Source organism: Humulus lupulus, chromosome X (genome assembly GCF_963169125.1).
Source record: "Humulus lupulus chromosome X, drHumLupu1.1, whole genome shotgun sequence".
NCBI lineage: Eukaryota > Viridiplantae > Streptophyta > Magnoliopsida > Rosales > Cannabaceae > Humulus > Humulus lupulus.
In genome coordinates, this window is record NC_084802.1 from 213,624,828 (window position 1) to 213,694,702 (window position 69,875).

Consider the following 69,875-nt stretch of genomic DNA (forward strand, 5'->3'; position numbering starts at 1 on the left):
CTAAGAGACAGAAGCAAAGGAATGGTGGTTCCACATCTCAGACCAACTAAGAAGCTGCTCTTTAATCTTAAACCCTTTTGATGTAGAAAACTTGTGTTTCTTTTTGGTGTAGTCGCCATACAATATAGGCATTACCATACTTTTGACATGTACATATTCAGTCTGACTTTATCAATATTTTGGGACATCTTGGCCATTAGGAATACTTTTCACATGTAGACATTTATGCTACTTAACAATATGTCATATGTTTGCTCTGTAAAGTTGAAAATATTAATCAATGACAAAATATCTGGTTTGGTGCATCATCCTATTATGCTTGAAAGCAACACTAAATAAATATATTTCTCTTACATTATTTCAATGAAGCCATGATTTTTTTTCAGGGAAGGGTCGAACACTAAATAAAATACATCATTTTTATTATGCTTGAAAGCAACACTAAATACAATAAACAGGGAAGTCAAACATTACATAATTTTTTTCAGCCAATACACAATTACAAAAAAAAAAAAAAAACAACATCATCTTCCTCACATTTCCCTTTACTAACCAGAAACTTGCATGAACTCTTCCATCCAAACTTCCATTCATATAGCCACAATTTTGACATTGAAAAGGCTCCACACTAGGTTCAAAGCAAGACTCATGTCTATCTTCATATTCATAATATCTGCCCAGATCACCATCAAACTCACGTACTCTTCTTAGCAAACCAGGTATCACCATCTTTGACCTTTCACACATAGGGGGGTCAATCCATTGGAAATAGTTACAACCCCCATTCCACTGTTCACAAATAGTTTTCTTGAATTAATTTATTTCCAAGCTAATAATATATAAAGGAAAAAGAAGACAAAAAATATAAACTGACTCACTTTCATCCTATAACAAGATTTGAACCGTCTCCCTGGATTATCATCAGTCCATGATGTCCTCTCCACTGTTTCTGCCCCACAATCACAATGCTTACGACAAGCTTGAAATACACCTTGTGCCCTAGATCTCGACGACCTCATTTTGGCTCCACCTCGGTTTATTGATTCGCCCCAAGACACACTTGGGTCTTCCCCTTTCATCTCTTCTCTCTTCTTCTTCTTCTTCTTCTTCTACAATGGAGATCTCTCGTGCATATGGTATTTAAGGATTTAAAGCTTTTTTTTTTTTCAATCAATAATTAAAAACTTACCTGGGCTAAATGATGTGTCTGGTTTTGTACACACAATTAGCCACGTAATCGTTTTTAACGCTGTTAGGGGTTAAGTAGTGACGGAGACACAGTTCATGTGGGTTTGGGTATATTCACCGCGAAAAATAAAGATTGGGTGTATAAGTGGAACAACATGAAAACATTGGGTATTTTCGCCGGTAAAAACTCTCTTTTTTTTACTGTGTATTTGATATATTTTAACACGTGTTATTAATAGCAGATAAAAAAAACATATTATATTAAATTATAAAAATGACAAATAATTAAAAAAATTTGTTATTTAAAAAATGGTATGATGCATATTTGATATAGTATAAACATAATTTTCTGATTATTTTTTTGTTTGCTTTTTTTTTTTGGTATATAGTGATTGGATATATGTTTTGTTTTTCTTTATTAATAGTACGTTGGTGTACTCTTGCTTGAGATGGATCCTGGGTCTATACTTGAAATATTTTCATAATGCCATATTTTATACGGTTTTTTTTTTTCAGTCAAGTTTTAAAATTTCTCCCATTCTCATATTTCGTCTCCATAGAGATATCAATTTAACCCACATGGTAGGGTTCCCGTGGGGACCCGCCTCTAATGGGGTGAGGGTGGGGAACATAATTTCTATCCCGAATCTGTCTCGTTTACATTGGAATTTATATTTTTAATATAAATATTATTAAAAATATATAATATAATAATTTATATAAAAAATATATATTTATTAATGGTATAAATCATTGTTTTTTAATTATTTTATATTAAAAAGTATTAATTTTTTTTATTAATTTTAGAAAAAAAAATTAAATATTTTTATTAAATGGGTATCCGATAAGGCCTCGACCCCGAGACGGGGCGGGGACGGGGGAGCCATCCCTACCCCGCCCTGACCCATTTACATCCCTACGTCTCCAACTACAGTCTTCAATTCCTCTATTTATTTCTTCCGTCCATCGTTAAATAAATAAAATGCATAATTTAACTTTGGATTCACAAGATTCATCCATAATTTCGATCAATTTTATGTTACCCAACATCACATTTAGTCAATCTATAAGTTATCAAGACTAACAATCGACTCCTAGTAATGCAAATTTTTTTATTTTAGTTGTAGACTAGTACTCTATTACTAAGCCTCAACCCAAGGTTCAACCCAAAACTCTATTATAAGCTTCTTCTTTTCTTTTTCTTTTTTTCTGGAATTACAATGGACTAATTTGATTGTTGTATTGTTTAAATATGGAGATTTTTAAAAAATATGGCTTTTTAGCCATCAATGTGCAAAAATATGGGAGTTAAACTTTATTTTATTTATATGGGAAAATTTAATTAAGAAAAACTTAGTTTATGGGAAAACTAATCCCATATTGGAAATCAAAATTAATCAAAACAAATGAGCAAAAGGAGGGATACTATGGTAATTAACATAGCCAAAACTCCTTCAGCCAAGTCCATCTTCTCTTTCATTTTGCCCTAGCCGCCTCACCATCTCCACCATAGCCAAAACTCCTCCACTCGGCTGCCTCACCATCTCCACCATCATCTCCCGCCACCCACCCTCACTACCTACCAAGAACACCCCAGTCACACCTCCGTGAAACCCAGGCACTCCTCCACTCGGCTGCCTCACCATCTACACCATCATCTCCGCCCACCCCCTTACCACCTGCCAAGAACACCCCAGCCGCACCTCCGTGAAACCCAACCACCTTCACCACCTTAGGCGCGCACCTCCATGAAACTCAGCCAAGAACACCCCAGCCGCACCATCGACGAACACAAACTCAATCCGCGCATCTCTGCGCAATTCCATTCGCGAGCCCCAAATCCAAAACGACGGGGATAGGCTGAGGTGAGGGATGTTCTAGTGGTGGTCGGAGGCGAGGAAGAAGGTGGTGTTTGGGCTGTGTGCGATTTGTGGTGCTCGGAGCTATGCAAAACAATGGGGATGGCTGGGTTTGCGACACCCCTCCTGATACATGTTATTTAACATCTAAGATTATTTTTTACATAAATGTGAAAAAACACAAACAAGTAACTGGTTACCCCTCTAGATAAATGTTATTTAAGCTAGCTGTAGGATTTTTTTTACATAACTTTGAAAAATTAATTAAGTAATTGGTTACGTTACCCAGGTTTTAAAAAAAAACGTACAACCTAAAAAAAAAGGAAAAAAAATGTTTACAATAAATAAAAATAATAATAAACACAATTCATATTACAAAAAAAAAATTTTTGCAAAACAACCATGGAAAAATTTAATATAAAAATAGTTATATAAAATTAATATAAAAAATAATAATCAAATAAGCTAAAAAAATAATCAAATAACAAACACACCCTTCCAAATCCATAAAATTTGATTAAGAGTGAAAATATGATATAAACAAATTTTTATACACAAATATGAGAAACTAAACCCATAAAAGTGAAATTAAAACAAAAAAAGCCATAGATTAACTCTTCTTGAAAAAATGTCATATTTTTGCACAATCTATTAAAATTCCCATATAATATGTAATTTTCACTTTAAATAATAGCTAAAAGTTGATAAAAATAAAAATCAGAACTCATTAACAGGACAATGTTTGGGCTTGTTAAAATCAGGCCCAGCCCAATTGATCGTGATCCATTCTATGAACGAGCTAGCGACGGTTAAATAATGGGAGGTGAGCGAGAGACCGTTATATAGTCATCCAAGAAACGTTTCGTCACAGAAACGCGCGTATTTCACCACTGTGAATGTGAGATTTCTCTCTCGTTAGGACAATACCGCTAAAATTTGGACTTAGAGTCCGGAGATCGTGAAAGCGAATCAGGTAGTGGAAGCAATGCAAGGAGGAGCATCAGGCATCGGATATGGTCTGAAATACCAGGTTCATAAACCCTCGAAACCCTAACATTTCTTCTCCATTTTCATTTCTCAATTCTTAGGGAGTTGTCAAGATCTGTCGAAACAATTCTCATTTCGTTTTGGTGCCCCAGGCTAGGTGCATATCCGATGTGAAAGCTGATACAGATCATACGAGCTTTCTCACCGGCACTCTCAGTCTCAAAGAAGAAAATGAGGTTCTTGTTCTTTAAAATCAATTCTCGTTCTAATTTTGATTGTAATTGTTGGATCTGATTGTAATGGAGTCCGGTGTACAGGTGCATTTGATCCGGATGTCGTCTGGAGGAACTGAACTAGTATGCGAGGGCTTGTTTTCGCACCCGAACGAGATCTGGGATCTTGCTTCTTGTCCCTTCGATCAGCGTATCTTCTCCACTGTCTACTCTACTGGTAATTAATAGGGTTTTAAGATTTTGATTTGTCTTTAGTTAATATTATTCTCATATTTGTGTTATGCTTCTGATCAACTGATCAATACATATCTACCAAAAGTAATTAAATAAGATCGCTCATTTGATATGCTTTTCATTGTTGTATAAAAGGTGAATCGTATGGGGCTGCAATATGGCAGATACCTGAGTTGTATGGCGAGTTGAATTCTCCTCAGTTGGAAAAAATTACCCAAATTGGCGACAATGTTGGTAAGACTAAGTGGTGAGTTTGCTTATCCCTGTTTTTTCTTAATATTATTTTAGATTTGACAATTATCCCAGGAAATGGATAAGGTCTTAAAGACATAATAATCTATATCATTCATTTATGTAGTTCCAGACGGATTCAAGTTGTTGTCTTGTTGAAATGAACGAACATTTATCGTGGTTGATCATTTTAGAGCTTAGACCCTTATGTGCTATTTGTGGCTATGAACAGCATTCTTTGGTGGCCATCTGCAAGGCATGATAAGCTGATTAGCATTGATGAGGAAAATCTTTTCTTGTGGAGCTTAGATATGCCAAGAAAAGCCATCCAGGTACAGTCTTATGGAACTTAAAAGCTACTCAAAAACAGTTTTCCATTTCTATCTCAACGCACTGTTTCAAAATATGTGGAATTGACACAGCAAATACATAATTAACTAGATAATATACTCCTCGTCCATGCTGCTTCAAAATTTGTTCTGATGTATAATTTATATAAAGGAGACGTATTATTTATTTATTTACTTTTAGACTACCAGTTGACGTGTAAAAATTTAAAATAGTTGACGCGAATAACTTTTAGAACTGAATTTATTTTTAGCTCAAAGTTATAATTCACTCTACATGTTCGCATAATTTTGTATTTAGTAGGTACAATCACAAGAATCAGCTGGTATGATGCACTACTTATCTGGAGGAGCATGGGATCCACATGATGTGAACGCAGTTGCGGCGACTAGTGAATCTTCACTTCAGTTTTGGGATCTACGAACAATGAAGTATGTTTTATTTCCAAACTAGTTTCTGTTCCGTTTTTCTTTGGGGAGTAATTGAAAAAACTGAAGCGGGGATGAGTTTGAGTCTGTATTCCTCGACCCTTAATAAGCATAATAATGGTAACCTATGAGTTTGTTTTATTTTTTTGATTCCCCCATAAAAGGTAGCTGAGGCTTCATACTACAATTATTAATTATAAAATCACCTGCCTATTTGGAATTATATTAAAATTTCCTCACATTAGAGCCTATTAAGATGGGTTGGATATGGTGCTCTCTCATTTACTGCCAAACAAGATTTTCTCAAATTTCAACTACGTAGTACATTGAACACTTGTCAATGAACATGGATGAAAACTTTTGGGTACAATTAGCTGTTTTGTAATCACCTTTTTATAATATTGGTCATTTAATGCAGGAAAACAAATTCAATTGAGCGCTCTCATGTGCGCAATGTCGATTACAACCCCAAGAAGCAGCACATACTTGTAAGACTACATTTTTCTATTCATCTTATGGGTGTGAGTGAAAAAAATTAGCTAGCACCATTTTCCATATGAAAAGAAATTCAGACTATTGAGTAAACTCAACATCAATTATATATTCTTTTGGTAACGATTTTTTTTAAGAAAATTCTTATTGGATTACTTGAGCCAGGGAAATAGTGTACTAATTTTTTTTATTGAAATTTATGTGCTTCCAAATGCTTTAAAACAACTAGGGAAAACTTTGCTAAGTCAAGTTGGTAACCAAATGTGGCTGTCAAACAATCCTCACATCTATATAAATGGAGAATGATGGTCTTTGAAAAATATTGATGGGGTGTAATCTCTACGTTGCAAATGGATGTGATGAAGAAGTTGTAAATAATTCGTCATGTTTTGAAATTTTTACATTGGCCTATGGATTGAAATAAAAATTATTAATATTTAAGAAATCCATTTGAGAAATTATTTCAAACCTAGGTGATCTTTTTATGTATTTTGTTTCCTTTTATTATTGTATGATTATCACGACTCATTTCTTTTCTTCATGTTATCATAGTTACAAGTTTGTGATATTAATGCAGGTCACGGCAGAAGACGAATCTGGAATGTGCATATGGGATCTCAGGAAGCCAAAGACTCCCATTCAGGAGCTTCCTGGGCACACACACTGGTATATACATTTTTCTATCATTGGGTCCATGATTCATCTATTCTACCTAGTTGTGACCTGATGAGAATTTTTATAGTGATTTTTGATTGCCTTTTCCAAAGAAGATAATCTGATTTTTTATTTTTTGTCAATCTTTGCCAGGACGTGGGCTGTCAAGTGTAATCCTGAGTTTGAAGGGCTTATTCTGGTTGTTCCTCTTTCCTTTTCTAACTCGTGTAAACGTGCTTGCATATTCTATTAATGATAACGAATGTTGTTTTCCACACCCCTCAAGGGAAAATTCATTAGGATACTTTATTTGAGTGGTGATAGGGTGTAGTGATAGTATAAAGTAAAATTGTTGTTATTATTATTGTACATGTTGTGCCGTATCTGTATAAAGTAAAATTGTTATTATTAGTTTAACTCATACAAGGTGTTACAGAGTTCTGGGACAGACTCAACGGTCAATTTGTGGCTGGCTTCTTCATCCAGTGAGGATGAGTTTACATCTGAAAGGTATCTTTTCTTACCCAGAGAACGCTTCCAAGTCTGATCCATGTTTGACTTTATCTTATATCCTGGTATATTTTTGTTTATTTTCTTCACATGTTTGGCAGACAAGTTGATTCACCAACTAGAGCAAATCAGCTAGAGCCGTTACTACATCCCTACAGTGATTATGAAGACAGTGTTTATGGTAATCGCTGCTAACTCTAATTTTTCGAAAACATGATTAAAATGCTCAGAACTAATGTTGTTTTCAACGTAACTTACAGGCCTTGCTTGGAGTTCCCGCGAGCCTTGGATCTTTGCGTCATTATCGTACGATGGAAGGGTAAGAATTTTTTAATTAATTTCTTTCATTTGTTGGATGAATAACCAATTAAATTAGTTCTAGTTTTCCATTATGGAAGTGACTCAGCCAGGATCATGTCAATATCATATGATTACAGCCCTCCTTTATTTTCATTTCCTCAAAGAATTTTATGCTGCTCTATTACTCCTTGCTCTTAGTGGTTATTGATACCAATTTTATAGTTTTATGATTTGTTTTCCTATGGAAAAACAGGTAGTCGTGGAGTCGGTAAAGCCCTTTCTATCCAGAAAATGAGAGTTCAATACAAATTGCACCAACGCAGTTGGTGGGATTTACAGCCACCTCTTTTACATCTTTGCGCATTTTTCTGTCGTCTTTGGAGGGCGACAAGAATACTCTTGAAGAATCGGATTCTAGTTCCAGATTTTGTTTAATCGCCAAGTGATTTTGTGCCTTTTACAGGCTACATTTTCCATTCCCTTTTCCTTGTATAGTGTGGTCGAACTCTGAGTGAGGGGGTAGTGTATGAGTCGAACTGTACAATAAATGACAGGAAGATATTTGAGGACAATTTAGAAGTACTTCAAACCATTTCTTACTTTTCTTGTTAGGCTGCTCCTTATTTTGTTGGTCTATGGGGTTTTCATGCTTAAAGGTTGCATTTCAAACCATCCATGTGCCCCGATGGCCCCATCTTTAATAAGATTCCAACTAGAATCGTACAGCTCCATACATTTCTCTTAAATTGGATTTAAAATAGAGCTACTCTTTAATATTAGTTGGCTTATCGTTAGCTTTGAGAAAATGGATAATCTTCAAGAGTAAGAGTAAAAAGTGTGATTAATCATCTCTTTGAAACTTTTAAATAGTGTTAGCATCGTCCTAAGTGAGTCTCACATATTGTAATTTAAAAAATAAAAAAAAACAACTTTTAGAGACAATTTTCAAGAAATTGGCAATGCGTCGCTGCTTGTATGGTCTCGGGTGACGTACTGCCTACCATTTGGTGACGCACATTGCCATGTGTGCTTAATGCTGAAGATGCTAGGTAATACGTCTCTAAAAGCAAGCGATGTATCGCCACTAAACTTGATTTTTAACCCCTAAAATTATTTCCAACTCGATACGTTTAAATACCTAGTTGTATTAATTTAAACTTAACTAGGTCATATTTTGATGTTTATCACAAAATTTAAAATTCATACCTACTTGTATTAACTCTACTTATACATAGTAATAAATAACTTTAGTTACAATAAAACTAAAACATGATATTCAATAAAATTTTACAAGATTGATAAAAAATTTGTAGTTATATATATCGGCCTATTTAGTTTGAAACATGTTAAATAAAATTTAACACAATAAATTGGTACACATCGACCTAAAAGTCCAAATAAAAGACAAAAGTAAATAAATACATAATCTTAACTTTGGGACGAAAATGCTATTTTTTGGAAATAGGATTAGTATTCCAACAATAAAAAATATTATTAGCCATGAGAACAATTGTATGTAGAACAAGGTCGTGGTTGTTAAGGTTCTACGATTGATCAAATTGTAGGATGTCAATATATGAAAACGAAGTCTTGCTCTTACGAAAAGAATCATGGTGAGAAGATGTCCAAGTGGCAAAATTGCCTTTGTTTTAGATTCTGAGTATTAAAAGATTGTGTAATATAATATAATATAATAAAATATAATTACCATCACAAACTTTTTGAATTTGCTAGTACCCAAGTATTCCACATGAAGTGACCTTAAGCTTATCCAAACACATAAGGGCATGAGTCGGATGAAATTATTATATATGGTTTCCTAGTCCACAGCAGAGACAATTGTCTTACATTTGTTCTCGTGCCGACACGTGGCACCATCTTTCACCATAAATGTACTGCCACGTGCTACTTTACACGTAAGCTACAACACTTCCAGCCTGATCCACAACCTCCACCAATATAAGCCACAGTCAAATAGTAACCCCATGACATGTCAAACTCCACCACCACTTGACACGTGGTAGAACTTGGTAGGGTACAAAAAGAGCCTCGTTATAGGTATCTATAATGTCTAACACTACCTCACATTAATTATGGGAAAAAAAATCAGCTGTCGCAAAATACTTATTTTTTCACTGTCACACTAATAAAATGCATATATCTGTCTATTTTTTTTATTACACGTTAGTTAGTGTAAAATATCCGTTAGCTTCAGTTTATGGTTATTGTCTTAAAAATATAAATTGTCATTATATTGGAATAAAAATATTTTATATTATTTTAAGAAAAAGTTGAGTCATACTTATTTTAAAAAAATTATTCACTTTTTTTTTTATATATTTATATAAATAGTGTCCTATTGTATTGTATGAGTACAAAAATCATTCATTTTATTTATATATGTTGCAACGTATAATACTTTTTTATTTTTTTTTAGAAAATATAATGTTTTTTTTCAATTTTATAATTCTATATATATATATGTATCCTTTGATGGTTTTTTATATGATAATTTGCTTTCTTTTTTTTGTCAGGATTATAATTTGCTTTCTTAGTAAAACGTTTTAAAAACAATTTTATGTTGTATAGTTTATTATTTTAGATTTTTTTCTTTCATTTTTTATACCAATAATAAAAAGAAAGAATGAGTTTAAATTTTCTTAAATTTTAATAAAAAAATTACTTAAAAAAATATAATTAAAAAACTCCGTTAATTTAGTCTTGGAATACTTTTTTTCTGAAGATAAATATCTTTGTATACTTGTCATAACTATTTAAGCATATTAAATTATATTACTTTACTTTCTTTATTTGTACAATAAAAAATATTCATATGTTTATATATCTTTTTCAATTTTTATATAAAATATTTAATTTTTTTTAGATAATCTGTTTATTATTGTAATGTTTTTAACAAAATAATTCCCTTTTTAAGGAAAATTATTATTTTATATTTGATTAAGAAAAATTTATGTGTATGTAAACATACTACTCCCCTATAAAAAAATAAACATATTATTTTACTAAAATTATATTACTATATCTTTTGTTTGTTTCTTTATTTGCAAAGAGTAAAAAATAATATTAACTTTGTTTCATAATTTTATAAAAGTTTTTATTTAATTTTATATTTCTTCCAATAATTTGTATGCTCTATTGTAGTATTTTAGTTTTAAAGTATTTTTTTTATTAAAACTAAAGAAAATTTAAACTCGTGCTTTCATTTAATTATTGATAGAAAAAATGGAAGAAAAAAAATCTTGGATAACAAATTATATAGCATAAAATTAACATCTTTAAAAAAAAATGCAGATCATTCAAAAGATATATATAATTATAAAAATTGTAAAAGCATTATAAGTTGCAACATATATAAACAAAATGATAGGACATTATGTAAATACGTAAATAAAAAGTAAATAAGAGTTTTCATAAAATGATTTTTTAAAAATAAATATGACTCAACTTTTTCTCAAAATAATATAAAATATTTTTATTCCAGTATAATGACAATTTATATTTCCAAGACACTAACTATAGAGTGAAACTAACGGACATTTTACACTAATGTGCAATACAAAAAATAGACAGATGTATGCATTATATTAGTGCGACAGTGAAGAGACAGGTATTTTGCGACAACAGATTTTTTTTTTTCTAATTATAGGGTGTTTGTTTTGAGTAATTAAGTCAATTTGAAAAGTGTAGAAAAATTTATGATGAATGTGATATTAAATTATTGTGATAAAAGTATTTATTTACCTTTAAAATACATGTATTTGGTTTGAGGTAAAGTAAATGTGAGAGTGAGAGTATAAATTCCTTTCTGGTTCAAATTTTAAGAGGGTAAAGTTAATAATTTGTGTAAGTCCCACATGTATTTTAAGGGTAAAGTGAACCATTTTGTACACAATAATTTACTATTGCATTCATTTTAAGTCAATTTACAATTTTCAAAGCAAGTCAACTATTCAAAACAAATACATTCATAATGTAATTTACCATCAAGTTTACATAGTATGGTGAATCAATTTTTTTTATAACAATATTCATTCAAGTTACAACAAATGTTTTATAAAATTTCAGGAAAATCTAAATAATTTAGAATGTCAAAATATAGTTCTAAATTTTTAGTATCGCCACACGCATAATGATGTTGTTTTAAACTTAATTTTTGGTAACTTAAATTATTAGGTGTGTAACAAAATTAAGATCTCTCTGTATAAAAATGTTAGATTGACAATGATATTGGACAAAAATGTGCAATAATCCTCATTTAGTAATACTCATACAAAAAAAAAAAAAAGTGTGAAGAACGAAAATATTTTTTTTATGTCTTTTAATTAAAAAAAAAAGAAAGTTTGAGTTTGCGGGGGTTATTTGGCAATGGTTTTGGATAAGGTGTCGGAGAGAGCTTTTGCTTTCCAACAGGGATAAAAGTGGCCTTTGGGAATCCGTCGTTTGGGTAGTCATGTAGGACTAGGCCACGCTGTCCATTTCCCAAAACTACTGATTTTCAAGATCTGTCTGATTTCATTTTCTCTTTTTAAACTAAAATCTATCTTTATCTATTATTATCTACTTTAATTAATCTAATATAAAATAAAAAAGTGAGGTCACACGTGTCACAAATGTGTCAATTTTTTTTTCTTTAAATAGATTTAATACGATGAATTTGGTCTGTCTATAACTGGATTGGATTAATTAAATTAGTATTATTATTTTGACAGAAAGATTAATTAATAATTTATAATATTTTTAAAACATAAAAAGATATAGTTATGCTCACATATAAAATATTAAAACATATTTAAGTATAAAAGATAATAGTGGTAATGATGTTAGGCATGATGGAATTAATTCTTATTATTTGTCCACTAATTATATTTATATGTGCACACAAAAATTATATTAAAATATTACACATTTTTGTGGCAAGTATTCTTCTAGATAATGATGTCATATTTCTCACTTCTTTTTTTTTTTAAGAATATTTCTCACTTTTGACATATAAAGTGTTATTTATTATCACCAACTAGTAAAAAAAATGAAGATACATATAAAATTAGAATAAAGGTTAGGATATGAATTATTGTATTTGGGTTCCTACGAACCAATCATTTCAAATTATTATGTGAATAGAAGGATTTGACATGTCCCCTAAAATATGTCAAAATATTATAAATAAATATTTATTTATTTTTTAAATTTTTTTTATAATTTCTGATCATTATTCTCCTGGATTCAAGTTTTTCACTATTCCTCTTTTTTAAAGGAATATTTTTTTTACTATTCATAGAGCCTCAATCTTCCCCACTGCGTTGTACCTTGTTTCTAGTGAAAATTTGTATTATTATTATTTTTTTAATTTATTTTTTCTGTTCATCCCAATGCCGTTTACTTTAATAATTTAATTTTGTGAAAAATTTGACTCCACTTTGCACGTTATCTTGTGAAGAATAATGCAGACATTTTTTTAAAATTTATTATTTAGAATGGAATGAATACCTTTTGGCTACATTAGACAAAAACAAGGATAATATCCTACTGTTATGCTTTCCTAGATAATAATATTTTAGTGTCGGTGCATATTAATAATGCTGCTCATAATTTATAATATTATAAATAATAAATGGACAATATATGATTGATTGATGAGTTTTGTTGATACAGAAATTAAATTAGAACGATATTATCATATGAGTTCTTTGGGTTGAGTCGCGAATTTAAGACGCTTCGCGATTTTACTGGGTATATACAAGATAGTTTATTAACCACAGCATCCCCAGCATAAAACAATCAAATTCTCTGTATTGATATCTCTTTACAACGAAGAAGACAATTCACATACTTTTATTGCTCAAAAAATTCGAGAGGAAGGAAGAAATTTTTTGTTTGATAAAAGCATGTTTCTTCTGTTACGGGAAGAAGAAAATGTTTCTGAACGTGGGGGAGGTGGTTTCTGCTGAAAATTAAGGAGAAATAATATATTATTCAGTTTACTAATTTGACTGCTCTAAACACGTTTTTAAATATAATTTAATGAATAAAATAAAATTTATATTTAATTAAATAATTGTCTAAAAATAAAGTGTGACATGAATCGATTGGACGACGGCGGGTAGCGCATGAGTCCTCACTAATTTGCACAAAACTGAATACTCATTGGGGCACAAAACTAGACAATATATGTAGAGTTAGAAAAAAAAGGAGGGAGTATTAGTTAATTGATTGAGGAGTTTGTTGATACAGTATTTAAATTAGAACGATATTATCGTATGAATTTTTTGGGTTGAGTCGCGAATTTAAGACGTTTCACGGTTTTGCCTGATATGTATAAGACAGTTTATCAATCACGGCGTCTTCAGGAGAAAATAGTCAAGTTCTCTGTATTGTTATCCCTTTGCAAAGAAGAAGACCGTTCACATACACACTTTTATTGCTCAAGAATTTCGAGATGAAGGAAAATATAAATATTTTTTTTTTATAAAAGCATGTTTCTTCTGTTACGGGAAGAAGAAAATGTTTCTGAACGTGAGGGAGAGGTGGTCTCTGCTGAAAATTAAGAAGAAATAATATATTATTCAGTCTACTAATTTGACTGCTCTGAACATGTTTTAAATATAATTTAATGAATAAAATAAAATTTATATTTAATTAAATAATTTTCAAAAATAAAGTGTGACACGAATCGGTTGGACAGTGGTAGGGAGCGCGTGAGCCCTTACTCATTTGCACAAAACTGGATACACCTTGAGGCACACCCTAATAGGTAGCACATGCATTGTATATACACTCCTCCAAGAGTGTTCTAAATCCATGTGAGACTCTTTCTCCTATCACACACCAAAATACACTTTTTCTATCTTTTTAATAACTCACTTTTACTTCATGCAAAAGTTCCAACAAGTTTTAATTCTCGTAAAATGGAATGATTTTTTATTTTTTTAATCATTTCTTGGGTTGTTACGATGGTAAATTATACTCACGAGGAAAATATCAACAAAACAAAATACTCATCATAAAAACAATACGTAAAGTTTAAACAATTATGATACACCATGATGCAATTTCTTATATTGGAACTAATGATTGTTACTCAATACTCCTTACCAATTTTCCTCAATGAGTAATAATAGGCACATCCTTAATTTACATATAAAAATTATACCATATGATATATTATTGTTTGTAATCACAAAATTTAAATTGTGAGAAAGACCACTTAAAATTATCAAATGGTTAATATTTATCACACATTATAGTGTATAAATTTTATGTGTGAATGGGGAGTATGCTTTAGCATTACTCTTTGATATAATATAAATATATATTTTGAGATTTTGATGTAATATAAATATATATATATTATAGTATGCTACTAGTAGATTCTCATTAAATAAGAAAGCAACGACAAAGAATAGAACACACGGCATACAAAAAAATTATAATTGAAGGAAAATTACTATAAAATATTTTAACACACTCAACATTATATAAAGAAACATTTTATATAGTGTTGCATTTTGGAAATAATTGTGTAATTATTAGACCATGTATTTTAAAATAAAAAATGTGTTTGGATGTTAAGTGGTAATTATTTATGAACTATTTATCAATACAGTATGTAGTTACAAAAAAAATTGTAATAAATATTATTTAAAAATTGATAGTAATTAGTAATTACACATTGTAATTACACTCAATTTTCATGAGACTATTAGAATTAAAGAGTGTAATTAGGACCCCATGTCAAAATTAGTAATTACTCAAAATTACACTTAATTCTAATTAGAGGATCACATTCCAAACACACCTTAAAACTATTAAATCCAATTCATACAATGCTATCTTATAATTTTGGGTGCCTAAGCAATACTTTAATCCAAAACAACATAGACAAAGACAGATTTATACAACATACTATATATATATATTTTCAAAAATTTTGCGAGCATGGTAAAAAAATGATATCATTCACAGTCACGATCACTTATAGAATAATGTATAACCATTAAATAAGAAAACGACGAGGACCAAAATTAAGACACTTGACACACAAGAAATACATAATAGATATAATATTTGCTATAAAACTTTTTAAATACTCAATTTTAGATGAGTTGATATTTTTTCAAGTAATAATAACTTCAATGGTAAATAATATAATGTCGTACCACTTAAAAAAATCTAAGGGCTTGATTGGTAAACAATTGAGATACAATTTTATAAATTTGAAAACTCAAAATAAATAGGTCCCACCAAAATAGTTGATTGGTTCATTATTTTGAAAAAGTGTTTTCAAATCTAAACTCCAAAACTAAGGCAAAAGTTGAAAACACAAATATATCGTTTTCTCAAATTTTCAATTATCAAATCCAAAATCTACAGCACAATATTATTTTTCTTTCTACCGTCTATTCTGTTCATTTCAGTTTGATGGTGTCTTCTATTTTTCGTATTCTTCTCTCGTCTTTGTATTATTTTTTTAGTCATCTATATAAATTTAGTAAAATAATTAATTATAAAATCATATAACAGAATATAATTTGATTCTAATTTACAATATATTTGCTAAAAAAATTCATTGATCAAATAAAAATTACAACAAATAAATAAAAAAAAAATTTCACTTCAATTACTATTATACCAAAAATAAAAAAATATATATTTACATATTCAATTTTTAGATTTTCTACCAAAAAATTATTCAATTTTATAAAACTAAAAAATAATTAACGGACAATACATTCAATCACATTTTTATAAACATATTTTCAGACACTAAATCTAGATTATTTTTTCAGAATCATACTTTTTCAAAATACAATTTTTAAATCATTAACCAATCATGCCCTAAAAAAATATAACTTTAATTTATAAAAAAAATCAAAGTTAATGACAATGTAATATTGTTATGAATTTAATTAATGCACTATTATTAAATTTTAATTTATCAATATAATTAAATTTTACTTTCAGCTGAACCAATCACGTATTCAGTTTCTGTTATATTTTCAAATTTAATACCAATCACAGATTTAGTTTTTTAAAACTCAAAAACAGTTTATTGACATTGAACCAATCACATTTTCAGAAACATGTTTTTAGTCACTAAATTCAGATTTTCATTTCAGAATCCCACTTTTCAAAAATACAGTTTTCTAATCGCGAACCAATCAAACCCTAAATTTCTCAAAAGAAGAAAAATATATTTTCTAACTAAACAAGTTGTCTTTACATTTGTACAAAAACTTGTTATAATCCCAATGTAATTATAAAATGTAACTCTCTTTGTAAAAGTAGACACAACTACTAAATAATACGTGTTCACAACATCTTCCGAAAGATCTGACTAAAAAATCAGATCCAACGTTACCATCTACTCCACACATTCTATTAAATTTAATATTTTATTTACTATTAAATTTAACAATTGTGATCATAAACATAACATTAGCATAAAGAGTCTTGGAGGAATGAATGTAGTAAGATTGAAGAAGATAAATAAGTTATCTCGAAAATAGTCTTCTTATAACGATGACTAAAGAATATCCATTGTCAAAATTAAGATAAAGTCTGCTGGAGGTCGTAGAGGGTCAAAAAAAAATCACGAACAATAATTTAATAAAATAAAGGTAAAATAAAAATGTAAAATGCATGATCTGGAAGATTATTTTTCTGCTTATTTTCTTTTTCTATAATTTTGACCAACTCTAATATAAAAAAAAAATTCATAAAATGCAGATTGATTGCGTTGATACGACAATGAAATGGGAAGGGCAATCTCTTCCCAGCCACTGCTACTAGGAGATACTCCATCTAACCATCAAAACAAGAAAGCAACGGCCAAGATTAGAACACGTGGCAATCCAGAAAGGCCTAACAGAAGAGGTGGGGCCTTAGGTGCTCACGTGTATAATTCAAATCCCGGGATTTACAGCCACGGCCGATGGATCTCATCTCGCTCGCTAGCTCTCACCACACCACCGCCTTTCTCTCTCTTCCCTCTTCCTCTCACTCTCACGGAGAGTCCTCCTCACTTCAATCCCTGAAATGCCCCACTCAAACAAAGATTCCCCCCATTTTCACTCCTCCATTCCTATTGGTCAATATATTTATTTATCAAATTATTAAAATAAAAATAAAAAATAATTAAATCGAAAGTTTCTCTATAAATTCCCAAAACGCAGCCAGACGGTTTCTCTTTCCCGTTGGCCTCCCATTTCTCCTGTTCTTCTCTCTCTCTCTCTGTCTCGTGCTCTGCTAGGGTTTTTCTCTTTGTATGGCATTTTCCTCCTGACCTACACAGATAAAGTGTTAATGGCGGCGAGTTCTAGAGGTTTCGCGACTCAGTTCGATTTCAAGCTCAGGAGATTCGCCTTTCTTCACCATTCACCGCATCGTAGTAGTAACAATGGTTTGGAGTTGAGGAAGCGGAGGAGAGTTAGTTTTGAAGTCGACCGAGCCGGAGTCACTAGTCGAGTCGGATGTTGCTGTTCCGACTCGGTGGTTCCGATTCGGAGAGCGACCAGGCCAGGGAAGAGCGTTGAGAAGAACGAAGAATGGCGGTTTGATCTCAAGAAAACCCCTCGCAGAGTTCGAATCCAGGCCACCTCTCCTGCATTGCCTTTCGCTTCTCCTCAGTACGTCGCGATCTTTCTTTCTTTTTTTCGTTTTGATGATTATGATTGTGATTCTTGTTTACATTTCGAATTTAGTTGATCGGAAAGTGGCTTTGTTAGGTATTTTCTTACAAAGAACGCGATGTACTTGGGATTGTTTGAAGGAAATCTGTGATAAGGGACCTATTTAGTGTTTGGATCATACAGTGTTAAATGTTAATGCTACTTCTGTCTAAGAATTTACTATAAATAGAATCGCAGTTTTGTATCAATTTCGTTTTAGAACCACAGGAAGAACATTGAAGATTTGGAAAAAAGAAATCATAAGCGATGATGTAAACCTTGTGTTACGAACGAGAGTATTTAGATGGTCCTTCTTTTATGTTATGCCTTATCCGAGTTTGAAAAATCAAGATGCAATTTATGACGAATCTTTATTAAATTTTCCATGTTTTCATCTATCATGATTACTGCAGATATCGTTTTGATTCTAAACAAGAAAAATACTATCCTCGATGTAGCCCGAGAAATTCTGGTCCACAGTCCCGTGATAGTCCACCAAAAAGAGGTAATTTGTAATATATTTCAAAATAATTAGAAATAGACTTTTATCACAATGTATGCTATTCGACTTAAACTATGAAACTCATGAGTAATTCTTTCCTGTTTAGCATGCATAAATGTGTTGACTGGCATTTAAAAACTTATCTGATGGTCATATGATGTTTGCTGATGCCTTCCCTGCAGACACTGGTATTGCTAATGAGAAGGATTGGGGCATTAGCTTGTTAAATGAAAATGTCAATGAGACTGGTACAAATGAAGATGGCAGTACTTGGTATCGAGAAAGTGGAGAAGACTTGGGAGATAATGGTTTCAGATGTAGATGGACAAAGATGGGCGGTCGTTCTAACGATGGTTCTTCAGAATGGAAGGAAACGGTATGAGTTGATTTGTCTTATTATTGTTATTATTATATTGCTGTGGTTCTTGAAGTGAACCAACATCCATTAACCCAATTTTCAAGTTCAAAATAAGATGTCAAGCGGATGAATAAAATTAAAGGCTTTCTGCACGGGCTTCATTTTTGTTGGTCCAGTTGTTGACTAACATCTTAAAGTATAGAAATGCAGCTGATAGTTACTTTCTTTGTCAGCAAAATAAAACCAGCTTAAAAAATACTACTATCAATGGCAATCAGCTCCTAGGGCGCCTAGAAGAAAAGTATAATGTTGCCTAATCTGATTTTGGATTTTCAGTTGCACATAGTTTTCAATTTAAACTTTTGTATAAAGTTTTATGCACAGGTAAAAATATCACTAAATGAGGCTTATATAAGGGGGTTATATTTCTATCTTTACTCCTTTTTTGAAGTTTAACAGTTGATTTGTCACATGAAATTGGAGAAGGAAGTTCCCTGTATTGTCACTCAAGACTGTTTTTAATTGACATTCCCCTCTATGTATCTTATTAAGACTTTGCCTGCTGCTTGTAATCCAAGCTTCATACGTTTGGTTGTTATTCTGAGGCTACAGTTGAGTTTCTTAACTTTTATGCTTGGTGTTGTTATATGAGAGATTAGATCACTTTCCTCTATTGGTTTTTATTTGTGATAAATAGAGCTGCTTCGAAATTTTGTTGATTTACCAGTTTTATTTTAAAATCGTGCAAATAAGGTTCTGCTGTACTGATGTGTGTACTTTTAGGAATATGACATCATACAACTAGTCAATTGTCATTATATTTCTATGCTCACTACATTAACTTAATTGAATCTGTTATGTATCACCAAGTGGTTGCACTAAATGTGGATTTGGTAGACAACTACTGCTGATAATGTACTTGTAGTAATAAGGCATCATACCTAGTCAATTGCCATCGCATTTCTAATGCTCATTACATTAACATTGATTATATGACCCTATTAAGTATCACCAGGTGGATGCATTTAATGTGGATTTATTGATCTCATTGACAGTGGTGGGAGAAAAGTGATTGGACTGGATTCAAAGAGCTAGGTATTTACCTTCTCATTCTATATGTTCTGGTTAATATTCCAATTTAGTTGGTAGTATTGACCCTTCAAACACAAACTTGTAAGGGTTATTTTTGTCATTTGATTTATTTTGCCCCTTTTCTCCCTTCTATTTTGTACAAGCATATGTGTATCAATAATTCTGTCACAGTAGTTTATATGATAAGGGTTATCTTTGTCATTTGTTATTTTGCCTTTTTCTCCCTTCCCTTTTGTGCAAGCATTTGTGTATCAATACTTCTATCACATTAATTTATATGATAAAATCTTATTGTTCTGTTATCTCAATTATACATTTCATTTCCATATTTTATATTTGAAAAATACTTTAATGCCCAGATGTAGGAATCTGTTATTTATGTGTACCACCACGCTTGTGCTAAGTCAGTTTTACTTGTCTTTTTCATAGGTGTGGAGAAATCAGGTAGAAATGCTGAAGGCGATTCATGGTGGGAAACGTGGCAAGAAGTACTTCATCAAGATGAATGGAGGTTGTTTTCGGTTACCGTACTGTATTTAATAACCTTTTACTTATTAACATTTTGAGATATTAATTTAGTTTTTGCTTCTTTTTTTTCCAGTATCTATTTAGATTACTTTACCGTTCTATGATAGGCATGCTCGCCAAGTTTGGTTTTGCTTTTCTTCTTTTTTGGTTTTTCCTTTTCCCCCCGTGTAACTATTTAGTTTTTGATCTTGTAAGTACTGCATTATAATTTTGCAGTAATCTAGCAAGGATTGAGAGGAGTGCACAGAAGCAGGCAAAATCAGGTTCGGAAAATGCTGGATGGTATGAGAAATGGTAAGCATGTGTTCTAGAGAATGACATATATACACAGTGCAGTTGAGCAATGATGACACATTTAAGTATAGTATAATAATGGAATTGCAAATTTGGATACAGGTGGGAGAAGTATGATGCTAAAGGCTGGACTGAGAAAGGAGCACATAAGTATGGTAGACTTAATGAACAGTCATGGTGGGAGAAGTGGGGAGAGCATTATGATGGAAGGGGATCTGTTCTCAAATGGTCCTCTTTTGTTATTTATTTTTTACTATTTTAATTTAATTATCACATACCATTGCTTAATCCTACACACTGAAATTATTCACTAGGAAGTTAGTATATTGTTACCTAGAATTGTTAGAAATGGAGGTTCTTTTTTAAAATGGCTGTTTATTCATCCTTTAGAAGCAATATGGACAGATCATAAATTTGAAAGAAGTCTAGTGCTAATTAGGCATAAAATCGAACTTTTTCTTTTTCTCTTGGTTCAATTAAAACTCCCAGTTGAATTTCGGTAGAATCAGTATTAATGTTTCTGATTTTTGTTTTCTCAACAACCTTTTCAGGACGGATAAATGGGCTGAGACTGAACTTGGGACTAAATGGGGTGACAAGTGGGAAGAAAAGTTCTTTGCTGGCATAGGTTCTCGACAAGGAGAGACATGGCATGTATCTCCCAGTGGTGAACGTATGTCAATTCTTGTACTTTTTGAGTGATAATGTTTAATTAGACTATTTTTATTTGATTGTAAATCCGGATTCATAATACATGTTGCATGTTCTTTGAAACCTTCTCTATGTACAATTTTTTTTTCTATGGTCATTTTTAGAGTGATTACATTACATTACATTACTCACCATTAGTATCAAACAAAACACACACCCAATAATATGCACCCTGTACTTTATTTATTGAGTATTTACATAGGGCAGTTTCTATTATTGATACTTCTGCATTCTTCTTGCCTCCATTTATATTTTAACCATATATCCTAGGATTTGTTGTAACTGAAGACTTGTTTTTAAATTCTAATGTCTAGGTTGGTCAAGGACCTGGGGAGAAGAGCACTTCGGAAATGGGTATGGAAACCAAACTATTGATACTATGAACTTATTATTGTAAAATGTCACTGCTCTTATGTGGTGATCTTTTCTCCTTTTCCTTTTTTTTTTATCAGGAAAGTGCACAAGTATGGGAAGAGCACAACAGGTGAAAGCTGGGATATTGTTGTAGACGAAGAAACTTATTACGAGTACGTATTTGCCTTTTCTTAGTAAAGTGAAGTTAGTTATTACTCGTCAGTGTTAATGATTGTGATTTTGTGACAACTTTTGCTTTTTAATGAAAGGGCTGAACCTCATTATGGATGGGCTGACGTTGTGGGTGACTCGAGCCAATTGCTATCAATCGAACCTCGGGAAAGGCCACCTGGTGTCTACCCAAATATTGAGTTTGGGTCGTCAACACCTCCTGAGGAATTTCCCCCGCAATTATGAAATCTATTTTGATTTAAATTGTTCAGAAATCTCTCTTGCATCCCTGTCTCATCGTTGAAATTAGTGCAATTGCAATATTTTGATCTCAATTTTTTCATTCTTTTAATTGGTCATTGCGTAGGATATGATGGTATTTTTCTGAACATTATCCCTTGACTAGGTCCGCTGCGTTATTTGTTTTCATTTTTATTTCTGGATTTACACAATGCCGTACTTTTTGTTTGAAGGTATTTTGAAATGGTTTTTTAAGTTTTACGGCAATGGTTGTGAGCGGAGTGGATTTATTTCTTTATAATTTAGTGTTTTATTTGGTCGACTATGTGGGAACTTAGAGAGCGTAATGCCTCTCGCCTAGTTTTTATGTCGTGGGTAGGAAGTTAAAAAATTATAGGGCTGCGTATTAAGGCAAGGTCCACCAGTCTGATTCAGACTGTTATATAATTGTGGCTATAAAATTGGGCCAACTGATTCAGTCTGATCATTTTACATAAGCATAAAATTAGACAAGGGATAAATTGAAAATTAATCAGTTTTTAATTAAAATTATCTCCTAAATATTTTTAGTTTAGTTCTACTTATTTTTATCACAGACAATTTCAAAAATACTCTTGACTACATGATTTTTTTCTAAAAATAGTATTGACAGATTATAGGGGTATAATAGGTATATTGATTGAAATAGTGAGTATTATACTAAAACTTAAAATTTATAGATAAAAAAGAAATGACTTGCCTAAAAGTGATTCCTGATCTAATATCTACGTTAAAGAAAGGACTTAGCTAAAAGTGACTCCTGATCTGATATCTACTTTAGACATAGATGTAAAAGTTTTGAACCTAAAATTGGGCTGACAAAACGAATCTTTAGAAATAGGTCGGGTCAAGTTACGCAGGGCTAAATATTTAGTTTTCTGACAAAATTTGGTTTAAGTAAATAATAATGGAGCAAAACATTGTGCCGGACAAAAAAATATGTGGGTATTATAAAGTTAATTGGGAATCAAGTATGGATCAATATTTGAGCTGGATAAAGAACAATGAGGAATTTACATGAAATATGGGAAAATTAACTAAAATTTGATATATATGGCTTTTTATTTTGTGTGCATTTTTTATGGTTTTTTTTGTTGTTTTCCTTTTTTATGGGTTTTGTTTTCCCATATTTATCAAAATATTGCTTTTATATCCCATATTTTTTTGTATACGTTTTTTTTTTCTATAGGGGTATTTTTATGAGTAAATTTTTGTCTTTTTATTTTTATTATTATTTTTATTATTTTGGTAAACATTTTTGTAAGAAAATTTAAATTCAGTAGTGGTTTATTATGCATTTATGTGTATTTTTGTGAGGGCTTTTTAGTCATTTTATGTGTTTTTTTTATTATTTTATTTTATTTTATTTTTGAATTTTTTTTTGTAAGGAAATCAATTCCCAGTATGCATGCAGGTACTTGAGTACCCAGCCTCTATCACGTTTTTATCTTCTTCACGTTTTCTGAATTTTATTAGTATATTTTATTAAGTATCACGTTTTCTTCAGTGGTGATTTGTGTTCTTAGTTTTCGTTCTTGTGTTAGGGTTTATTTGAGTTCTTTGTTGTCGATTTTCTGCCCTCTATGCGTGTGTTTCGTTTCGGTGAGTACCTGGTTTCAGGTATGTCTTTTTCCGTTTGCTTCAGTATCACGTTTTTTATATATCGTTTGGTTCAAATTTTTTCTTTCTTTCAGCATTTGGTTTTTTGTGTTGATTTCTTCTTTTTTTTCTTTTTCTTAGGATTTTTATAAGTTTCTCGTTGTGGATTTGTGCCTCTTTGTGGTGTTTTCGTATCGGTGAGTACCCGGTTTCAGGGTTTATTTTATTTTATTTTTTTTTAATGTAAATTGATTGTTAATTTTGCTTTGTATTATATATTTTTCTGTCGTGGGTGGTTGTTTTTTAATCTGTGTTAATGACGGTTTTTATATTTGGTGCACGATTTTATCGTTAGTTTTTTAGTGGGGTTTTTGTCAGTTTTTGATCAGTTTATTATTTGGGAAGTTTATGGGTAGTTATTTGTAATTTGTGCTCTATATATGTGTATATCTGTTTTTCTTTTTTCATTTGTGTTGTTTTTTTTTTTTTTATGCAGTGCATTGATATTTCTCTTGCTCGAATTTGTGTGATGGATCACTGTGGTGAATGCGGTGGTGTTTCTGGTTCGGAGAAGAAAATTTTTGGTATAGTAGAGGATGAATCGAAGAATGTAGGGGATGATATTTGCGAGATTCTTCCTCGAAGGAGTAACATTACACATTTGAAGTCTGTTGCAAGGAAGAAGAGTAAATCCCCTTCCTCTGTTGCAAGGAAGACAAGTAAATCGCCTTCCACTGTTAAACAGGCGAAGGATTCGTGTGCATCTGGTAGTAAGGATGCTGGAGATGATTCTCATGAGACTAAACATGTTGTGGTATGTGTTTATTTTTTTAATTATTATAATATAAAATTGTTCATCTGTTTATGTTTCTGTTGTTGTGTTTCACATTGGGTGGATTCTGTTTGTTTTATTTTTTTATGGTTGTGTATTTGGTTTCTTGTAGTTTTGTAGTTAATTTGTATAATGTTCAATTCTGTTTTGTGTTTGTTTTATAGTTATTGTTGTGTTTTCTTTTGTTGTTAAACTGTTTTTTTTTTGTACCTGGTTACATGTGTTCCTGGTTACATGTGGATTCTATTTTTTTAATTTTTTTTATGGTTGTGTATCTGGGTTCTTGTAGATTTGTAGTTAATTTGCATAATCTTAAATTCTGTTTTGTGTTTGTTTTATTGTTATTGCTGTGTTTTTTTTTGTTGTTAAGTTGTTTTATTATTTTTTGGTACCTGGTTTCATGTGTACCTGGTTACATATGTACCTGGTTACTTTACAGATAACAGTGAACGATGTTGCTTAATGAGTTTTGAACTTGTTTACCTTAGTGAATGAATTGTTTTTTTTTTATATGTATATTTAAACCATACAAAGTTAAATACATATAAGTCGTTTTATAAATGTAAAGTACTTATAAATTTTTCATGTTTATATTTTTTGAAACTGGTTGCATGTTTAATTGTTTTGTTTTTTTCTGCAGGCTCATTTAAAAATATACCCCTCCAAGAGGTTTGGTAGTAAGGTTCAACATTTTAATGACAAGAGTGTCATTACTGACTTGAAATCTAAGTTGACTAAAAGTCAGAAATCATTGTTTAAGAAGACCCCATTTGGGCACTTTTTAGAAGTATGTGATATTCATTTTCAAACTCAACTTGCCCAGCTTGTGTTATTGAGAGAGGTATCTCATGAGAGGGAGGAAGAGGAAATGTGGTTTAAGCTTGGTCGTAGAGTGTGTAGGTTTTCTATTGAAGAGTTTGCTCTAGTTACGGGTCTTAGATGTGATGGTGATTTTGATTTAAGTCGTTTTCAAAAAAAGAAGGTTTTGTTTAAGAAAAAAATATTTGGCCGTTTTGTTGGTAAGGTGTCGAAGTCTGAATTACGCAATGCTTTTATTAGTAAGGATCTAGTTGATGATGAGGATGTTGTCAAATTGGGTATAGTTCATATCCTAGTTAACTATTTGTACGGCTATACTAGTGATAAGTTGGTTGATGATTTCTTTTTTGAGATGGTTGATCGAGATTTTTCTGAATTAGCAAATATTAGTTTTGGCAAGTTTGTATGGGATAGGAGTTTTCAATATTTGAAAACTGCTTTGAAGGGTGGGAATAAAATATTTGATGGACTGTTCGTTGATGGGAAGGTTGGCCTTCACCCTTACAAACTTCTTGGGTTTCCCATTGCTTTTCTTGTATGAATTTATGAAAGTATAGCTGAGTTGAGTCCTGAGTTTTGTCAACGGGTTGGGAAAAAATTTCCCCGTTTGTTGAATTGGAAGAGTACAGATAATGCGTTCTATGCAAACTTGGTGGGAAAGGTTTTCAACAATCAGAAGGTATAATCTTTTTGTTTTGTAACTGGTTTCTTGCTAAATTTGTTTGATTCATTTTTGCATTTTTGTTTGTGTACCTGGTTTCAGTTGATGGTAACCAGTTTTCTTGATTTTGTATTTATATATTTTTAATTATTCAGTTGACTATCCTGAATGTCTATCCGTCTTCTGAGGAGAGAAAGAAACTGGCAGTAAAGAAGTTTAAGTTTGAGCCTCTATACTTGCCGAAGGTGTGTGCTGAAGATGGAGACAGTAGTCCGGGTACCCAGGTACTGGTTAGTTTTGTTGTTTGTTTTAGTTAAAAAATATATATTATTTTGTTTTGAAATTTATAGGTTTCTTTTTAGGTTTTTTTGTCTTTTTTTTTTTTTTTTGCTGTTTTGTAAAATATTTTATTTTGTTTTGTAGGTTGATAGTGAAAAGTTGAGATTGATTTGTGAATCAATCTCATCAATAAAAGCATGCCAAGAAACTATTATTAGTGACATTGCAGTTATGAGATCTGAGTTCATGGGGAAACTCAGTGATTTATCTGCAATGATTGCTAAATTTGTTGCAAAAAATTCTGAAAAAGTTGCAAATTCAAGTGATGAAAGTGCTGGTTTTAATGAAGGGGAAAAGCCAGATGATTTTGATAATGTTTCCAGTCCTATTTCTGATGATTCTAAGGTAACTTGTTTGTTTTTATGCTTTATTGTTTTTTTTAACCATTTTTAGTTGTAACCAGATTGTTTTTTTTTTTTTTTTGGCTAGGATTGTGGAAATGATTCAGCTGAAGAGTCTGATGGTAGTAAGGTAACTAGTTTATTTTTCTTTCTGTAGTTGTTTAGTGTAACCAGTTACTGTTGTAACCAGTTTCATTATTTCTTTTAGGGTGTTGAGAAGGATTTAAATGAAAATTTTGATGCTGTTTATTCTGGGTTGGAGTTGTCAAATGTTGTGGGTGGAGATAAGGTTTTGTAATTTATTTTTGTTTTGTTTCTTGTATTATTTTATTTAAAATTGAATTTGTTGTAATTGATTTTATTTTTATTCATTATAGGATTTTACAAACAAGCCTGAGTTCAGTTCAGTTGGTTTAAGTTTTGAAGAAGTATATGTTGATCCAGAGATTTTGAGTGTTATTGATAGAACTGTTCAGTATGCAGAAGGAGAAAAGAAATTTACCGGGAGTAAGGATGATTAGAAGGTTGTGATGGTTGGTGATGATGATGAGGTTCCTGTTGCTATTGAAAAGAGGGAGCCTAAACCTAGTACTCATGTCAAGTCTCCTTTTGTTACTGAGTTTGGTTCTTCTGATGTTAAAGAAACTGTGAAGAGGAAGGGAGTGGAAGTGGTGATTGTTAGAGGATTGGTTCCATTTGAAAATGAAATAGGGCAGAATGTTTCAAAGAATGATTGCCTGGATTATATTTCTTGGATTGAGGATAAAATGAATTTTAAGAATAAGTATGTTTTTTTATATTTTCTTTAATATTATTATTCTTGATATTTAATTGTTTGTTAATATATATATATATTTTTTTTGTTTTGAAGGAAGAAGAAATTTTCTGATGTCAATAACATTATCAATCCCCCAATGGATTATTCATTTGTTAAAATTTCTGAGAAAATGTGGTTTTACAAGCTTCAAACTTGTGGGGAGGAGCTTATGGACACTGTAAGTAACCAGATTCTTGTTATAATGTTTATTTAGTAGTATTTGTTTGTTTAGATGTTTTTTTTTTTTTTGTTGATCATGTTTAAGTCAAGTAACCAGGTTCCTGTTAATAAGTGTGTAAAATATTTTTAAATTTTGGGTAGTAACCAGGTTCTTTGAAGCATTGTGTGTAACTTGTTTTTTTTTTATTATATATTGGCTAGTAACCAGGTTCTTGGTATAATGATTCTTAATTAGTCTTTGTTTTGTTTAGATGTTTTGTTTTTGTTGTTGATCATGGTTAAGACAAGTAACCAGGTTCCTTTTAGTACTGTCTGTAAATTGTTTTTTTTATTTATGGGTAGTAACCAGGTTCCTAACTTTTGTATGTTTATTTATTTTTTGTAGCATATAAATGTATATTTTTATTACCTGAGGAAGAAGATTAAGCTGGTTGATGGTTTGAACAAGAGGGTTACAACTACAGACTCTTGGTTTGATGCAACTATCAAGGGTTTGTATGATAACTTTGTGGCAGCCAAATGTGATTCAAGCATCATTCGTTTTGATAATCTAATTTCAGATTACATTATTGGTGAATATTTGTTTTGTAACACTCCTTGGGTGGATGTGGATCATGTTCTTTTTCCTGTGCATGTGAAGGTTCAGTTGCATTGGGTTTTTATTCACCTTTCCATTAAGAGTAGGATGTTAACTGTCTACAATTCTTTGACGGGGAAGAAGAATGAGAGTATTGCTTTGCCATATGTGAAGGCTTACTCTGTTGTTTTACCATATTTTCTAGATTTTCTTGATTTTTATTGTTCTAGGAAAGATTTGGACTTGAATGTTGGTCCATATTCTGTTGGGAAGAAAGATCCAATTGATTTTAACTTTGCCAAAGACTTGCCATTTCAAGAGGATAAGTAAGTAACTGGTTTTTTGTATATTGTTGTTTATTTTTCTATTTTGTTTGTTTTTAAGTAATTTCATATTCTGTTTTTTGTGTTTTTTGTTTTTTTTTTTTTGCAGTGATTGTGGAGTATTTGTTATCAAGTATGCTGATTTGTTTATTCATGGGAAGATTGATGACATCCCGAAGAACATGGCTGCCAAAATTGCTACCTATCGTGATTATCTTGCCATTAACTTGTATAGTCATGCAAAAAAGAAGCAGATTGGTGGGTACAAGACAGAAGATGATGCTCCATCAAAGAAATCAAAGAGGAGGAGGAATTATAAGTAGAGATGTTGGAGTTTTTTTTTTTTTAGCTGTATTAACGACCATGTCTTTTTTTTCTTTCGTTGTTTAACAGTGAAGTTGTGGTTTGTAACTGGGTACTGTTTTAGTACTGGACTTATGTATGGTTTTTCTTTTTTTTTTTTTGGTCAATGTAAAGAATTGGTTTCAACTTTTGGCTTAATATAAAGTTTTTTTTAATGTATATTATTTTAATGTGTATGTTTTTTTATTCAATAGTGTTGGAGTTTTTTTTTTTTTTAAAGTGTGAAGATATTGTGATGTACATGTTTTTTTTTTTCATATAGGTTTCAATTATTATTGTATGAAGATGGTGTAACCGGTTACTTCTGTGTTAGATTGTAAAAGCTATATGTTTCAGGTAACTGGTTACTGTTTCTTTAGTTTTTATTTCTATTTTTAAATTTTTTTTTTATTTTTTTATGTTTGTTGTTTTTTTTTTGTGTGTGAACGATTTCTGATTATATAACTAGGTTTTTAAAGTAGTTGGTTTTATTAATATATAGTTGTTTGTTAAAATTTCTTATAGTGATTGCTTTTTGTTTTTTATATTTTTATGTGTTGTAACCAGGTACTTGAATTTTCAGTTTTTGAATATCTTGTGTTGGAACCTAGAAGTTGAGTATCAAGTTTATAATATTTTATGTTTTTTTGTTTTTTGTGAAAGATTTGTGGTTTTATAATTAGGTTTTTAAATCGTTGGTTACATGTATATGTAGTTGTTTGTTAAATTTACTTATAGTATCTGTTTTTTTTTCTTTCTATAATATGTGTTGTAACCAGGTACTTGAGTATCCAGATTTGGAATATCTTTGTGTTTGGAACCATGAAGTTGAGTATCAAGTTTATAAAATGTAAAATGTTTAAAAAGTTTGTACTTTTATTGAAGTAGAAAACATTAGGATACAATTTTATTACATGAAATGAAAATATTGAAATTGTAGTATATCTATTCTTTAGAAAATTATTTGTCTATTTTCTTTGACTTTGTTGTGTTTCGCAGCTTTGGGATTGGTTCATTCCTGCATGTTTTTCTGTTATGCCCTTGCTGTGCGCATCTTCCACATTTTATTTGCACCTTTGGTTCTCCTCTAGATCTGATTCTTTTCCTTCTAGGGCGGCCTGGTGGTTTTCTTGATTTTGGTGGTAGGACAATTATGTTTAAAGTCTCTGGGAGTGTCCATTCGCCTTCATTTGGCAATGGATGAACAATTGAGTCATATGTTGCTTTCATAGTTGTAGTTTTGTAGTAATCAGCAACATAATCATATGTTTTCAGCCGTGTTTTGGCGAATACTGCTATTGCATGTGCACACGGTATTTCGTCTTGTTGGAATCTTTTGCATTCACATGTTTTCTCCATTAGGTTGACCAAAAAATTTCCTTTCTGTTCAACCACAACTTGGTACAGTATAGTGTTTACTGGGAAGACCTGTTTATTTTAGTAGAGAAACACATGTTAGAAACTGGATACTGTGATATTTTTGAGTAACTGGTTACTAAGAGTTTTGATAAATAATATTCAGTGCTCAATATATGTCAGGTACCTGAAATTTAATGGCACGAATAAAGTTTTCTCTAAGCACAGTTTCAGTATCTGTTGTTACTTGTGTGAATGTTCCGTTTGCTTCGTTACCATTTTTCCATACCCATTTTTGAACTAAACTTCGAAGGCCCTCCATCATTGTAGTGATTGGCAGCGTTCTTGCAGCTTTCAATGCAGCATTTATTGATTCAGCTATAATTAATGTCATCATTGTATATCTTCTTGTTGGAGCATGGCATCTAGACCAAGTTGAATATCCAATTTTTTGTAAATACGGTCTTATGCGTGTGTCAATCTTGTCTATTTCATGCATGTAATGCTCAAATGATTGTACCCTGTATGCCTTTGCTGCTTTGACAAAGTTTAGGTTTAGGTCCTCCCCATGGACACCAAAATTGACTTTGATGTTGTTTAACAGGTGGAATATGCATGCTCCATGGAAAGCTTTTGGGTATACATGGTCTATAGCATTTTCTATGCTTTTATGCCTGTCTGAAATGATTGCCATACCTGTTTTGCAAAATCACAATGGAGTAACTGGTTATTAAGTATTAACTGAGTAACTGGTTTCATTAATTTATATGACTGTTATTTTTTTTTTTTACACTGTTTTCTCTATTTTATTGCTGGATTATTATTAAACTGATAATTTTATGAGTTTAGTTTGTTTCAATAAGAATATAAAGAAGAAAACCGTACCTTCTCTTTCTCCATATGTCTCCTTTAGCTTTGTGAAAAACCATAACCATGATGAATCATTTTCAGAGTCTCCAATTCCAAAGGCTAATGGGAATATGTTGTTGTTAGCATCCATTGTTGAAGCAGTGAATAAAGTTCCCCCAAATGATGTCTTCAAGTAAGTTCCATCTATCACAATGACTGGCCTACAGTGTTTCCATCCTTTGATGGAATTTGCAAATGCTAGGTACATATATTTGAAGTGATCTGTATTGTCTGTAACCAGGTGTGTAATTGTACCTGGGTTCGATACTTTTAGCATGTGAAGGTAGATGGGAAGTTTTTGGTATGAATCATCTTGGTTTCCCCTTGCCAATTCTAAAGCTTTTTCTCTTGCTCTCCAGGCTTTTTGGTACCCCATTGAAACACCAAAATCATCTAGCATGTCGTTGATCATGTCATGTGGTGTGTGTACTCTCTTTATTGACATGTATTTTGATTTTATTAGTTCCCCAATGACATTGCAATTAGCCTGCCTGTGGTCTTCCATAATGATATCCAAGGAGCAGGTGTGAGTTTTTACATACTTTCTGACTTTAAATGTTTCTGTTTTCCTGAACTTTGAAGCTCTAAGTAACCAGTTACAATTGTCATCCACACAGGTTACCAGGTACTCTCTTGGTTCAGATCTTTTTGTCTTGAATTGGAAGTTGTGGATCATAGCATAATAACATAGAGCAGATTTTAAGAGCTTTTTGTCCTTATAAATCTGGCCTTCTTCAACTTTGATAATTTTATGATCAGTTATAATTTATGTTTCTTCTTTTCTTTTTCTTTTGTTTTCTTCTGTTCTCTCTATGATAAATTCTGCTACATCATCAGCTATGTCTGTAGTATTTGGGAAGGTTTGTACCTGGTTATTTCTGGTGTAGGTTGCTTCGTGATATTGTAATTCTGTAGCTGATTGCTCGTTGTTTAGTTGAAGAACTAGCTTTTCTAAATCTGTGTTCTGTTTTTGTGTTTCTTCTTCATATGTAGTGTGTTGAACAGTTTCAGCTATTGTTTGATCAACAGTGGTGATGCATAGTGGTAGCTCAGTTACTTCATTTTGCTTCTTTTTCAGCTCAATGTAGAATAGGACTGAATTGTCAGTGAGTAATTTCATTGGTGGCATACCTGGTGATAACTGGTAACTCAGCTCAATATTTTGAATATTGCATTTTATTTCAGTTTTCACTAAATGAACCAAATTGTTTAGAGAACAATTTGTTGGCATTATCAGTCCAGTCATGGTGTACTCATCATACTGATATCTATCTGTCCATTTTCCTCCAAATCGAATCAATGTCATTATGGTCTCCATATCTGCAATATAGCACAACATAATTTTTAGTGATGTTTAAAATGTATCTGGTTGTGTTAGTGAATGAACATTATTAATGTTGAAATTATTTTAGTAACTGGTTTCTTTTTCTGAATCGAGAACTATTTTCCAGTTTCCATATTTATTTATGTTGCATTAAATTCTGTTTTTGTGTGTGTAACTGGTTTCACGTTTGTAATTAAAAAAGTTTTGAAACAAGTAGTTTGAGTCAATAATTTTATCAGGAAGTAATTTGCAGATTATTTGTGTAAATATTTTGCATGTCGTATATTTGAAGAAAGATTTGCTTACCTGTTTGAGAAATCAGAGAAGTTGATGAATTTATGCGTTTGCTGATGTGAACGAACGTAAAAGCAGGGGATGTAGTCGGAGAAGAAGAAGAAGAAGATTTGCCGGAGAAGAAGAAGAAGAAGATCTCAAATTCAATTGAATTTTTAATTTGATTACTGGAGAAAGAATACGATGATGAGAGTAGCAGCCAGATCGGAGACGATGATGAGAGTAGCAGCTATCACTTATTGATCGGATTTTGATCGGAAAGAATGGAGAATATGAAGCTGTGATCGGAAAAAATAGTCGATGAATTGCTGTACCATACAAAAATTTTCTTGATTGGCAGTGGGTGAGAAAATTATGGGAATCTGTTAGTTTAGTTTATGGGAATTCCATATTTATTATTTTGTATTAACCGTGTATTACCATATTTGGCTTAATTATTTTTTTGTCCATATATATTTAAAGTTTATTTAAGATTCCCATATTTATGTTAACATCTCAAGAACAATTTGGTTACGTGGGCTAAATATTGTTTCCTCACCAAAAAAAATATTTACATAATGGGCCTAAATTGGGGCCAAGTAAAATATTGTTGGGCTTGATATAAAATCATTTTGTTACGTGTGCTTCAAATTGGGGCTAAGTTTAAAATTTTGGGCCTACGTGGACCTAAACTTGGGCCGAGTCATTAAAATTATGGGCCTGATATGAAAGAGTCAAGTTACCTGGGCCTTATATTGGGCCTATATTTTGATCTTCGTGGGCCTTAACTGGGCCTGAGTACATAATGTTGGGCATAACTTTTATCTTTGGAAAAATTACATGTCCCACCGTAATTTTAAAAAAAAATCGTTTTATACGGTATATTACATTAATTACAAAAATACGGTTCTCCCCAACCGTATATATGTTGGCCCTTCTTTTCTCTGTGTAGTTGATGCATAATTTCAAACTACATCATAATTATGTATTTATATCCATACGCTTTGACTATAAAAGATAATATATATAAAAAAATTATTCTCTCTCACTGATCTCTTTTTAATTTATTTTTTGTTCCTTTTTTGTCTCCATTCTTAATGAGAATTCAGGTGTACCAAATAATATAATAATAAAAGTAATAATAATTATAGCTACTACCTTCAATAAAGTAGATTGATTTATTTTTATTTAAAATAAATATATTTATTAATATTAAAATAAATATTTATACAATTACTCAAAATAAATAAATATTTATACAAGTTAATATCGAATTAATTGAAATTAAACTTAAATTTATAAATCTTTGTAACAATCATGTTAAATCAATTTATAAATATTTATGTAAATGATAGTTACAAAAATAAATTTTTTGGTTGTGAAATTAGTTTTGTAAACTGTTGTTATAAAAATGTAAAACTTGTTTAAAAAAATATTGTATTTCACCATTATATATATATATTTAATAAAGTGTTTTAAGAAATAATGAATATCTTAAATTTATATTTTTAAGTTATATAACATAAATATGAAGGTTCTTGTAATTTTTTGGTACAATATTGTAACAATATGGAAAAGTATAATATTTTTATGTATATTTTGGCTATGATTTCTTAACTATAAAATATTTTCGTAAATGTTAGTTACAATTTTTTCGTAAATGTTAGTTAAAAAAAATATATGTTACTTGTTTAATGCAATTTAACATTTTAACTTAGTTTTATATATTTTTGTATGTTATATGTTAATTAAATTCACAACTTACTTTTAAAAATATTAGTCACAAATATAAAAAAATTTAGTTATAAAATTAGTTATGTAAACCATTGTTACAAAAAAAATAAAAAAATAGCAACGAATTATTTTGTAAATATTGTCTACAAAAATGTAAAACTTGTTTACAAATATGTAAAACTTAGTTATATATTAGTAAATGTTGTTTACAAAAATATTTTTATTTAACTGGTTTACGTATCTGTAACACATGTTTACGAATTTGTAACGACTATTAACAAAAAAAGTTGTATTTCACTGTTACTCCGTATTTATGCTTTTGCCACTCCGTGTTTTTCATAAAAATTCCGTATTTTTGTAATCTACCGTATTTTTCATATATTTTTTAAATGTTAATGTATTTTTGTAAATTTCCCTTTATCTTTTTGGCATTCGCGGGCCTAAATATGTGATTTTGGGCGTAAGCGAGCCTTAATTAGGCCCTAAATCCATACTTTCTGGCGTAAAATTGGGCCGTTTTGGGCTATAATTGGGCCTGATAACATTAATTTGGTAAAGTGGGCCTAAGTTTATAATTTTGGTAAAACGTGGGCCTGAATATATTTTGTTCGGCCTAGAATTCGGACTGAAATACTTTCGGCTTGATTTATTTTTTTTTTTTTGAGGAAATTACATTTTATATGAGATTTTTATTAGAGTGTGCAAAAATATGACTTTTTTTTCAAAAAAAGTTAATCTATGGCTTTTTTTAATAATTTTCACTTTTATGGGTTTATTTTCTCATATTTTTGTATAAAAGTTGGTTTATGCTATAGTTTTACTCTTAATCAAGTTTTATTAATTTGGAAGGGTATGTTTGAAATTTGATTATTATTTTTTTAGCTTATTTGTTTTTTTTATATTGTTTTTATATTACTAATTTTATATTAAATTTTTCTTTGGTTGTTTTGCAAATTTTTTTTTGTAATATGAATTGTTTTTAAAATTATTTTTTATTTATTATAAACACGTTTTTTTTAGATTGTACGTTTTTTTTTTCAAATTCTGCGTAAGGTAACCAGTTACTTTATTGATCTTTGATAGTTATGTAAAAAAAATCTTAGAGCTAGGTTAAATAACATACACCAGGAGGGGTAACCAGCTATCCTGAGATGAGTAACTTTCTGCCATAAGATGGGTAACCAGTTACCTAAGAGGGGTGACAAGTTACTCATATTAAATATGAAAAGAAACATCAAATTTGAAAGAAAAAGTGGAAGAACACTTCATTAAAAAAGGAAGAAGAAGTAACTATGATTTTAGTAACATATGTAACCAGTTACCATAAAGAAACCATAAATATACACACAACAGAATGTGAAGGTAACCAGTTACCCCCAGAAATATACACACAAAGAACATGAAGGTAACCAGTTACCCATTCACGTTTTCATATTTTTATTAGTTTTCTTTCCAAATTTTGGTATTCCTATAAGTGTTACAGTAAAAAGAAAATGGTGAAAAAATTGATTTGAATTTTTTTTATCTATAGTGGAAAAAACTATAAAAAGATTACAATAATAAAATATAATAATAAAAAAATAGTAAAATAATTATGTAATGTTAAAATATATGTGCGAAAAAAATGAAAAAAAAAATGAAATGAGAAAAGAATAAGTACAAAAATGAAAAAAAAAACAAAAGAAATGATGAATGAAAAAAAAATAGATGAATAAATAAGAATGAAAAGAAGAAGAAAAATAATAGAAAAATGTAAAGAAAAAAAATGAATGAAAAAATTGGTAGAAAAATTTGAAAAAAAAAAGAAAAAATGGAAGAAGAAAAAAAGAAAGAAAAAAAATCTCATATGTGTGAAAAAAGAAAAAAAAATAGAAGGAGAAAATAATAAATACAAAAATGAAGAAAAAATAGAATGAAAAAAAAAAGAAAAAAAACTGAAAAAATATGAAGAAAAAAAACAAAATAATATAAATGAAAGGAAAAAAATTAATAAATGCATAAAAATGAAAATAAGAAGAAGAAAAATGGAAAAATTGAAAGAAAAAAAAGGATAAAGGAAAAAATAAAAGAAAAAATAAGTAAGGAAAAAAAAAGAAAAAATAATTGAAAAAATAATTAAAAATAAAGGGAAAAAAAAAATTACCTTCATAATAAAAAAAACATAATTATAATAGAAAAATGTAGCATTTCCATATTTTAGTTAACTACTAATTGTGTTTTTCATATTTTAAGTTATTCTTTAATAAATTTTACAATAAAAAATATATAATTCCCATATTTTTGCACATTGATGGTATAAAAGCCATATTTTAAAAAAATTCCTTTTTTTTATTTAGGTATAATCAAATTGGGCCAACATTTGTGAGTTTGGGCTTACGTGGGCCTGCCAAATAACTTGGATTAAATTGGGGCTGAAAATGATTTTTTAGTTATGTGGGCCAAAAATTGAGCATTACATACTTCGGTCCATTTTTAGTGGTCGTAATCTAGGGCCTGAAATTAAAAACTTTGGGCCTAATGAAATAAATATAATGTTCCGAAGGCCTTTTATTGGGCGTCAATTTATAGTTTTGGGCCTGATAAATTTGAAGAATTACGTATTTCGGCTCGATCATTTTACGTGGGCCAAAAATTGGGCCTGACGAACAATTTTGGGGAATTACGTATTTCGCCCCCAGTGTAGGCCTAAAATTGGGCCTAAACTTAATGAACCTGGAGGGCCCTTTGGGACTCCATATTTTTCGGCATTCTCTAAATAATTGAACCCACCAACATTAGGCCCGCTCAATTTCACGAGTGTTTGGGCGTGGAGAACACACAATTAAGGCTGTGTAGAAATTTTTACAACCCGCCCATCACAAATAATCCGCCCAAACTAACCCGAAAAAACAACCAAAAAACACAACCTAAATAAACCGACCAAAATTTAAACCGCTCAATTGTTACATGGGGCGAGTTGAAAATAATTATCAACCCGCCCAATATAACCCAACCCGCCCAATTAAGAATTATTATTAATTTATTATTTTTAATATATTCAAATAAATATATAAATTAATTAAGTTTTAATTTTTTTACTATAAATTTAAAATATTATTTTAAGCTTAAAAAAATAAACAAACTATTAGTACTAGTATTTAAAAGAAAAAAAATTACAAAAATGTGAAGAAAAAAAAAAAACTATTTTTATTTGGGTGGGTTGACCCGACCAACCCACCCAAATTATTATTGGATGGGTTAAACAAAAAAAATTTCTTAATTGAGCAAGTTACGAGTCACTTTTGCTAACCCGATTATGACATTGGACGGGTAAAAATACCTTGTAACCCGACCAACCCGCCCAATGATCAGCCCTACGCACAATACATAACGCTTCACCAAGTTTGGGTCGTGGGCCCTAAGCTATCGGCTTAATAATTTGGGGATTTTTAAAAAATATGGCTTTTATACCATCAATGTGAAAAAATATGGAAATTATACTTTTCTTAATTTGTATGGGAAAATTTATTAAAGACAAAATTAAAATATGGGAAACACAATTAGTAGCTAACTAAAATATGAAAATGTCACTTTTTTTTATCATAGTTATATTTTCTTTGATTTTGAAAGTGATTTTATTTTTTTATTTTTTTCAATTTTTTAATTATTTTTTCAGTTATTTTTTTTCTTTTTTCCTTTCTTATTTATTTATTTTTCTACCAATTTTTTTCTTTATCTTTTTTTTTTCTTTCCATTTTTCCATTCCACCTCCTCTTCTTCTTCTTTATTAATTTATCAAATTTTTTATTTCATTTGTAATGTTTTTTTTTCATATTTTTTCAGTTTTTTTTCCATTTTTTTCTTCATTTTTGTATTTATTATTTTCTCCTCCTATTTTTTTTTTCTTTTTTCACACATATGAGCTTTTTTTTTCTTTCTTTTTTTCTTCTTCTATTTTTTTTTTTCATTTTTCAAACATATGAGCTTTTTCTTTCTTTCTTTTTTTCTTCTTCCATTTTTTTTCAATTTTTTCTACCAATTTTTTCTTTCCATTTTCCCATTATTTTTCTTCTTCTTTTTATTTTTATTCATTCATCTATTTTTTCCTTCATCATTTCTTTTGTTTTGTTTTTTCATATTTTTTTTAGTTTTATTTCCTAAGTTTTTTTTCTTTCTTTTTTCTTATTTTTTTTCTCATTCCATTTTCTTTTTTCCCCTTTTTTCACACATATTTTAACATTACATAATTATTTTACTATTTTTTATGTATTATCTTTTATTATTGTAATTTTTTTTATAGTTTTTTCCACTATATATAAAAATTCAAATCAATTTTTTCAGCATTTTCTTTTTACTGTAATCTTTATAGGAACACCAAAATTTGGAAATAAAACTAATAAAAATATGCAAACGTGAATGGATAACTAGTTACCCTGATGGGAACATTCAAATCTAGAAAAAAAAATTATATGAAGAAGAAGAGAGAGAAGAAGGGGTGGATCTAATTTTTTTTTCTATCTTCAAATTTGTGGAAACTGGTTACCTTCCCGTTATTTGTATGTATATTTCTGGGGTAACTGGTTACATTCACGTTTTTTGTGTGTATATTTATGTGGGTAACTGGTTACCTTCACGTTATGATGTGTGTATATATTTATGGGTTCTTTATGGTAACTAGTTACCTATGTTACTAAAATCATAGTTATTTATTCCTTTTTTCAATGAAGTGTTCTTCCTCTTTTTCATTCAGATTTGATGTTTCTTTTCATATTTAATAAGAGTAACCCGTCACTCCTCTTATGGTAACTGGTTACCCCTCTTATGGCAGAAGGTTACTTCTCTCAGGGTAACTAGTTACTCTTCCTGGTACATGTTATTTAACCTAGCTCTAGGATTTTTTTTTACATAATTGTCAAAGATAAATCAAGTAACTGGTTACCTTACCCAGAATTTGAAAAAAGAAACATACAATATAAAAATAAGAAAAAAAATGTTTATAATAAATAAATAAAAAATAATAAACACAATTCATATCACAAAAAAAAAAAAAAAAAAAAGATTTTTGCAAAACAACCAAATAACAAATTAGTATAAAATTAGTTATATAAAGAGAATTCTAATTCAAATTTTGACTTAGGAGTCAAAGAATTCTAGTAATGGGGAAGTTTCATTCCAAGTAAATTAAGAGTGCAAAAAAGATAAGTAAATATATTGTGATTGTTAAGAATGAGTAGTATATCAAATCATTTGTGTGGAGTAGAATTAAAGAAATTCGATAGAAATTACAGAATGTGAAAGTCAAAGGGATTGTTTGCTTACCCCAAGTGTTTGGCTAATACAATTTTAGAGTAGGACCCAAGAATAGGAGTTGGCTAAGATATATAATAGAACTTGATTATCAACCTACCAAAACACCTAAAAGGGTGATCCCCATCGTTTATAATACTAAGACAAAATGTATATGCCCTCTTGCTATGTCTATATATGTGTATTTATTTGTTCCGGTGCTTTAATTGTACCAATGTCCTTTAGTGCATTTCTTTTTCTTAATATGTTCAGTAACATTCAATAAACTTTTTCTCTAAATTTTGTAGTTTTGCACCATTGATGAGGCTCTTGAGAAAAATGACCAATATTTTGTCAGAACTAATAAAAATCTCATGGACAGGAAAGGAAAATTATTATGAGAACTGGTTGATTTTAGATGGCAGGAGGAAGCTTTCAAGATATTTTTTAAAATGATTTTAAAATACCAACGACAATTCTTGCTTCATGCTTATTTAGTTGGTTTGATGGCACCTAAAATAATATAAAAAAGTTAAAATAAAATAATATAAAAATATGAAAACTAACCTTTATAATAACTGAAAATGTAAGTTTTTTTCCATAAAAAATGTAGTATAGAAAAGTTAAAAATTAAATAAAATGACATTACAAAACTATCATTCTACTTGAAAAAAAAAAGTTCAATGGTAATAAAGATATGGCATAATCAGAAATTTTGACAAAAATGTGGAAAAAAAAAAGCCATAAAAATGATAAAAAAGTATAAAAAACCATAAAAAAATTATGCTGAAAAAAAAGCCATATTTTTTAAAACTTCAATAAAAAGTCCATATAAAATGTAATTTCCACTAATAATTTAGCTATATTTTTATTTGGTCTGGTTAGTAAAAACAAGATGGGCCTGTTTAACACAAGCAGGCCAGACCGGCCTTTTAAGCTCAACGATAGGATAAATAGTGTACAAACCCGCCTTTAGTCGACAGAAAAGAAAATAACAAAGAAAATATAAACATTTCTCAAAAACCATAGGCGTTAGTGAACTTACAATTACTCATAGTTGAGAGCGAGCCGGTGAGCAAATTGATTCCAAATTTACAATTGGAATCGAAAAAGGCCAGTTGTATGTGCATATTCTCCTTCTGCAGGTATTTTTTCTCAAATCGAGAGATGAAACTCAAGAAAATCCTCCCTCTTTAACAGACCATTACCATACCGTGCCATGTTTTTCCTCACAAGCTTCTGAAATGTCATGTAAAACGTGAGCAAAATCTTTTCTCCCATATTCTTATATACAAGATGGCAAAATCAAACCTGAAAGTGAGTGAAGGGAGAATCAATCTACGTACTCTTTGGCGAAAGGATTCAGCTGAAATTGTTTAGTCAGAAAGCATATCCTCCAGTTCAGGTTCCTCAGAGTTGACTCCATCATAATCCAAACCTATTCCAATGCCGCTCTGATTGTAGTCTTCCTCCATATCAGGCCATTCAGGGTCATCATCAAAATTTTGGTCCTCAAATATTTCCTCCCTTCTCGTTGAATCATCGTTTCCCTTTCCATGCTTCCTAGATCCTAGATCTCTCTTCTCCTTGGGCATGGGCTCTTCACAAATACAGGTCGACGGGTTTTCGTGGAACTCACCCCTACCTGGCCTCACCTCATTTGGCTCTCCCATGAAACCTTTCTGAAAAGTACGGGCTCTAGAGGCAAAAGCTTCCCAGGTCATGTTGTTTTTGTTCAAGAACAAACGGTATAGTTTTTTAGCATTAGGACGAATGGTTGGTTTGTGCCCAAAATATCTCCTGTGACCGGCCAAAACAAGAAAGATAAGTCTTCAAATAAAACATCAGAGAAAACAAAAAACATGACTATAAAATTGGTGTACCTTCGACCAGCTAATATTTTGGCCATGTTACCATTGTTGTTGGTAACAAAAACATCACTTTCATCGCAAACTATAAAATCAAGTGCAGCCATACGAGAAGAAAATGAAGAAAACAAATCCAGCTCCTCTTTCGTTGCTATAGTCTCTTTGGAATAGAAGTTTGGGAATAGTGTCTTTAAGGGTGCTAATGTCTCGTCACCTCCATATACATCTCCGGATGCCACATAGATATGAACATCACTACCATAGCCCAATGCCCTCAGCATCAGACCAACTTCTTCTGGCGTGAGTGGGCATTTACCATGCCTCCTTTCCTTGTCGGGATTGCTTATCTGCAATGGGAATAAAATCAAACTATTAAATCAAGAATTGAATCATTAAAATTCAAAACCATGAAAAAAAATGGGAATAAAATCAAACTATTAAATCAAGAATTGAATCATTAAAATTCAAAACCATGAAAAAAAATGGGAACTTATTTTTTTGAATCATTAAGACTTTCTTTGGATCTCAGATTTTACTAAGAAATAATTTTAAGAGAGAAACAAATAGAGAAAAGAGAAGGGAGCATGTTTTGCTATTAAATTATTTACAATTGTTCTAAAAATATATTCTCTAATTTTTTGTTTGTATTCAAACATAAGAAAATAAAATCTTTTGAAATTTTTTTTTTCTTCCCTAAAATTAATTTTTCTTGAGTTCCAAACAAGAGGGTAAAAGTAACAAAAACGCACTCAGGATGTGTTTGCTTTATTTATTTCGTGTGCTAGTTCTGTGCTGTAACCAACAAATAATTTAGCTTTTAAATAAAATAAAATTAATTAATATAAGAGTATGGCACTTTAGCCTTACATGTAAAGTTTTCCACCTCTTTCGTATTGCACCCAATTCCTTCCTTTCCTTGTCTCCTCCACCATAATAACAACCAGAGAACGCAAGCATATCAGGTTCAAACCTGCAAGAATATTAATATAAGAAAACTTCAAAATCACATCTACAATGTAAGAAAACCGAAGTTTTTAAGAAGTGCATGTATAGCGTTAGCTCTCAACAGAATAAGCTCTCCACTCAAACAATATCACTGCTACTTTCCTAACTGTCTTAAGCTTTGTTTGAATCTTGGATTTTACCAAAGAAATTTTTTATAAGACATAATTTTGAATATCTTCTCTTTTTGAATAAATTTATAATTGTTCTAAATTTTATGAACTTATACTACATTGAACTTTTATTTTTTCTAAAAGAGATTTCTTTTTTTTTTCCCCTCCTATCCAAACAGAGAGTTAGTGAAATTCAAGTATTAGGTTCACATAAGTAAGAATCTGTAATTCGAGAATGTGCTGATAAATGATAAATACAAGTAAGCAAAACCATTAGGCACATTCGAAACTAAAACATCCAAAAAAAACACGTAACAATATCACACTGCCACAACATGGAAAAAAGTAATATTACATTCTGCAATTATATAAGTGGTAATGAAATATATATAGTTTAAAAAAAAAGGATAAAAAGCAAATCAGAATACCTAAGGTGTAATGCAATGTAATGCTTGCTTCTCATCCTCATTCGATGCACCAGTTTTTCACCCATCTTTCTTATTGGATCTGTAAACTTTAAAGCATGGTAGTTAACTCTACATCTCAGTTTCTGCAAGTCTGTATCCAACCGGTTTGCAAGTCTGTAATCAAACTTGGTAAGCCGAACAGCCTGTCGTGGAATGAAGATCCTTAAGCGCCTTTGAAATTGCTAGAAATTTATTCAAGCACAAATCTAGAACAGAAAAGCATGAGAACCCAATGTCTCAAATCAAACTCCAAACTCTTTATTGCGTGCCAATGGTTTCACAACTCATCAACTCTATATTCAAACAACAATAAATACTGTATGGTATTGGTGGTGATTCTAAATTCAGGAGGAGGGGTAAGGATGTTGATAAGAGGGGGGGAAAACTTAAGGCAAATATTGAAATCACTAGATATTCTATTCAGGGATAGAACAAAAGAGCAAATCAAGGTGAAATGAAACTCCCAAGTCTGAGACAATAGTTCAAAAACACCTTATTTGGGATTCATAGTCCAAATTAACATTAAAACTGGTGCCAGTGCTGAAGTCAAGATGGAGGGAAAGGATGTCAGGAGATGAAAAACGTGGGATAAATACTCAAAACACAAACAACTTCAATAACCTCACAATATAACAAGGAGTTTGTCTCTGTCAAAAACTTACCACATACTATCCTTTCCATAACAAGAAACAAATTAGGATATGTAAAATGGCGATCCGATTTATCCCAAAACCAAGTTGCCACTCCATGGTAAAGAATAAGGGAACAGAATAAACAAATCTAAGCAAAAATATATTCCTGAATTATCTTACAAAGAAAATATTTGGAATAAGCCCCATATTAAATTTTAGGGCAAAAAGAGTGTTCGGGCACAGAAGACTTACATGCCTTTTCAAAAGAACAGGTAACACACGATTATTGTAGCATCTTTCACTACATTTCCTTGGAACACGCATGGTATGAGGACTCCATGTTTTCCCTCCTTTTCTTGGGAGCTCCTTTATGATTTTAACATCTTTTGCCAAAGTTGATATAAACCAATTAACATCAAAGATCTGAGAAAAGTTGCTGCAAGAAAGAAAAGTTGTCACCTATACAGAGAGAATGAGTAACCATCATTATCAAGTTTCAAGTTGAGAAAATATGAGCATTCCATGATTACCTTGCGTCTTTCCAAAAAGATTTCTGATCAAGCTTAGGAACAACAAGAGTGGCATTTAATATACGAGCAGCAACAACAGCATCTGTAATCTGAGAAAGGTTGAGTCATTCTAAGATTCAAAATTCAAAGAAATCATGGTAATCAATAATCACAAGATTTTCAACAATCCTTTTTCCTTCACTTGTTGAAATGTATCTGCAAATATTTCATAACCCCAGTCATTCTTTCTAACCATGTCACTAATAGTCTTAACATTCGATAGTCTTAACCAAAACGTTCATCCTTCCTAAATATTACCAATAACTTATTATTTTTTGTAGCTTTACGCCTTCACCTTCTAATCTTCTTCCTTCACAAATAATCACTCAACTTCTATTTCTCTCGTTTTCTTATTTTTATTATCATAATTTGTTTGTGCGTGTTATATTACTTTTTCGGCCATAATCATAATGAAGCGCTATTAAAGCTTAAAGAAATCATACAACTGTACAGGATTCAAAAGTCAAAGAAATTACCCCAGTTCTTTGTTGATTCAAGCCTCCGCTAGTTGCAATTGCCAAGTATCTATTAGGACGCGTAATAGCTTCAGCCTCTATACATGCAAATAACACGGATATACCATGACATTAGGAAAACTATGCGAAACAAGGATTCTTAAAGACCTAAAAATTGGAAAAGCAATCAGTTAACGATCATGTCATTTGAAGAGTGACCTAATCAATTTCAAAGCCTTAGATCTAGGTACACAAAAAATAAAAGCAACCTATCGAATTCAATCTAACCGGAACTGAAGATAAAATCCTCATACAACAAGAAAGAAAATGTAGGTCGGCTCGAATACGCACTCAAATATTTGTTGCTGGCATTGCAGCATCCGTGGAAGTACTTGGAATTCCTTGAAGTCCAAAGATCACGACCTGATCTCATTCCATTGTTCTGATTTTCGAATAATCGAGAAAATTACAGGAAAATGAACTTCAGATCAAGGAAAAACAACAACAAAAACATCTAAAACACATAGATATGAGAAAAAACCCTAACCGGAACTCGAAACACTGACACTCCTACAATCGCATCGTCCGTACCACCAATTAACTACACGAAAATTTAACCAAATCTATAAGAAAAGAAGAAAGCATTCCACATTCTCACCTGAGATCAAACGAGAGAGAGAGAGAGAGTGTGTGTACCGAAGAGGAGTCGCGCTGAACGCGCAGGGCAGGACTATCGGTATCGACAGGGTAAGGAGCAAGGAAGGAGATAATCGCGAGAAGAACAAGAAGCGCGCCGGAGACGACAGAGACGGCTTGAAGCAAATACCGAAACCGGTGGTAGTAATTGTTGCGCCGCCGTTGAAATGCCATCACCTGTCGCCGGACCGGAACCAAGCGCCGGCGCTACACCTACCTAGGGTTTGTTACCATACTCATGGATGGATCTCAGTTTACGACTCCAACAATGGCTGAAAAAGTTGTTTTGTAGAGAGAAAGGGAATCTTCTCTTTCTCCTTTCTAGAGAAAACGACACTGATGATGCATCGCAATATCATAAGCCGACTTTTACATATATATAGGAAAGAAATGAGAGGTTTATTACTGAGATTTGGGTCTGGGAAATAAACCCAATTCAGCCAGTTTGGCACCACCGCCTCTTGCCTCTAATCTATCTTTTTCTTTTTCTTTTTTTTTTCTTTCAGATTTTATATATTTTTGGTTCCAGTTGTTGCGACACATTCCCTGCTTCTCTTTCTCCACTGTCTCTATCTCGGTTCACTTTTACAATACTTTCTCTCACTCCCACGTGCATGGCACGTGCTGATGATGTGGGACGATGTTTGTTTGTTTGGATTAATTTTCCATTATTCTTTTTTAGCCGTTTAATTAATCTTTTTCTTCCTTTTCAAATGCTCAATGTACATATTTTAAAATTTCAAAATGTATTTATTATTAACTTAAGTTTTTTTTTTGTTAACTAAACATAATGATTGCGGTCTAAATAGTAAGTAAAACAATTGCACCGGTTTCAACTGAAAGAAGAAGAAAAATTTATACTTATGGCATAAATATTTCAATTCATCTATTTGAAAGTTTTATGAATGGTTACTACCCATAAAATAAAATGAATGATACTAATAATTATGATGATTTGACAATATAGTAACTTGGTATAGTAAGTTATCAATATGTAATTTTTAAAAAAAATTAAAAAAATTAAAATTTATTTTTAAAAATATTAATTAATAACTATAAATATAGATCATTGTTCTTAATCTAATATTAATATTAAAATAATTATTCATGAGTAGTAATTATTAAGAGTGCACCTATAAGTATTTATGATACAATTATTTTAAAAGAAAACGAAAGGAAAAATATTTATGGTGGTTAGACTAAAAATATGTATTTTTGTTTAAAAGTTTGTTATAAAATGCTCCCAAATTTTGGATGTAATGTTATGGTTCTAGCTTTTTCTTTTTTTTTTCTTTTCTTTTCAAACATTTATTTATGGAGGAACCTAATATGTATTTATATATAGGAATAGCTTTATAGAAACATAATTACAAGATTGATACAATAGTTAGATTCGATAGTGTATGCATAAAGCTGCTTCTTTTAATTATTATTTGTGATCGAATAATACCATATGTTAGAGAATAATATAGATTAAATGAAAATGTGAAACCAATATTATAATCTTATACAATAAATACACAATTGGACCAATGATTAATAAAATAAAGTTACAACACTATCTTGTGCTAGGAGATATCATGATGAGTAATGATATATGCACTCAACTATTACACACAGTGATGTCACTACAAGAAAAAACAGTATTCATAACACTTAAAAACTGCTAACCGGGAGTATTGATAACGCTTCTGAAAATGCTAACATAGCCCCTGTTATTAAAAGTCATGTCTTTTCTATAACAGTATTCGAATGTTATGTTCGATGTTATCTTAAACTATTCAATAACACATTTTTAGTTGCTATAATATTCAAATAATAACATTTAGTTAGAGTATTTGATTATAAATTTGGAGTTTAATCTTATACTTTATGCATAACACTTTTCCACTGTTACATTTGATTATTTTGATAGCATTTTTAGTTTGTTATATTATATAAATCATAACGATTTGTTATGCTTATAATATATTTCTAAACCATAACATATTAAAAGTCTAGTAATAAAATTTTGTTACTTTAGTGTGGATAATATATTTTAAATTTTATTTTGATAAGTATACTTATAAGGTTTTTTTTTTATTAAAATATTTTCATTATTGTATTTTGATAAAAAAAATCAAAATTAATCATAAAATGTAATTCTCAATAGATTGATAAACCACAAGTATTACATTAAACAATAACTAATTCAAACCATGAATATGTCTACTTCATGAGATCTTAGTTCTAACTTAAATTTGAAAGCATAACATAATAAATTTTTATAATCTTGAACATTTTTTACTTTAAAAATGAAAAACAAAAACATTACAAGATACACAAAAGTAAATCATGCATGAAACTTGCTCCATCCTTCAATTCATCATCCAACCAAGTACTTGCTGCTGAAGTTGTTTGTTGCCATCTGAAGCTCTCTAAATTGAAATCTCCTCAGGTTTCCAAGGCAAACCTCCTCATGATGTTGCTCTGAAATTTTTTAAAGCCTACAACTGTTAATCTCTTCTTATTGTCAAACAATTTAACTCTGCAATGAAACATATATGAAAAGCAAAAAGCAATGAAACCCAACACTACTTAAGTAAGTAATGTTAGATTAAAAAAAAATATGTACAATATAAACCATAACAAAGCAGCTTTGCAAGATATGAAACATATATGAAATAGTCATGTTCATTAGTGTAAAACTAAACCCAAATTCTCTTCTGAACTAGTCAGTAATGTTTTTTGCCTTATATTTTTTAATCCAATCCAATTTCACATTCCAAACATGACCTAAAAATACTGATGTTGTGCTTCTTGTAATGTTCGATTTGTCTCCAGATATGTTTATGCTTATTTTTATAAGAATTGCTCAAACCATATAGCAAATTAGATACTTCAACAAAAATCATGAAAAAGATGGCCTACAGCTGTGTTGAACAAGTCTAATGGTCAACCAATTAAGCAAATAAAATTTATTTAAGATTAATCATTCAAATCTATTTGAACAAACAGATCTGTAGATATGGGACATGCCTAACACATCTAATTGCAATTGTATCATGTGATTGCAATATGACAGCACCAAACAACAATCTCATTATTAATGATCAAAACTCATACAATCAATATTATATATTTTCACATGAATAAAAGCTTGATAAAATCATATTATAGAATATGCATAAATAAAATATGTAAAAGGCTCAGCACAGTTTAACTTCCAACATAAAACAATGAGCAATTAGTTTAACTTCAACATTAAATAAGGAGAAAAAGGCTAAAAAATTCCCTGACCACATAATAGAGTTTCTAAACATGTGCAAACAATGTCCACTAGGACAGCGAGGATGGATGTTTCCAAGAAAAAAAAGAACAAACCTGAAGGTCTCTCTATTCTCTCTGCAGATGGCCCAGGATTTAGAACCAATTTCCCACTTGGTTGCTACAAAAAGGGGAAAAACAGAATAAACATGAATAAGAGAGAGTATACAGAATAAATAAAGAACTTGTCAAAGTAGTAGGCATATCAGTATCTCCCATGCCTTTACTTTAAAAAATAACAGTACATGGTATCAATGGAAGTGAGCTGAAAAATTCACCACCAACCATCTGTAATGAGTTAATAATACCATACTCATATGAGAGTTATAAATGCTAACTTCACCCTACACTACTTGCAAGAGCTTAAGATCATACCTCTATGGGAGTAAGCATCTTCTTTTCACTGTTCTTGTCGTATTTCTGTTTTTTCGTACCTGCTTTTAATCCCTGCCAAGGAAGACTAGTAAAGAAAATAAGTAAATAATATGGTGAAACAGAGCAATGAAACAAAGGAAAATGGATTTCAGCATATCACATAAGTATCCAACCTTCCCCTCAAAAAATACATAAGCACATAACCAAGAGACTCCAAATCATCTCTTCTGCTTTGCTCTGCATAAAGATTACATTCACAATTAGATAAAGCCCAAAAGTCTCAAGCATTACAGGGAGAAACAAATAACATATTCTCTAATTAGGAATTATAAATGGCTCACCAACTCCAAGGTGAGTGTTAACACTTGCATAACAAGTTGTTCCTGTGAGATTCTTGTTTTCCCTGAAGCAATAAATTAACATAATGATCAGAAATTTGAAGGTTCAAGCAAATTTGGATCCAAGAACACAAAATTGATAATGAGAAACACATAAGTATCACCCTAATGTTTGCCCAAACCAATCTAAAAAGTTGTTATTTAATATTAACATTTATAAGTTAAAACTCAGCAGAGTGATAATCATTACACATGATATAAACACCTTCCACTTTACTTAAGACCATAATATTTCTCAAATATCTGTTACCTGTATGGAATGTGCTTGTGCGTCTGAAGATCGCTATACTTTTTTGCAAGACCATAGTCTATGATATATACCTGCAATAAAGATTAAAAATAAAATTAAAAAACAGAGTGTTAGGCTGTCCCAACATCAAACTGTGAATTAATTATTCTAGCTTTGATAGATAGCATAACCAGGGTTTGGTGAAGCCACCATTAAACAGCTAAACAACAGAAAAATAAAATAAAAAAACAACAACAAAATGGAACCCATGGCACCCCAACCTAAATCATTTACTATAAATAAGAATTCAAGCATACAATGGAACCATGAAACACACAAATTTTACTAAAAGGAGCAAGAAAATTTCTTGAGCTTGTGAAACAGAAGTACCAGAACAGAAGACAGACCCAGATATTTAAAGCTTCTTCACTGATGATAAATAACAAATTAATAGTCCAGTTTGCTCACGGAGGTAGTCGTTTGAACTTTAAAAAATAATACGGTAGCTCAACAATATAAAGCATTGGAGGTCAAGTCCCTTTACAATGTCACTATGTACCAAAGAAGTAAAGTTATACTTACAACAGGGACAATGTCAATCAGAAGGTAAAACATGAGTGAAGATGTTATTGCATACCTCTCATGTGCCAATGTAGTAAAGACATGATTCTTTATCATATATCTTTCTTATAATATTATTATCCTAATTAATTTAGATCTTTGCTTTGATATGACTAAGCTAGTAGTTTGAATGCAATTGAACCTAAATGAATAGGCTTCTGATTAAGTAAAAACCTTAAACTAAATAATAAGGATACATAATGAAAATTTAATGAGACATGATTCAAATTACAACACTTTTACAGTTGATAAAAAAAATTCTCAAACAAAAAGAAATTTCAAACAACTTCGTTTTTGTCTCCTTTCATTTATACTAGTTTTTTCAAAGACAAAACAATATTTTTATGATTGAAACACACACAAAGTAACAAGAGAAGAGCAGCAAGAGCATATCCTCAAAAAAGGAACAAAAAGAACTTTAAAAAAAAATTATAAATGATCCTACCTACTGAAGTAAAGAAAGTAAACACATATATTTAAAACTATTTGAAGAACAAGACACAAAGGAAATGAAGAAACAATTACATCATGTACGCACCTGAGTGATAGCACCAAAACTTCCGAGGGTGATATTAGAAATGAAGTAAGGAATGCTAAGTGTTACTTTTTTGGGAAATACAGCCAGAAACTGCCCAACTTCCTGCACTCAATTGATAATATGTCAAACAATTGAAATATAGGACTAAGTCATAACCCAAAAAGGTTCGCACATGAACAATATTAAGCAAAAGGTTAGTCACCAAGTTACTCATGATTTTTGTAGAGTAACCTTTCTATGATATTCTCTATTACTTGAAAATATAAGATATTTGATTGAAATATTAGACAGGTGGAGCATAAACTGATATGCATTATTTTCTAAACTTGTAAAGTTATTGTATCACAATTTCAGCAGTGTTTTTGTCTTATTTCTGTGTTGTAGAGATACAAATCTTGTTTGTTATCTCAAGTTTACAAATAATGTTGGTATTATATCAAAATGGTGCATTTAGAGAATACCAATGTTGACTATGTGACTCTTTTAGATGACCTGTATGAATTTAATTAGTACAAAAGAATTAATAATTAAACAAATTATTAATTATAGGGTATTAAACTCTAAATAAATAAAGTCAAATTTTACTAAAATAACAGTCAGTTTATTTAGTTTCATCACCTCAGTTGCTATCAATGTAGGGTTCGTGGATTGGTTAATTTTCTAGATAAGAAGTAATTATCCATAGTTTCAGCTTGGGTTCGAACCCTAGACCCCTTACTCATACACAACTGAACACATTTTTTTTAGAATAGCATGTAGAACAGAATCAGAGAGATGAAAATAATTTACATATTATTATGCCCATGGTCAACTAGATTGAATGAGAGTAGTGTTTTTCCTTTCTATAGTTATTTTTAAGAAAATGAAATCCTACTCACATGGAATAGCAGAACCCCCAACACACCATATGCTAAGGGCAAAGCAGAATCAACAAATGGGAATAACAGCTCCATATCTGGTGCCTCAACTGCATTTGGATCTGTGAAATATTTCACCACCTCTGGTGGAAGACTATTGATCTGTTTAACAAAAAGGTATGTTATTGAGAATAATTAGTAAAATGATATCTGTTGACGCGGTTCTTCGCCAACAGGTAATTAATAAAATAAGAGGAAGGGATTAGTGCTTAACAATGAACCGAAATAGAGGAATGATCTTTAAATGGACTGATGACACAATTACGTTTCTTAGGTGGTTCAAAGGTTAAAATCATTCTACTCCACCAGCCAATATTATTGGTGTATGCCTGATATTCTTTACAGGGTATTTCCTTACACAATAGAATCCAACCCTTTGCAACTCCCAGGGTCTCCATATTTATAGGAGAGGGCACCTGGGAGTTGGTAAAGGGGGGGTCATCCCGTGACCTTCTTACCCATCATGTCACTTCTGTGACATTCATGATTAATTCCTAAAACCTGACATGAAGTGTGGTCTAATCAATAGGTAAGGGGGATAATGGGCTGCACGGCCCAACCCAGTCATGGGTGCCTGAATACGCACGTTCATGCTGCGTGTCCGAGAAGTCATGGATATATCAGACACGTGATGTCTGATATATGCACGTTTACCTTGCGTGGTTGACTTTATAAGAGGTCAAAGCTTCTAACTCCAGCTCGTACCATGAGCTGGATGCCTCCTCGACCTGTGGCCTTCACAGTCCTGACTCGGTCCTTAAGTAATCTTGGCGAACCTCTTGATACCCCGAGCTAGCGAGGTAGGACCTGACGACAATAGCTCCGGTCATGGGGGAGTCCACGTGGCTGATATAATTAGGCCATATCTCAGCTCGCTAATAGCCCGTTGGAAAATTAGGGCGTACATTTGCCCCCCAAGCCCCTGCTCGTGGTACACGACGTCGTGTAGGGCTTTTAGGCTTCTCCATGAACTCTCCATATTCCACCTTTTACGCAGGCGCCAAATACGTGGAACATCGTGGTTGGTGACGGTACGTCTTCTGAGAACCGCATTAAATGGCCTAGCCTATACTCGGCAGTCGTTTCTCCTTTCGAGTAGAGAGCCTCGGATTCCACATCAGGGCAATCCAACGACCTTCCTCACGTGGCCTTTCACGTATATAAAAGGGGTGGCCACCTTACGCATGGGCCACCCGTTCATTTGAAAATTTTCTGAATTTTCCTTCTTCTTCTCTCTTCTCACCCTTAAAAAAACCCTCTTTTTCTCCCGGTTACCATTTCCAGCACTCCAGAAGTTCAGGTGCAAGGGCTCCCTTGAAGCTTTGGTATCAACTACTCCGACGAGGCCCCAACCCAGACGACCCCTTCATCCTCTTCTCAACCAGAACACTCCGTAAGTCTCCTGACTGTGCATGTTTTGAATTTCTTTTTCACTGTAGCCTAGGTAAATAATTCATGTAGCTGCATGCAAGGTTTTGTTGGTTTTTTTTGGGTATGAAGGGAGAAAGCTTTTAGGTTAGGGTATCGCTTGTAGTAGAAAACCATTTAGGAGCATGGTTTATAGGGTGCATTTTCTGGGGAAATTTTCTGGGTAGGATTTTTGGTATGCTTGTTTAAAATATCCAGTACTTTGGGTGCAAAACTGGGTAGCTTAGGGGACACGCTTCATAGGCGGTTTTGCACCTCTTGCCTACTGAAACTTTCCTTCCAAGGCAAATTTCTATCCTGACCCTCCTGACACACGAATTCCGAGTAATCGGGGATCTGTTGGGAGCACAGGCGCGTGTTCATAGAACCGCGTGGACTCACTCTCCACGGGCTGAGATTACCTCAGCTCGTGCAAAGGAAACACCCCTTTTGATTCTCCCTTATGCTTAGGTCGCCTTTTCTGAAATTTCTTCTTTTGTTCGCTAGGCGACCAGATGGGACCCAAGAAGAACACTCCTAAGAGGATCGCAGGCAGCTCGTCCTCCCAACAATCCAAAGGAAAAGAGGTGATGACAGACTCCCCAATCCCTGTCTTCGGGCCGGCCGTGGAGCAGAAGCTCGAGGTGGCGCCCGATGCTTTCTTCGAGGCCGAGAGGATCGTCTCGAAGATCACTGACCAGGGGAAAGTGAATAAAATATTCCTTTCGCACAACATCGAACTGGGGAGGGGCGCCCTGATCGCCCGACCTCCCGCAGAAGGTGAGCGGAGCTGCGCGCCGCTCGACGAGGAGTTCGCGGCCTGGAGTGATGAGCACTTCAAGGCTGGGGCTTTCCTCCCACTGGATCAATACTTCGCCGACTTCCTCAACTACGTGAGGTTGGCTCCTTTCCAGCTCCCCCCCAACTCCTATCGTTTGTTGGCGGGGTTGAGATATATGTTCTTGAAGCAGGAGTGGGAGGTCCCCACTCCGGCAGATATCCTATATTTTTTCTGCCTCAAGGCTAGCCCGGAGCAGTGGGGGCGAGGCGACAGGTTCTATTACTTGACCCGGTTTCCAAATACGGCTGCGGTCATCGAGCTGCCCAGCCACCCCAATGACTTCAAAGACCAGTTCTTTATGTCCAAGGGGTTTCGCAACTGCGACCTGCACTACTTCAACTGTCCTCGTAAGTATCTTTCATCCTTAGCTCATAAGTTAAGTATCAATTAGCTTCCCCCTGTATCCATTTCTGACTTAGAATAATTCTGCAGCCATTTTCGCGAGGATAGATAAGTCTGTGATCCTCGGGAGTCAGTACGAGACACTGGCGGGCTTGCCCCCCAGTGAAAAGGACTATCGCCAGCTCATGACAGATGAGATGATGCTGGCATGCAAGCTGATCTCTCCAGGCCAAACTTTGAACCTGAGGAGACCCCGGGTGCCTCCCCTAGCTCGCGAGATGAGGCCTATCCTTGAGGAGGAGGCCGCGGGGGATGAGGACGAGGAGGACGAGGAGGACGAGGTGCCCCTCGTGAGGAAGAAGCGGGCGCTGGAGGAAGCCCGAAGAACGGACGAGGAGAGGATCCGGTCCGGAGCAGCTACAGGTCCCTCCGGCCAAGGTAACCCATATTTATTCAGGGGCTTAGATAGGGCCACCGCAGACCCCCGGCTAGCTAGGTTCAATCTCAAACAGCTCATCCAACGCCATCGAAGTGAACCAGACCTTGATATAACCCTGCTCCATTGTGTCGACCGGCTCGTGCTGGATTACGAAAATAGCCGCCCTAGGGGTACCATAGTCGTAGACAACACCCTCGCCTTTAGGTCGGCCTTATTTGAGGAGTATGGGACCAACCTTCGGTCATGGCCCTCGCTCCGGGAGGGTATCGTAGCTCCGGGTCTTAGGAAATACGTAGAAGAGTCTAGTCCTGAGCTAGTCTCGGACCCAGAACCCACGCCAGCTCGAGAAGTAATTGTCTTAGATTCCCCCGCAGAAGCTCTGGGGCCGATGGTCGTGACCATAGATTCCTCTTCTAGCTCGGGGGGTAGGATTCCTTTTAGCACATATACTTGAGTTTCGCTTTTTCCCCCTTATTTTTGTTTTTTCATGAATGCTTACTTGTATATTAATGTTGTCTTTGTTTTGCCAGAGGAGATGTCTCAGCCTGGGAGCAGAGATCTGCGAGCTATGTTCACTGGAGGGAACTCCTCAGCTGGGGCCTCTGGGCCCAAAATGAAGAAGCTCCGGGTGGAGAAGAAAGTCGTTGGGGCCCCAATCAAGTCCCCTGCAAAGGGGAAAGACCAGACCCCGGCTGCCCAGGCCAAGGAAACTGCACCTCCTGCGGCAGTGGAGAACATGCCCCCGCCCCCTCTGCGAGCTCCGGCCTTTGTCGGGGACATAGGGGCGGAGCTCGGGGCCTCGGTCACCGCGGCCACCGAGGTGCGCATCCTGGTGGACCCCCAGGCCCTGGAGAAGATTCCAGACGCCTTTCGGGGGACGGTGTATGAGACGGCGAGCTACGCCATCGACCACTTCTATCGCGCCACTGAGAGAGACCTGTGGGCCATCGAAACAAGGAGCCCGGAGGGTGTAATGGATTCTTCATTGGGAATGGCCCTAACGGTAAGCTGACTTTACCCTTTTATGATCTTTGATTGTCATGCCTTGCCCTGTTTCTCCTCTTTTTTTTTTTTTCTAAGGCAGTTGCCTCTCTGTTTTTGTAGAGTGTCTTGGCCCTTCACCGGAGCATATCCAGGTCCAGGGCCCGGCTCGAGGAGATGAGGGGCGAGCATCAGACGGTTTTGGTCGCCTTACAAACGGCCCAACAGAAGGAAAAAGAAGCCAAGGATGCATTGGGGGCCGCACAGGCTGAGCTGGAAGAAGCTCGTCCCAAACTTCAAGAGGCCGAGGCCACCAAAGCCGCCCTTGCTGTCGCGCTGGTCGAGCTAGACTTTGCGAAGACTGGGGCCGAGGAGGCTAAGGCCGCCTTGGAAACAGAGAAGGTAGCTTCCAGCTCCGCCATGGAGGACATGCTCTACCACTGCTGGGTCTATAACTCGGACATCGACTTCTCCTTCTTAGGAGTGGACTGGGAGGTCTTCCAGGAAGATTTCAAAGCTCGCCTCCAGCGAGAGGCACCTTCTGAGACCGGGAGGCATCCGCCGTGGCTGAGCAGGAGGGCGAGACAGCAACCTCCACGGGGCAGCCCGGTGGAGCCTATGGCTTTTCTTTTTCGCACCCACTCCTTTATTATTATCATTTTTTTTGTGTAACTTTGCATGAGGTTTTTCCACCTCGAGACAATTGGTTTTATCAATTTTTACTTTTAATTGGTTTATTTCCTTTTGCCTCTACGCATTTTAGTTACTGCTTTGAAAAACTTAGTTCGTGTTAATTTTTTGACTAATATTTTGTGCTTTTTAAGAAAAACACCGATTGATCAATTTAAATTAACCTCCAAGCTTTATGCCCTGGTTATGTCCAGGACCTTAGTTTGAAAACTTAGTTCGCGTTAATTTTTATCAATATCTCGTGCTCTTTAAGAAAAACAATGATCAATCAATTTGAATTAACTTCTAAGTTTTATGACCTGGTTATGTCCAGGACCTTAGTTTGAAAACTTAGTTCGCGTTAATTTTTATCAATATCTCGTGCTCTTTAAGAAAAGCAACGATCAATCAATTTGAATTAACTTCTAAGTTTTATGACCTGGTTATGTCCAGAACCTTAGTTTGAAAACTTAGTTCGCGTTAATTTTTATCAATATCTCGTGCTCTTTAAGAAAAGCAACGATCAATTAATTTTAATTAACTTCTAAGTTTTATGATCTGGTTATATCCAGGGTAGAGCTTAGTTTGCGTTAATCCTTTATCAATATCTCGTGCTCTTTAAGAAAAGCAACGATCAGTCAATTTGAATTAACTTCTAAGCCTTTAAGGTGACCTGGTTATATCCAGGCACCATATGCCCCCCAAGTAACTAGGAAAGGGTCTTTCGTGGTTACTTTAGATTACACTTGCAAATATATTCAATCATGAACGAAAAGTTAATTCTCATTGCTCAATACATAAAAAACGGCCTTTAAGCCTCACAAGGGTGTCATTGATAATATCTCTTCAAATGGATGGCGTTCCAAGTTCGTGGGACTGCCCCTCCATTGAGCCGAGCTAATTTGTAAGTTCCCTCTTTAATGACCTCGATGATTTGATATGGCCCTTCCCAGTTCGGTCCCAATACTCCATCTTTGGGATCCTTACCGGCCAAGAAGACTCTCCTGAGGGCCAGGTCGCCAATGCTAAAGGCGCGTTTTTTTACTTTTGAGTTGAAATAACGAGTGATTTTTTGCTGGTAATGTGCGAGTTGAAGTTGCGAATCTTCTCGTCTTTCATTAACCAAGTCAAGGGAAGCGCAAAGTAGTTCGTGGTTGCGGTCCTGGTCATATGCCTGGACTCTATACGAAGGTACCTTAATCTCCACAGGGAGGACTGCCTCACTCCCAAAAGTCAGGGAGAAAGGAGTATGACCCGTAGGAGTCCGATGCGAGGTCCGGTATGCCCACAGGACCTGGGGGAGCTGTTCTGGCCAGACCCCCTTGGCTTCGTCTAGTCTCTTCTTAAGTCTCGCCTTTAGGGTCTTATTAACAGCCTCGACCTGGCCATTTGCCTGAGGATAGGCCACATACGAGAAGCTTTTCACATTCCCGTACCTTTCGCAAAATTCGGTGAATAGGTCGCTATCGAACTGAGTCCCATTGTCGGATACGATTTTCTTGGGCAGCCCGAATTGGCAGATAATGCTCTTAACCACGAAGTCGAGGACTTTTTTGGAAGTTATTGTTGCCAAAGGTTCTGCCTCAGCCCACTTCGTGAAGTAATCGATGGCCACCACAGCGTATCGGACCCCGCCCTTTCCAGTAGGGAGGGCGCCAACCAAGTCGATTCCCCAAACTGCAAATGGCCATGGGGAGGAGATCATCTTCAGCTCGACGGGGGGAGCTCAGGAAACTGTGGCGAATCGCTGGCACTTGTCGCACTTCTTGACATACGAGATCGAGTCCTTTGACAGAGTGGGCCAGTAATACCCTTGCCTTAAGACCTTTAGGGCCAAGCTTTGCCCCCCAGTGTGATCCCCGCAAAAACCCTCATGCACCTCTTGCAGGATGGCCCTTGCTTCGCCTGGAAGAACACATCGTAGGAGGGGTAGGGAGTGCCCACGTCGGTATAGCACCCCGTCTACCATCGTATACCTTGGGGCCTGGTACAGTACCCGCCGCGCATCATTACGCCCTTCAGGTAGCTTCCCTTCGGTGAGATACTCAAGGATGGGGGTCATCCAGGTCGGCCTAGCGTCGATCATCTCGACCTCCGCCCCGACTTCTTCTATACTTGGTTTCTCCAAGAACTCTACCGGTACTAACCCCAAAGCCTCCGTCTCCCCGGAGGTGGCGAGCTTGGCAAGAGCGTCTGCGTTAGCGTTCTGCTCCCGCGGTATCTGCTCGATTGAGCCTTGCCCAAACGAGGACAGTTCGACTTTTACCTTTGCCAGGTAAGCAGCCATCTTGGTTCCTCGTGCCTGATATTCGCCTAACACCTGGTTTACCACGAGCTGGGAGTCACTGAAGCACTGAACGGAGTTCGCCTTCAGCTCCTGGGCTATTCTTAGCCCGGCCAGCAAAGCTTCGTATTCGGCCTCATTGTTGGAGGCCTTGAATCCGAATCTCAGCGTCGAGTGGAATCTATGTCCCTCAGGGGATATCAAAATGATTCCAGCCCCGGAGCCGCTCTCATTGGATGAGCCATCCACGAAGATCTTCCACGACGTCTGGGCCGAGGTGACCTGGGGTGAGTCTTCTACAGGATCCTCCCGGAATCCTGTGCACTCTGCCACAAAATCGGCCAGGGCCTGACTTTTTATAGCAGTTCGTGGGGTGTACAAAATCTCGAACTGACTGAGTTCGATAGCCCACTTTAACAGGTGTAACGCCCTACATCCTTAGAGTCGTTACTAAGTGAGTTTAAAATTGTGCTTTCAACTCGTTAATCGAGGTTTTAGGTCAAACCGTGTAACTAAGCCACAATTAAAAAAGAAAACATTGAAGAAAGTAGTTTTTCATAGCTAATCATAAAAGTTTTCACCTGGGATCCCAAAACATAGTTTAGAAAATATTTACAACACAAAACTGATTAGATTCGACTAAACGACAAAATCTAAGTTCATTTACAAGCATCTCCCAAAATCCCCTAGCTGTGGCAGCCAGGCTGGCCGGACATGTACACGCCGCCTCACGCCAGCTGTGCTCATGGTTGGTTGATCTTCTCTTTACCCTTACCTGCACCACAGAGCATCTGTGAGCCGAAGCCCAGCAAGAAAACCCATAACAGATAACATACGCAATACATAAATCGAACACATAAACAGACCACCATTGGCTAAATACATACGGCCTAGCCGTCCCAGGCGTTTACCAAACCCTGGGTTCGCGGACCATGCCGTTAGGATATCCCAGGTATCTTGTTAGGGTCTTGCCCTGGCAACCTGCACCCCACGTGCTCAACGCCGCTCCCGGCCTCAAGTCGTTCTCGGCCTTGCACTCATCGTGCTTGATGCCGTTCCCGGCCCCACGCCGTTCCCGGTCTACACCGTTCCCGGCTCTTGGCAATCACACATATAATATCAAACACGATATAGCAACAAGCACAGAATTCAAGCATAAACAGATAAAGAGCCATGCTCTGCAATTCTAGTATATAGGGTTCGGCCCTGCACACAAGCTCTATGGAAACAGGGGTTTCCTTACCTGAGTTCCGAGCTTCCTGAGCACCGATGCCCCGAGCACAGTCCGTTAATGTGAGCCTCGGCGAAAACCTAGACACAATACATTAACAACATTGTCCATCAAATTCTAACCCAATAAATAACCTCAAACCATAACCCTAACCTCCGGGGCTTTGAATTCTATCAATCCGGACGATAAAATCCATCCCGAGCCTTACCCTTTGAGTTCCCAAGTCTAAAATATCATTAAAATCCAAACTGGCACTAAGGGCCGCGGCCCTCCCACTAGAGCCGCGGCTAGCCTCAAAACAGAGGCTAGCTCTCCACTGACCCCCACATGGGCCGCAGCGCGCTTGAATTCTCTCAGCCTCCCATGGCAGCGCGCGCACGCGGGCCGCGGCGCACCCCTCCTAGGGCCGCGGTGCTATACAGCGAACCCAGATTTCTACACCAGTTTTCCATCCCTCCTTCAAGCCAATTCCTACCAAAATCAAGTTAACATTCCCAGCTAATAACACCATCATTCCAGCTTAATTTCAACACCAAAACCCAACATAAATCTACTCCAAAATACAACTAGAACACCCCAAACAGCCTAGATTCTACCCACATGCAAAGCTTGAAAACACAGCTGAAACTTGAACATAACTTCCATGGAAAACTTACCTCTTGCTGAATTCAAACCCCTGATGTTGAACCTTAATCCACAAGCCTTAAGCTTCTGAGTTAACACAGCTGAATCCCCTTGCTTATGCTAGCTTGCACCAAGAATTTCCTTTGAGTTTCCTCTTGAGTTTTACCTTAGAAAGTGAAAGAGAGAGGAAAGCTAAAGCTATCTTCAGTTCTAGGAAGGTATAGGTCGGTTTCTCAAGGTTTCTAAACAGTTCCTTTCTTTTATTTGTTTTATATAACTTAAGTCTAAAGGTTACCTCAAGGCTCGGGGTACCAAAACGTCCCCGAGGGCAAAAATGGTAAATTCCCCAAATATTCCCGCCTAGGCATTCTATCCTCAAATATATCTCCAAATATTTATTTCTATGTCCCGGTAATCCCATAACTCAACTAATACCCGAATTACCCCTCGACTCGCCCCGAGTCCTAATCTCAACCCCGTTCTGTCTCTCTGGCTAACCGCTCCCCAGGACTGTCTCGAATCGTGCTGTACAGACATATCACACATATACAACATATATCTCATTTATCACATTTATGCCCCTAATATCCAGACGGGGCCCACATGCGCATTTAACTCAATTAAACATGCATCATAATCATATATACACATAAATTCACATATAAGCATATTAAACCACTTATTGCCCTCCAGGCACACTAATCAAGGCCCTAAGCCTGATTAGCAAATTCGGGTCATTACAACAGGCGTTCCGATGCTTCAGGTTTTTGCAAAACCTGCCTTAAAGGTTGATTGGTCATGACGTGTATTGAGTGGGACTGAAAGTATGGCCTGAGCTTTCGGGAGGCCGTGATAAGACAGAACACCAATTTTTCCATCAACGGGTATCGGGATTCAGCCCCGAGAAGTCTCTTGCTGATGTAGTAGACCGGTTTCTGAACCCGGTCTTCTTCTCGGACCAATACGGCGCTAGTTGCATCCTCTATGACAGCTAGGTAGAGAAAAATGGGCTCTCCTGCCTTTGGTTTAGACAATATGGGTGGTTCGGCCAGATGTGCCTTCAAGGCGAGGAAAGCACTTTCGCACTCCTCTGTCCACTCGAATTTCTTATTTCCTCGGAGCAGGTTGTAGAATGGCAGGCACTTGTTGGTGGATTTTGAAATAAATCGATTTAGGGCTGCCACCCTTCCTGTCAGGCCTTGGACATCTTTGCGCGACCTGGGTGAGGGAAGCTCGAGCAATGACCTGATCTTGTCGGGGTTTGCCTCGATTCCTCGAGTATTGACGATGAAACCCAGGAATTTTCCAGAGGCGACCCCAAAAGTGCACTTCTGTGGATTAAGCCTCATGCCGTACTCCCGTAGTATCTTGAAACATTCTTCCAGGTCGGAAACATGGTTATCGGCAGTCTTTGACTTGACCAGCATGTCATCAATGTACACTTCCATGTTCTTCCCGATCTGGTTGGCGAACATTCTATTTACTAACCTCTGGTATGTAGCACCGGCGTTCTTCAGCCCGAACGGCATGACCTTGTAACAATAGACGTTAGTCGTGGTCATGAAGCTGGTGTGCTCCTGGTCCGCCAGATTCATGGCGATCTGATTATAGCCTGAGTACGCGTCCATAAAGGACATGAGCTCGTGCCCCGCCGTGGCATCTACCAATTGGTCAATCCTTGGCAAGGGAAAACAATCTTTGGGGCAGGCTTTATTCAGGTCGGAGAAATCGATGCAGGTCCTCCATTTCCTGTTGGGCTTCGGAACCAGCACGGGGTTGGCGACCCAAACCGGAAACTTGGCTTCTCGGATGAAGCCGCATTTCTTGAGCCGGGCTACTTCTTCCTCTAAGGCCTCGGCCCGAGTTGTTCCCAGGCGCCTCTGCTTCTAGGACTTTGCAGGCATGCTCTTTTCCAAATGAAGGGTGTGCATGATGATACTTGGACTGATTCCCACCATGTCCTCGTGTGGCCATGCAAACACATCCAGGTTATCCTGCAGAAATTTGATCAGCTCCGCTTTTCTCTTGCTACAGAGGTTTTTCCCGAGCTTGACCGTCCGTGAAGGATTTTGTGGATCGATGTTTACTTCTTCGAGCTCTTCAATAGCCTAGAGCTCAGACTTATCCTCGCCTATTCGGGGGTCAATATCCTCACTTAAGATGATTTTTTCCCCTTCTGCGCTCTGAGGTTTTTCAATCTCAGGATCAGTTAAAGGTTCCTGAGATTCCTCTCCTCCACCTTGGATGGCCATTGCTAGCTGCCCGGGTTTCGATTTTCCCTTCATGGAAATGCTGTAGCATTCCCTGGCAGCAAGCTGATCGCCACGGACCGTGCATATCCCCATGGAAGAAGGGAATTTCAACGCGAGGTGGCGAACGGAGGTGATGGCCTCAAAAGCTATGAGTGTGGGTCGGCCCAAAATAGCATTGTATGCAGCAGGGCAGTCGATGACCACGAATTCAAGGAGTTTGGAGACTGTCTGAGGTCCTTCTCCTAAGGTGATCACCAGCTCGATCGTCCCTATAGCTGCTGATCCTTCTCCCGAAAAACCATACAGCATCATGGAGGTCGCCTTCAGCTCGGCGACAGTCAAACCCATCTTCTCCAGTGTGGACCGGAATAGAAGGTTTACCGAGCTCCCATTATCGATCAACACTCTCCTAACCCTCCGATTAGCGAGCTGCACTGCTACGACCAGAGGGTCGTTATGAGGGAATTGGACATGGCCAGCATCTTCTTCTGTAAAAATAATTGGCTGTCTCTCCAATCGCTGCTGCTTTGGCAGACGCTGCTCCGGGACGAACTCTACTCCATTATGTGCCTTGAGTTCGTTTACGTACCTCTTTTGGGCACTCCTGTTTGCGCCAGCCAAATGCGGACCTCCCGAGATTGTGGATATCTCTCCTCCTATCACTGGAGGAGGGACGTCTTGATCTACCCAAGACCCGGGCTGACTGACCGGGGCTTCCGGAGCAGGTCGGCCTGTCAGAGCCTTGTTTCGCGCGTACTGAGCCAATGGGCCGACTCTGATGAGAGTTTCGATCTCATCTTTCAAATGCCTACAATCATCGGTATTGTGGCCAACGTCGTTGTGGAAACGGCAAAACTTGGAGGTGTCACTCTTCCCCTTTTGGTCCTTTAACAACTCTGGCTTCTTCCAGGGGAGGCGAGCAGAGTTCGCTAGGAAGATGTTCTCCCTAGAGTGGGTGAGCTCTGTATAAGTCACGTAGACCGGCTTAAATTTGTCTACGGACTTATTCTTCTTTGGGCCGTGCTGGTTGCCCTCGCCGTTCTCCTTTCTTTTGCCTTCACCGAACTGATTATTCTGTGTAACATTCTGGGTCGCTGTCACGACCTCCGTTCCCACTCCAGCGGGCTGCTCAGGGACCTGGCTGGTTCCTGCAGCTGAGGCTTGGGCTTCCTCCAAGTTGATCCATCCTTGGGCCCTATTCAGGAATTCATTTACTGAGCTGACTCCCTTCCTTTGTATTTCGTTCCAGAGTCCCCCTCCGATGAGGATTCCAGTTCTCAAAGCCATGAGCTTGGAGCTGTCATCTGCGTCTCTGGCCCGAGCAGCAACGTTCGCGAACCTGCTCAGGTAAGCCTTCAAAGGTTCGTCGGGCTGTTGCCTCACGTTAGCCAGGGAGTCGGCCTTGACGCGGGCAGCCTTGGAGGCTCGGAATGCCCTTTTGAAGTCAGCAGAGAAAGTTTTCCAGGAGCTGATTGATTGTTTCTTGTTTTGTTTGAACCACTGCCTGGCTGGTCCAGTCAGTGTGGAGGGAAATATCAGACACCTCAGCTCAGGGCCAATGTTGTGGGCCATCATCAGGGTATTGAACATCCCCAGATGATCCAACGGATCTCCGTCTCCGTTGAATTTGGACAGGTGCGGCATACGGAAACCGGGTGGGTATGCCATTGCTGCTATGCTGGGGGCGAAGAGCTCAAGCTCATCCCCCGAATCATATTCATCTTTCTCTTTCTCCGACAGGAGCTTCCTCATTAGCTCCTCCATCTGAGCTAGGCGCTCAAGGGTTTTGTCCTGATTTCCTTGGTTATTCCGGGGCTGCTCGACAGCTCCGGATCCATTGTATACGTTTGGTGGGTTATTGCCCCTCCTATCTTGAGATAGGTTATTTGGGGCGTTCCCGCCGTTACGCACCTCAGACAGGTCTCCCCCTGAGCGAGCATGGCTGCCACCTCCTACTGGTTCCCCCCTATGAGAGTTAAGGCGATCTCGAAGGTCGCCCCTCTGGGTGGCTTGAGGACTTTGCACCGAGCTTAAGCGTTGACGTAGGTCTCCACCAGAAAGGTCACGCCGGTCCAGTAGCTTCCGTTAGAGAAGCTCGGAGTCCGCCTTTGGGGGTGAGGATCCGGGCTCCCTCTTGGCGTCTTGCTACGTCGGGAAGGTCCCGCGGATGACGGTTTCTCCTGCTGCTTCCATAAGCTGGAATTCTCGGATAGGCCGAGGAGGAGACGGATATCTTATTGGTGTCGGAGGATGCCTGACCGGAGATGCAATCCTGGTTCCGTCAGGGCGGATCAAGTTAGGTGGGGGCCTTTCGGCCCTACCAACCTGCGGGTCCCGCGCCTGGCGATTTGGACGAGGGGCAGGACGGCTAGTGGGGACGGGCTGGTGCTGTGAGCCCTCCCCGGATCTCCTTCTGGAATTCCCTCGAGCCATCCTGGGCGCGCTCGAGGCTGGCTGGGAGCTGGGAGTTGAAGTTCGGACCGAGCGGTTATACTGTTGTTCGGCTCTAGTCATTTCTTCGAAGTTTGCCTCTCGACGGTGCGATGAGGGAATAGAGTTGGATGTCGGAGGTCTGTCTGAGCGGCTAGGCCTGGACCGATTACCCCGGCGGGACTTACGAGTCTCGCCTTGCCTCTTTCCGACGTTAGCGTCGATTGTAAGAGGGGGTAGTCGGGCCAACACCTCCTTAATCTGCTGACTAGCTTTCGCTAGTTGGCTCCTCAGCTGAGCGTTCTCCATCTTTACCGCAGTGTAAAAATCTGGGTTTGGATTAGGTGGCCAGGGCGCCGAACTTCCAGTGTCATCCTGGCCAACCAGCTGCTTGCTCGGCCGCTACTGGACCTCAGGATTTTGCTCACCAGAGATGGCGGCATGATGAGCCTCCTGCCCATCATGTTGTTTCACCTCGTTACTGTGTCTTGATCGAGTGGTCACCATAGTTGGATGTTTGCGATAGCACCAATCTAACTAGCTCTCAATGAAAGCACCAAACTGTTGATGCGGTTCTTCGCCAACAGGTAATTAAGAAAATAAGAGGAAGGGATTAGTGCTTAACAATGAACTGAAATAGAGGAATGATCTTTAAATGGACTGATGACACAATTACGTTTTTTAGGTGGTTCAAAGGTTAAAATCCTTCTACTCCACCAACCAATATTATTGGTGTACGCCTGATATTCTTTATAGGGTATTTCCTTACACAATAGAATCCAACCCTTTGCAACTCCCAGGGTCTCCATATTTATAGGAGAGGGCACCTGGGAGTTGGTAAAGGGGGGTCATCCCATGACCTTCTTACCCATCATGTCACTTCTGTGACATTCATGATTAATTCCTAAAACCTGACACATGAAGTGTGGTCTAATCAATAGATAAGGGGGATAATGGGCCGCACAGCTCAACCCAGTCGTGGGTTCCTGAATACGCACGTTCATGCTGCGTGTCCGAGAAGTCAGGGATATATCAGACACGTGATGTCTGATATATGCACGTTTACCTTGCGTGGTTGACTTTATAAGAGGTCAAAGCTTCCAACTCCAGCTCGTACCATGAGCTGGATGCCTCCTCGACCTGTGGCCTTCACAGTCCTGACTCGGTCCTTAAGTAATCTTGGCGAACCTCTTGATACCCCGAGCTAGCGAGGTAGGACCTGACGACAACAGCTCCGGTCATGGGGGGGTCCACGTGGCTGATATAATTAGGCCATATCTCAGCTCGCTAATAGCCCGTTGGAAAATTAGGGTGTACAATATCCATTTCAATGAACCATTTACATGATAAGGAAAGATACCAATGGTAATATGTAGAAATATCATAAAGTCTACAAAATATCGTTATACCTGAGATGCAATTCCTAATTCCACAGAAGAGCCAATTGTAATAAGGAATAACAAGAGAGCTATTACATATTGCCAAAGTGTTGTTGGCCCTGGTTCTGAGACTTCTTTCTGCAGTAGGCCAAAGCTAACACGTGGCCCTGCATGTGGGTCTGGACCTTCTGAGTTAGGTTCTTCCACCATAAAAAGGTTGTACTTGTCCCCAGTGACCTCAACCAGCTAACTTTGGAGTTTAGCAAACACTTATTCTCTGTTCCCCCTTAAATTCCCAACAAAAAGAACACCCTCACCAAGGTCTCCAAAAGGCTCTTCTTTGGTCACCCAGAATGTAGAATACCCGAAGCTCCATTAATTTAATGAGCTTAATGAGCTTGGCAACCAGCTTGTCCTTAATGAGCTTTACATCTGCAAGATCAACCTTCTCTGGTCCAAGAAGCTCCATCAATTTAAAAGAGTCAACTTGGAAATTGCTGTAAGCCGGTCCAAATGATGGTGGTGTTGGTGGCTGAAGAAGGAATATTTTGATAGATTAGAGTCAACTTTTCCATTGTTTTATATTTGTTGATGTATGCAAACAAATTCAGCTATCCTCTTTCTCCCAATGTCCTATTTCTCATTATTGATATCATTATATCATAGAGTAACATGGCATATCAGGATGCTCAGTGCTAATCAATTACCTTACAAGAAATAATCATGGGCAGTATATGGTAGATTAGTTACAACCATATGCTTCTCTCGGGAATAAGAAAAACTAAAAAAGAGCAAACAATCTCCCAAATAAGATAGTTTTGCTTTAGACTGCTATCAAGTAATTTTCCCAAATAAGTTAAAAGTGAAACTCCAGAACCTTATGTTTCAAAGTACTATTTTTTGGGAAAAAAATTGATAGGGAAATGAACGAGGAAAATATTTTGCTAAATAGTTTCTTTCGCAACTTACATCACTTACATCTTTGTCAATCTAACAGTGAAGAAAAATGAAAAATCCAAACTTTCACTGAATTTACATCCCTAAATTTCCTCCTCCAACTCTCTTTATAATGAAAATCCCATAAATCTTGCTTTTCCCTTTCGTCCTTAAAATCACGTTTCGAACAAACCATAAGGAATAACAAAAGTAGAAATTGATTTTGCTAAGTCCATAATTCCATTCAAGCAACACAAAAAAAAAAACAAAATTCTTGAAATAGATACTTACAAAAATACTGCTGAATATAGATAACAGATAACGAAGAAAAAAGATACCCTGGAAGAAACCGGAGCAGGCTTCTCAGACTCAAGCTTTGTCTGCGGTGTCTCTTTGGCCTCTTCCGGGGGTTCTGTTGTCGCCGTTGTCGAAGTGGTGGAGGCTACGAGTCAGAGAAAGAACTCGTGAGGTAGAGAAGCTCCACTCTGGAGCGTGACTTCATGAGGCAGAGAAGCTCCACTCTGGAGCGTGACTTCGTGAGGCGGAGAAAGAGCTCCACTCTGGAGCGTGTCTTCGTGAGGCAGAGATGAGTTGAGAAGACTTCGTGAGGCGGAGAGACGAGACGAGAGTGAGAGATGGAGGCTGAGAGAAATTTTTCGGGTAACTTAGATTTAGGGATTAAAATTTGGCAGATGAGACTCAAATTTTTTTTTTCATTTGGCGCCTGAGGTTTATTCATATGGCGCCAAAATAATATATTCCGTGTGTTTTTAATCACCCACCGTTAATAGCACTTCTAAATATATGCTATTTTTTAATGTAATATATACTAAAAATTGTTGTAGTGTGTATCACTGTTTTTTAAAACAATAGGTTCTAGTTTTAATAAATATTGGCTAGACTAAATTACTACATCATTGTGTGTAATATTTGGATATATATTTTAAGTGCACATATCATCACTCTATCATGATATACTTGTTCTCTTTTGTTTTCGAGGGTCATATAGATGATGAATTTGTAATAGATCAGTGTTATACTTGTATGACTCTCTAACGAGTATATGACTTTGAGAGAGAGAAAGAGAGTTCAAGTTTAGTATTACTATTTCACTAAGGGGAAGCTTCTTTAACTTTATTCTGTTAGAATATTATGTGGACTAATATAATCATAAGTATAATATCATAACCACAATCATTAATATAAGAGTGCCTAATAATGTCAATAACCATAATGGGATGGTTAATAGTTACCAATTGTGTTATAGGCACATGAAAGCACCCTTATGACTATAATTGGCCCAATAAATTATGGTCCACCATTAATAATGTGTATTAGCCTAATAAGCCCAATAATCTCTTAGGGTTAGATGGGTGTGTGATATATTAAGCTTAAAATGGGTTTTCAATTGATGGTATGGTGATAGAAAAAGGGGTTGCTCTTCATTGGTTCCTCTCAATTTAATCACTCATATATCTTGTGTTTCTATTGATCAATTTGAAGATTCATAGTGCAATATGACTCAAATGGAGAATATGGCTATGGGAGGTATGTCTTGTCATCATTAATGCTCTAAATAAATACTTTGATCTTTGATTGTTTTTCATGAGTATTATTGTGATTATTGTTTTGATTAATGCTCATAATTGTTTACTTTTAACAATTGGTATCAGAGCTGGTTTATTTGATTTTAGGGCTTAATATTTTGACATAAACCCAATTTTTTCAAAATCAGAGTTTTT

The 69,875-nt window shown here is 35.0% G+C and overlaps 6 protein-coding genes and 1 long non-coding RNA gene across 10 annotated transcripts; 4 read left to right on the forward strand and 3 right to left on the reverse strand.

Annotated features, from left to right (window-relative positions):
* The first annotated feature begins 3,891 nt into the window (after window positions 1-3,891).
* Window positions 3,892-8,036, forward strand: LOC133803625 (WD repeat-containing protein DWA2-like). The gene is made up of 13 exons (XM_062241725.1): window positions 3,892-4,077; window positions 4,187-4,270; window positions 4,352-4,484; window positions 4,637-4,748; window positions 4,965-5,064; window positions 5,384-5,511; window positions 5,927-5,996; window positions 6,578-6,666; window positions 6,808-6,853; window positions 7,091-7,164; window positions 7,266-7,345; window positions 7,425-7,483; window positions 7,718-8,036. The coding sequence occupies exons 1-13, from the start codon at window positions 4,033-4,035 to the stop codon at window positions 7,757-7,759; spliced, it is 1,062 nt and encodes a 353-aa protein (XP_062097709.1). The 5' UTR covers window positions 3,892-4,032; the 3' UTR covers window positions 7,760-8,036.
* A 9,416-nt stretch (window positions 8,037-17,452) lies between these two features.
* On the forward strand, window positions 17,453-22,727 carry LOC133807003 (protein EARLY STARVATION 1, chloroplastic-like). Its single transcript, XM_062245108.1, has 11 exons — window positions 17,453-18,110; window positions 18,566-18,657; window positions 18,837-19,030; window positions 20,068-20,107; window positions 20,534-20,615; window positions 20,849-20,926; window positions 21,029-21,154; window positions 21,478-21,599; window positions 21,952-21,991; window positions 22,090-22,164; window positions 22,261-22,727. The coding sequence occupies exons 1-11, from the start codon at window positions 17,788-17,790 to the stop codon at window positions 22,406-22,408; spliced, it is 1,320 nt and encodes a 439-aa protein (XP_062101092.1). The 5' UTR covers window positions 17,453-17,787; the 3' UTR covers window positions 22,409-22,727.
* Window positions 22,728-22,878: 151 nt separating this feature from the next.
* LOC133807004 (uncharacterized) lies at window positions 22,879-27,981 on the forward strand. 4 transcript variants are annotated; one of them, XR_009879108.1, is made up of 8 exons: window positions 22,879-24,854; window positions 25,513-26,370; window positions 26,508-26,636; window positions 26,776-27,036; window positions 27,121-27,162; window positions 27,241-27,321; window positions 27,410-27,816; window positions 27,904-27,981. XR_009879108.1 is itself a non-coding variant. In XM_062245109.1 (7 exons), exons 4-7 carry the CDS (start codon window positions 26,863-26,865, stop codon window positions 27,551-27,553), a joined length of 441 nt encoding a protein of 146 aa, XP_062101093.1. In that variant the 5' UTR covers window positions 22,879-24,854; window positions 25,513-26,370; window positions 26,508-26,636; window positions 26,776-26,862; the 3' UTR covers window positions 27,554-27,981. The 4 variants fall into 4 exon arrangements, 1 of the variants encoding a protein (XP_062101093.1); XM_062245109.1 differs by having other exon boundaries at window positions 27,410-27,981; XR_009879107.1 differs by lacking the exons at window positions 27,121-27,162; window positions 27,241-27,321; window positions 27,410-27,816; window positions 27,904-27,981 and having other exon boundaries at window positions 22,879-24,237; window positions 24,537-24,854; window positions 26,776-26,795.
* On the forward strand, window positions 27,563-29,684 carry LOC133806744 (uncharacterized). Its single transcript, XM_062244833.1, has 4 exons — window positions 27,563-27,816; window positions 27,904-28,027; window positions 28,415-28,932; window positions 29,039-29,684. Exons 1-4 carry the CDS (start codon window positions 27,563-27,565, stop codon window positions 29,250-29,252), a joined length of 1,110 nt encoding a protein of 369 aa, XP_062100817.1. The 3' UTR covers window positions 29,253-29,684.
* Window positions 29,685-30,231: 547 nt separating this feature from the next.
* LOC133806745 (protein FAR1-RELATED SEQUENCE 5-like) lies at window positions 30,232-32,274 on the reverse strand. The gene is made up of 3 exons (XM_062244834.1): window positions 31,513-32,274; window positions 30,815-31,323; window positions 30,232-30,699 (listed from the first exon to the last, which is right to left on the reverse strand). The coding sequence occupies exons 1-3, from the start codon at window positions 32,210-32,212 to the stop codon at window positions 30,232-30,234; spliced, it is 1,677 nt and encodes a 558-aa protein (XP_062100818.1). The 5' UTR covers window positions 32,213-32,274.
* An 8,762-nt stretch (window positions 32,275-41,036) lies between these two features.
* On the reverse strand, window positions 41,037-46,459 carry LOC133803438 (O-fucosyltransferase 16-like). Its single transcript, XM_062241487.1, has 11 exons — window positions 45,935-46,459; window positions 45,786-45,839; window positions 45,590-45,680; window positions 45,260-45,336; window positions 44,745-44,833; window positions 44,467-44,650; window positions 43,544-43,725; window positions 42,868-42,970; window positions 42,016-42,347; window positions 41,479-41,932; window positions 41,037-41,371 (listed from the first exon to the last, which is right to left on the reverse strand). The coding sequence occupies exons 1-10, from the start codon at window positions 46,106-46,108 to the stop codon at window positions 41,509-41,511; spliced, it is 1,710 nt and encodes a 569-aa protein (XP_062097471.1). The 5' UTR covers window positions 46,109-46,459; the 3' UTR covers window positions 41,037-41,371; window positions 41,479-41,508.
* A 1,609-nt stretch (window positions 46,460-48,068) lies between these two features.
* Window positions 48,069-49,363, reverse strand: LOC133805307 (uncharacterized). The gene is made up of 2 exons (XR_009878912.1): window positions 49,298-49,363; window positions 48,069-48,461 (listed from the first exon to the last, which is right to left on the reverse strand). It is a non-coding gene; the product is annotated as an uncharacterized LOC133805307 (long non-coding RNA).
* Window positions 49,364-69,875: the final 20,512 nt, after the last annotated feature.

What these genes read in the sequence shown, in the direction of transcription:
- LOC133803625 (XM_062241725.1), top strand. Translation starts at nt 4,033, where the DNA reads ATGCAAGGAGGAGCATCAGGCATCGGATATGGTCTGAAATACCAG. An exon ending in GATATGGTCTGAAATACCAG is followed by an intron (nt 4,078 to 4,186) that starts GTTCATAAACCC and finishes TTGGTGCCCCAG; the next exon opens with GCTAGGTGCATATCCGATGT. An exon ending in CATTATCGTACGATGGAAGG is followed by an intron (nt 7,484 to 7,717) that starts GTAAGAATTTTT and finishes ATGGAAAAACAG; the next exon opens with GTAGTCGTGGAGTCGGTAAA.
- LOC133807003 (XM_062245108.1), top strand. Translation starts at nt 17,788, where the DNA reads ATGGCGGCGAGTTCTAGAGGTTTCGCGACTCAGTTCGATTTCAAGCTC. An exon ending in TTGCCTTTCGCTTCTCCTCA is followed by an intron (nt 18,111 to 18,565) that starts GTACGTCGCGAT and finishes TGATTACTGCAG; the next exon opens with ATATCGTTTTGATTCTAAAC. An exon ending in GACTGGATTCAAAGAGCTAG is followed by an intron (nt 20,108 to 20,533) that starts GTATTTACCTTC and finishes TCTTTTTCATAG; the next exon opens with GTGTGGAGAAATCAGGTAGA.
- LOC133807004 (XM_062245109.1), top strand. Translation starts at nt 26,863, where the DNA reads ATGAGATCTGAGTTCATGGGGAAACTCAGTGATTTATCTGCAATGATT. An exon ending in CTATTTCTGATGATTCTAAG is followed by an intron (nt 27,037 to 27,120) that starts GTAACTTGTTTG and finishes TTTTTTGGCTAG; the next exon opens with GATTGTGGAAATGATTCAGC. An exon ending in AAGAGTCTGATGGTAGTAAG is followed by an intron (nt 27,163 to 27,240) that starts GTAACTAGTTTA and finishes TATTTCTTTTAG; the next exon opens with GGTGTTGAGAAGGATTTAAA.
- LOC133806744 (XM_062244833.1), top strand. Translation starts at nt 27,563, where the DNA reads ATGGTTGGTGATGATGATGAGGTTCCTGTTGCTATTGAAAAGAGGGAG. An exon ending in AAAATGAATTTTAAGAATAA is followed by an intron (nt 27,817 to 27,903) that starts GTATGTTTTTTT and finishes TTTGTTTTGAAG; the next exon opens with GAAGAAGAAATTTTCTGATG. An exon ending in GGGAGGAGCTTATGGACACT is followed by an intron (nt 28,028 to 28,414) that starts GTAAGTAACCAG and finishes TATTTTTTGTAG; the next exon opens with CATATAAATGTATATTTTTA.
- LOC133806745 (XM_062244834.1), bottom strand. Translation starts at nt 32,212, where the DNA reads ATGATCCACAACTTCCAATTCAAGACAAAAAGATCTGAACCAAGAGAG. An exon ending in GACATATGGAGAAAGAGAAG is followed by an intron (nt 31,324 to 31,512) that starts GTACGGTTTTCT and finishes TTTGCAAAACAG; the next exon opens with GTATGGCAATCATTTCAGAC. An exon ending in TTCGTGCCATTAAATTTCAG is followed by an intron (nt 30,700 to 30,814) that starts GTACCTGACATA and finishes TAAAATAAACAG; the next exon opens with GTCTTCCCAGTAAACACTAT.
- LOC133803438 (XM_062241487.1), bottom strand. Translation starts at nt 46,108, where the DNA reads ATGGCATTTCAACGGCGGCGCAACAATTACTACCACCGGTTTCGGTAT. An exon ending in TCTTTTTGGAAAGACGCAAG is followed by an intron (nt 44,651 to 44,744) that starts GTAATCATGGAA and finishes TCTTTCTTGCAG; the next exon opens with CAACTTTTCTCAGATCTTTG. An exon ending in CTGTTCTTTTGAAAAGGCAT is followed by an intron (nt 43,726 to 44,466) that starts GTAAGTCTTCTG and finishes ATTCCACGACAG; the next exon opens with GCTGTTCGGCTTACCAAGTT.